This window comes from Lichenostomus cassidix, chromosome 5, assembly GCF_008360975.1.
Source record: "Lichenostomus cassidix isolate B80296 chromosome 5, HeHo_3.0, whole genome shotgun sequence".
In the NCBI taxonomy this organism is placed as follows: Eukaryota; Metazoa; Chordata; class Aves; order Passeriformes; family Meliphagidae; genus Lichenostomus; species Lichenostomus cassidix.
In genome coordinates, this window is record NC_139486.1 from 22003679 (window position 1) to 22074628 (window position 70950).

General features: G+C 43.1%; 2 protein-coding genes and 1 long non-coding RNA gene across 6 annotated transcripts; 2 read left to right on the top strand and 1 right to left on the bottom strand.

Moving 5' to 3' along the window:
- The first annotated feature begins 4872 nt into the window (after positions 1–4872).
- ANGEL1 (angel homolog 1) lies at positions 4873–16175 on the top strand. Of its 3 annotated transcripts, none has more exons than XM_085061713.1 (10): positions 4873–4966; positions 7143–7733; positions 8244–8470; positions 9044–9113; positions 9513–9946; positions 10621–10747; positions 11612–11722; positions 12886–12955; positions 13382–13539; positions 14487–16175. In XM_085061713.1, exons 1-10 carry the CDS (start codon positions 4888–4890, stop codon positions 14654–14656), a joined length of 2037 nt encoding a protein of 678 aa, XP_084917839.1. In that variant the 5' UTR covers positions 4873–4887; the 3' UTR covers positions 14657–16175. The 3 variants fall into 3 exon arrangements, with proteins under 3 accessions (XP_084917839.1, XP_084917841.1, XP_084917840.1); XM_085061714.1 differs by lacking the exon at positions 4873–4966 and adding an exon at positions 5322–5457; XM_085061715.1 differs by lacking the exons at positions 13382–13539; positions 14487–16175 and having other exon boundaries at positions 12805–12942.
- Positions 16176–21387: 5212 nt separating this feature from the next.
- VASH1 (vasohibin 1) lies at positions 21388–36741 on the bottom strand. The gene is made up of 7 exons (XM_085061739.1): positions 36207–36741; positions 31253–31341; positions 30096–30152; positions 28945–29019; positions 27563–27944; positions 27090–27202; positions 21388–26516 (listed from the first exon to the last, which is right to left on the bottom strand). The coding sequence occupies exons 1-7, from the start codon at positions 36465–36467 to the stop codon at positions 26444–26446; spliced, it is 1050 nt and encodes a 349-aa protein (XP_084917865.1). The 5' UTR covers positions 36468–36741; the 3' UTR covers positions 21388–26443.
- A 4577-nt stretch (positions 36742–41318) lies between these two features.
- On the top strand, positions 41319–55644 carry LOC146436122 (uncharacterized). Of its 2 annotated transcripts, none has more exons than XR_014852534.1 (5): positions 41319–42997; positions 43378–43458; positions 45021–45235; positions 45579–45726; positions 55003–55644. It is a non-coding gene; the product is annotated as an uncharacterized LOC146436122 (long non-coding RNA). The 2 variants fall into 2 exon arrangements; XR_014852533.1 differs by having other exon boundaries at positions 45021–45189.
- Positions 55645–70950: the final 15306 nt, after the last annotated feature.

Sequence of the window (70950 nt, forward strand, 5' to 3'; positions counted from 1 at the left end):
CCTCCTTCTGCTCTGTTAACAACTAGAGGTGACAATAAGGAACAAAGAAATAACCCTAGTGTGTAGAAAGCAGTTGAAGAAAGATGCTCGGCATCAAAGGGAGAGCTCTTAAAGGGAAATTCACATCCCCACCCACCTTCCCCACCTTTATCAATAGCCAGATTACATGTGGCAGTCAGAATTCTGGCAGGATCATGTCCTTGGTTTCCTTTTTGGATACATACCACTTGGTAGGTACAGCTCTGACTGTAAGGAAAGGCTAGTGAGGGCAGATGATCAGAAAACATTCATTTTCAACCCCTAGGTTAGTGTCATGAGCTTGTGTTGCCTTCTCTGCTGAGGCATCAGCCAGTGATACAGACTCCTGAGACTCACTCATTTTGGACATTTCTTCATTCTGGTCTGCCGTGAAATAGATTCAATTTGTCAATGCAAGCTCAGCAGAGATGTGACTCCCTGGATGTGATAGCTTTTCCATTCCTCTCACTGAAGCCTGCCCTCAGCATGCTGTGGATATACCTCTTCTGCATCCCTGCTTCCTGCGCAGCACTCCCTGTGCACTGTATGTGTGTGGTGCTGGCCCTAGTGTGGGAATAGCCTGACTCTGGGGCTTGGCAGTGATGGACAAAGCTCTCCTCAAGTTCTTCAGGCCATATGCGACCAAAACCCACAACAAAACAAAACCACCCCCAACCCACACCACAAACCCACACAACCCCCCCACCCCCACCCACCCCACAACACAACACAAACACAAACCCAAAACACCACACCAAAACCAACACCAAAACAAACCAAAACAAACCAAAAAAAAAAAACCAAACCACCACACAACAAACAACCACCCCAAAAAACAAACAACCCCACCAAAACAAACCACCAAACAACAAACACAAACAACCCCCACAAACACAAACACACAACAAACCAACAAAACCAAACAAAACCCACCCAACCCCACAAAAAAACAAAACAACCCCACCGCCAAATATGTCCCGGGTTAATGATAAGACTCTCTCCTCCGAGAGCGAAGGGCCCCGACACCCCCTCCCCCACCCACAACGAACCTCTAGATGAAGTGAAGAAAAACTATTTATTTAACAAAACCACGCAGAGTGCCCTACAAGGCACAGGGAGGATCCTTTCACCCCCTCGCCCCCCACCCGGGGCCGGGTGGAGCTCCCGGAGAGCTCTGCTGTCCTCTGGCCCTCCTGGGTCTCCGGGTGGCAAACAGATCGAAGAGAAGGGGTCCAAACGAGGAAAAAAGAAGAAGAATGGAAAAACGGGAACAGAGCTCACTCCGACCCCCGTCCAGCACGCAGTCTCTGCCGGCGACGAATCCTCCCCCGGAGCGAGGCTTGGGGAAAATGTTTTCAAAACAACCCGCGTTTCTCTCTGCGGCTGGGTGCAGTTAAAGAGACAGGACCACACATTTTTACACATTTTTTTTTCTTTCTTGGGCATATAAGCCAACGATAGGGGATAAAGGATTATCATATCATCAATCCAAGACAGCGGGGAGCTCACAGTTCTCCCACATTAGGTTCTTGTTCCTTCACAAGCTGCCTTTCTCCCCTTTCCCAATTTCTGAGCCCACCAGGCAAAGCAATATTTTAATCTTCATCTCATTTCCCCATAAATATGCAAGCCAAACCCATACCAGCTGCTCCTACCTCTCTTGAATTGACTCACAATTCCCCAGGTACAGGGGCTGACTTTGTGATCAGATTGGGAATGCTTTGCACTATACTCTTCCTGCCTGGCAGAAGAAAAAGCATTTGAATACTACCCTATATTGGGACTGAGTGTAAGTAGACTCACTGGAAGTGATACAGCTTCTCTTGCCCACAATTCATAATTTATTTTATAGTTATAGAGAAAGAGGAATTGGAAAAATCCTTTTTAAGGGGACTAAAGCATTAAAAAATAATGAAGTATTATTTTGCCAAAATAATTTCTGGCTAATAGCATAATATATTTTTTTTCTACTCTGAATCTTCCTTTTCATTCCCTGTCACTGCTTTTACTGCCTTCTTCCCTTATTCTATATTTCCCTTTAGAGCTCCAGGCTATTACCCTGTAATCTTGTACCCTTCCTGGGTGTCACCAAGCACTGATGTGTGATGTGGAACAGTTTTGCTGTTCATTCAGATCTATGTGGGCGAAAGACTGCCCAGCTGGCACCCACATCACCACATTTCAACCAGCCCTGCAGCTGCATCTCCTTTATTAAGACCCTTTCCTTCTGCCAGATTTTATTTGTCAAATGATGGGTTTACTTGCATTACTCTAGTGTGAGAAAGACAAAAAGAAGGGTAAAAATAGGTCTAAATCCCATGTAAAGAACTCATTAGACAAGTCATGTGCCCAATACATTAGTCAGTCCCACAGTGTGTGGACTGAGTCTTCTGAGGTAGATTCTGAAGTGATTCCTGCACTTCATTGATTGCTTTATGCACTATTTAAATACAGAAAAACAAGCCTAGAGAAGTTGTCCCACATATGTCCATGCCTTACAGAAATTGCATTATTTAACAAATAATTCCATATATAACAAAGGAAAATAAGAAATTAACTTGTAATGACTAAGTGACAGGCCAAAGGAGGTGTAGAACTTTGAAAGGAACTGTTATTCTAAGCTAGGAAGTCAGGCCAAAGAGCTTCAAGCAGCCCTAGCACCTGACCCTGCTGTGTACAAACAGAGCCTGAGGGCAGCACGTTGAGAAAACCCTGCTGCCCCCACACCCTGCCTCTGGGCAATGAAGAGCTCAACCCCATTGCTCTGGGATCCAGTCAGCTCACAATAACTAACAACAGCTGTGAGTTTGGCTATGGAAATGTCCCCCTTCCAATATATCAAAGAGTCATGCCAGGCTGCTGCTAAGAGTTCTTGTCTCCTTTAAGTTCATATTCCAGTTTGTACAATTTCATGATAATGTCAGACTATGGCAGTTACAGTCTTAAATGAGGATAGGAACGTATTCACCTTTTTAGTCTGGAACAGATTCAGACTTCCCTACTGCCACAGTTCCAGTATGTTCAGTAATAAAGTGTGGTTTGTAAACATGACAGCACTTAATGGGGCCTCAAATCAAGTATTCACTCATCCCACCAATTACTGTTGGTGCCAAAAGTGGTTCAGTGCTTATTATTTTACATATTTTTCACTGAGGACTTTGTGACTTTTCCTAAGGTGCTAAAACCAAAACAGTAACAGAAGAGGCTTTCTGATAAAGGTTGAGCAGAAGTAATGCATACACTCAGAAATATTTCCATTTCCCCAATAATAGGATAATTTTAGTAGTTTAGTCCCTTAGGTTCTACATAGACCTCTCAAGTAGCCTTGTCATTGGAGACTGTGGAAGGGTTATATTTGGATAAAGAACAAAATGCCACAAAACCCAGTGGAAGGCTTGACCCTGAAGCAGATGACCATTGTCAACTTTGATTTTATTGCCAAACTTTGTAAATATTTTTTCTAGTGTAGGCCAAACAACTGTGGCTATTTGGCCACAGTAGCTTGCTTGTTTGTAGCACCAGCTAACATTCTTCTCTGATTTCAGTCTGGTTATTCTGATGTGTGTTGGATCTGAAGATCTTTTCTTAGATCTTTCCTTTTAAGGAACAGACTGGTTTTAAATGACCCGGTCATGAGCCCTTAATGTTGCAGATCCTTCCTCTGGAGAACACTCTCCATTCTCTGACTAGAAACCAATGCTGGATTGGTTACTGCAACAGGAGATGGGAGACCAATGCTTTGCCAGAGACATCTGTGGGATTTGAGACAAGTCCCTGCTTCTATGGTCTGTGGTGTTTATAACCAGGGATTTGAAAAAGAGATTGGTAGGATTATTATTTATTACTATACATTATAACATAATCTCAGATCCTAGCTATGGACACTCATTGTGGTAATCACTGAAAGGAGAAATGGATCTTAATGTCTTCACAAACAACTCGATCTGAAAGGACCAATCAGACTCTAGAAGAATGCTTGTGGGGATTTTAGGAGAAATGGGTGTTCATGTCTTAGAAACTGGCCATAATGTCTTCAGGAATATCAAGCTGCGTTAGTTTCAGAATCCAGACAATTTGAACTTCTAAATTTTAGGACAATATGTAGTAGTCAGTTTGGGAAGTCTGTACCTCAGCTAATGAGGAAAGGAAGAGGGCAACATGCAGTTGGGAATTTAGAATAGAGGGAGGCTGCATCCTCCCAAAAACTTGAGACAGACCCCAGGGGGTATGGCCTCAAGGACTGTCTCCCTTTATTAGAATAAAGTTGCAGAGCTCCTCTGTCTCTTTTGTGGACACTGGCTTTTCACAGCACGATTTCCCGCACATCACCAAGTGTTCAATTTAATTATAGCTCATGAGACAGCAGCTGGTCACCATCAAACGGACAGTTTGGCAGCACTCATCAGTGCAAAAGGCAGGTATAACATGAATCTTGACTTCATTGCAGATACCCATCTTAAGAGTTTGGAAGAAGGCTATTGAGATTACACGTTAGAAATGTGTAGTTGTTATAAAAAGGTGTAATGTGCTCAGCTCAATCTGTTTCCCGTTAGATGCTGAAAACATTTAATTGTGGCATGAAGAAAACATTGAAATCCTGGACTTCAACCAGGACTTCGCCTTTCATATGCAACAGTCTAGTTTCAACATGTGATGGATCTGAACTTGCAGACGGCACGGGACTCCCAGCCAGCTGAAGAGTGATTTTGCACCTCTGATGACCTCTCAGCAGCACCGAGCGAGGCCACGCTCCTGCTGCGCTATCTCCCACACCCCATCGACACTGCCCCATAGACCTGCTTTGCAAAACCTTGGCTATCATCAACGGTGTTCGAAAAGCTTGTGTAAATATTAACTCATCTGGAGCAAATGGTGGCTTCCGGGGCGGGGGGGGGGGGAGGTGGGGAAACCCCACGGAAATTGTCCTGTTTGGATTTCTGGAGAACAGGTGAAAATTTTTGTTTGAAACCACAAATTTCAGGGGGGGGGGGGGGCAAAAAGCAGCCGTTACGCAGCCTAGGCTCACGGCTTGCGACCCCCTCGGGCACAGCACGGCTGCCGGCGCCCTCCGCAGGCCCTGGCCCCGCCGCGCTCCTGCCCCACAGCGGGGCAGGCAGGGCCCCACCCCGGCCGGGGCCGTCCCACCGCGGGCCGCGGCCTCCCGGGAGCGGGCGGTTCTGGAGCGGCGCTCGGGGAGGCCAGGCCCGAGCCGCCTGCCAGCCCCGGGGCCCCGACGCGGTGAGTGCCTGGGCATGCTGGGCTCCGGCGAGCCCGCGCCGTGAGGCCGCAGCACAGGCGAGGCCGTAGCTGAGGCGGGGCCGGCGCGGCGGCGGGGCCGGGCCGGGGGCGGTGGAGGCCGGGCCGGGCCGGGCGGCATGATCGGCACCGTTCTCTGCTATGTGCTGCTGCCGGCGGCGCGGCTTCTCCAGGCCCTCCGAGGTAACCCGGCCCCGGGCGGGCGGCGGCGGTGGCAGGGGGAGCTGGCGGGGGTGGCCCGCAGGGGCAGGGATGTCCCTCGCCGCCCCCCGCCCTCGCCTGAGGGGATGCGGCACAGCGGCCGGGGTCGTCCGGGCTGCCCCGGAGTTCCTCGAGGCCCTGGCCTTGGGCAGGTGGGGCCTGGTGCTGCTGTCCCGGGCCGGGGCTGCTGGCCCCGGGTAGCGCGGGGAGCTGCGTGTTTGGAGGGACCGGCTGCCGGCTGTTGTGCTGCAGAGGGAGACTGCGCTGTGCGCAGGGCTCCAGCTCCTGCCCCGAACCTGCGCTCCAGGTTTGCGGACAGCTTTGGAGATGGGTGCTCAGAGATCTGTGATCCCCCAAGGACCTGCGGGTGACTTCGTGGATGGACTTGGGCTTTGCGTGCATCGCTATTTCACTTAGTTTCCTAGATCCTGCTGCTGCTTCTCAGTCCCTGGTCACTGTGCCGCTGTAAAGCCACCCTCCAGCCTGAACTTGTCCCCGGGCCTGTAGCAGTGGCTGGACTGGCACACTGTCTGTGGTCATAGTGAACAGCTAGCTGATTCCTCTCCAATTTAGCTCGTGTTGTGTAAAAACAGGCTCTTGTAGGCACTAGCAATGCCTGGCTAGTGGTGTGTGGAAACATTACCTGGGTGCATTGGTGTTTCTGACATTCATAAACTTAATTACAAACCAGCAGAGAGGAGTAGGGTTCTTAAAGCTCTGTTTCTGACACATACAGAAAACTTTGACACAAAAGATATAGTAAAACTATACATGGATGTTGCTGACTCCTGTATGTTACTGCTCTGGCTGACTGACAGGGATGCAGAGAAAAAGTGATTTGTAATCAGCAGAAATTGCTAGTCAGCAGTAGGGACTAGTGCCTGTGCAGAATTCATAGCAAAACATAGATGCCATCTCTTGTATAGATGCAAGTGAAAGGAGTCTCTGTCTTTTTCTACTTTTCTGCACAAATATTAGTTTATCCAAGTGTTACATTAAAAACAGTTTAAAGTAGTTTTATTTTTTTGCCTTATGTCAGTGATCAGGTGATCTGTAATTCTTGCCAGGGCTGCTTCTGTGCATATATTCTCTCTAATCAGGCATAGGTTGGTCCTTCTGTGTCTTCATTTGTCATCTCTTAATAACACAATGTTTTTTCTTCCACAACATGTTCTTGTGATATATTTTATTCTCTTAACTGACCAGTATTTTGTACTCAGTCCCTGGAAAGCGACTTGCTCCAAGTGGTGATATACAAGAGCCTGGCTGCTTAGCCCAGCCCTGATCAGCTAACTTTTACAGACTGTGCCTTTACATATATTGCTGAGAGCTGATAGTTTCCACAAGGCCTTTCAGCTTGTCTGACTGTCTGTGGTGCTGTATGAGTTAGAATTGTATTCCCTAGATTTGATAAAGCCATTGCTATTATGTGCAGTTTCAGTGACTTTGACTAATGTAACTGGACTTGGACTGTGGCTTAGCATTCTGGAGGAGACAGGGGACATTATTCAGACTGTAACTGTTTTTCCTCAGGGAAGTAATTTGTTTGGGTTGCTATACTGAATGGTTGCATTGCACAGAGTTACAGAAAATGCATTGGGATAAGAAATGAATGAATGAGAAATCATTTCCAGCTGTCTTATTTTGATTTTGTTTTTAAATGACAGATGCTTTCTTTACCTGTCGAAAGAATGTGCTTCTGGCGAAGAGCCCGCCCACCCAGATAGAAGGTGTCTTTGATGCAACTGGAGGAAGATTGGTCCCAGAAGAGCAAGAAGCCCTTCTCCAGCAGTGGCTGGAGGAGGGAGCAGGGAATTTGCCAGCCAGTGAGAGTGTTCCAGCAGTGAGGAAAGTATCAGTTACACTCACTAGTGACTGGTTAGAAGGTTCAGAGCTATTGATGACTAGCCTCAGTGACCTGAATGCATCTCCAGAAGTCACCCAGTGTGGTGATCAGCAGCTCTTAGAGCTAAATGCCTTGGCTTCTTCAGAACTGCAAGATCGTGCAGTGGCTGAACTGACAAGATTACCAGCAGAGGAAACAGTGACTGCAGCAGTCAGTGTCCCTTGGGCAGCTGAGGTGCCACAGACAGATCACCAGACAGCTGGTAGTGACGTGGAAGTGCTGAATGATGACCCAGCTGTGCTGGCCTGGAGTTTAGCATGTGACACAGAGACAGCACCACCAGTGCTCCCAGCCCAGCCCATTCAGGATGCGGTGCCATTTTATCCTGTCCCAACAGAGATGCCCTACCATGGTCAGTAATGGCTCTGAGTCCAATGTTTAGTTTGAGATTGGCATTTGTTGTGAATGTGGTTAGGTTATTGTGTCCGGGCTTGCTCTCAGTAAGATATTGGTTGGTCCTGCAGAATTGACAATATCTGCTAGTGAAAACTGTAAAGTGAATTTTTGCTGTGGAGGGGCTGATCACAGGTGGTTTCTGCGCTGTTAGACTGGCCGGTCTGAATATCAATATATGTTCCTAGTGTTCTCAAATGCTGGCTTTATAATCTAAAAAGCACCGAAAAGTGAGTCTGGTGTTTCAGTATGCTTGACTCTGGTCATGTGTTGTGCCATTCCCATAGACAACTAACCAAAGGTATCCAGAAAGAGCATCTGTAAACCAGAGTGGGTGAGGGTTTGCTCAGAGGCTAGAGTGCCCTAGCTAAGGGAATGAGGATGGCTATTTTCTGGGTCCCAGGCATGCCAAAGTATCAGCAATGTACCCAGTGTGGCTGTAACTTTGCTTTTTGTCTCCCGCATATAGAGATCTTATGGAGAGACTGGGAGGATCTTTCTGTCCAGCCCTGTGTCCTAGAGCAGATCTCAGAAAACACTTCTCTCTTTGAATTTCGAGTCATGTCCTACAACATCCTTGCCCAGGACCTGGTGGAGCAGGGCCTTGATCTCTATGAACACTGTCATCCAGACATCCTGAACTGGAACTACCGCCTTCCAAACCTTTTGCAGGAGATCCAGCACTGGGATCCTGATGTGAGTATGACTGAGCCCTCCCTACATCAGTGTCACCAGCATTTAAATTCCTTGTTTGATCTAACAGTATTAAGAAAAGTCAAAAATAGGGAGTAGTCCTAGGAAGGTACTACCCACTTGGTAACTGAGCACTGATTACGCTGAGAGTGTTTGAGGACTTTCACAGACCATTTTTTTGGTGTCTATCTTGCTTTGATTGTAGAAACTAGTCATACTTTGATAGCAGGGCTTAACTTCTATAAACAGCAGAAGTAGAGGAAGAAGGACCAGTTTTCTAAGGCAGCACAGGAGGGGAAGCCTGCATAGAAGAGGACTCCATGAATTTCCCTATTCTTTGAGTCCTCTTTGTGGGATGAAGGAACTTTTGCCTCATCACTGGAAGACTGAATGATAAGCTAATGTGATCCAGAAAGTTATTGCTCTTCATCTGGAAAGTACAGGACAGAATTACGGTGATGACATTTCTGGTTGGAGGGTTGGTATGTGAGCATGCTTTTCCACTTTCTTCCTTCCCCAAAACAAGGTAACTAGCAAATACTTGTGGAGCGAGTGAGGTCTCTGCCTTCCTTCCAGGTTTTGTGTCTCCAGGAAGTGCAAGAGAACCATTACTGGGAGCAGCTGGAACCCACATTCAAGGAGATGGGTATGTCCTGCTTTTGTGGGTCTGTACATCCAGCTCATGGGACTAGCCAAGCAGTGGTTAACATCTTCAAAGCACTCACTTTCAAGAGACCTCTTCCTGTTTGCCAGGTGGCTGCTGGCCCTACTTCTGAATTATCTGCTTAGACCTTTATCCTTTCTTTTGCAATTGATGTCGCTGAGTTGAAAGTAACAAAACAGAGGGCCCTAGAAGGACGAGGAGAGAGAAAATACCCCCAGTGATTAATAATAAAGGGTGATTACTGGAACAGAATTGGGTATATTGCTGTACCCAAATGTAGCAGGAACCTTTTCTACACAGGCTGGCTGAACTCCCAGCTGATGGGGGAAGCCTGAGGTAGTGACAGGATAAACCTTTTAATAGATGACGGTTTCATTTCAGGCTTTGCATGCTTCTATAAACGGAGAACCGGGACGAAGACAGATGGATGTGCAGTGTGCTATAAGCACAGCAGGTTCCAGCTGATCAGCCTCAGCCCAGTAGAATACTTCCGGCCTGGCCTGGACATCCTCAATCGGGATAATGTGGGCTTGGTGCTGCTGCTACAGCCTGTGCTCCCAGAGGGCCTAGGTCTGAAGGCAGTCAGTCCTTTGTGTGTGGCCAACACTCACGTATTGTTCAATCCCCGTCGAGGAGATATCAAACTGGCCCAGGTGGCCTTGCTTCTAGCAGAGATTGACAAAATTGCAAGAACTACTGAAGGCAGCTATTATCCTGTCATCTTGTGTGGAGACCTGAACTCTGTACCTGATTCTCCACTCTACAAATTCATCCGGAATGGGGAACTTTCCTACCATGGGATGCCAGCCTGGAAGGTAGTTGCCAGCCAGAACTGGGATTGAATAGCTCTGCATTGCATGCTGCTAGAGAAATGAATGGCTGCAGTCTTTCTCTTGTGAGGAAATAGTTTTAATACTGAATTAAGTTATTCAGCAGTCTTCAACAATGTCTTCAGCATTGCAGGGAAAAGAAGCAGACAAGTGTGTGCCTGTTGTTTCCATCACTGCTTGTTTGGTTTCTCTTGAGACAGACTTGTGATAATAGATGACTTCATTTCAATTTTTTCCTTTCCTATAGAGTTTTTGTGCCTGGGTGACTGGAAGTGTAGGGGAGTGCAACTCCACCAAGAGTTACAGAAATTTTATGAGGAAAAAAGTTTGAAGTGGGCACCTATGCTGGAGTCTCTTGTGATTACCTCTTACTGTGTGTCTGTGATCAAATACATTGCTGGCTTTCAAGTGAAATCATCAGTTCCATAAGATGCCTGCAAAGTATCTTGTGAGATGACTTGTAGCTAATTGTATCCATCCTCTCCAGCTGAAGGTTTATTAAGCCTGCGCCACATTGTGCATAGCTTAGCTCGTACATTTCTATTAGGGCATTCTCCTGTCTTGCTCTTGGCAAGTCTATATATGTACATTGTCTATAGCTTGCAGAAGTTTTGCTCCGTGTCACTGATGGTTGCTCTCCTTTTCTGGCCTTCTTGCAGGTGTCTGGTCAGGAAGACTTTTCCCAACAGCTGTATTCACGGAAACTGCTGGCCCCACTGTGGCCGAGCTCACTGGGTGTAACAGACAAATGCCAGTATGTCACTCTGTGCCAGCCAAAGAAACCAGGTGATCTCCAGTATGCACTGACAACATGAGTTTGCTGAGGATGGGCAGTTTGTGGGCCTTGCTGTCTCTCTGAGTTGCCTGGGCATGTGTTGTATGAGGCACTTGAAAAAGATTCTCTCCTACTTCATATACAAATTAAATATAATTTTTCCAGACTCTATTGCTGTAGCCTCATTTCTGCCATTTTCTTTCTCTTGTCAGGAGCTAAATGTTCCTCTACCAGTAAAAATTGCTCTATGTATCTCTTTCATATTCCCAGACTTATGCTTTTGCACAGTTGTAAACTATGTTCAGCAGGTACAGCTTTCATCTGCAGATGTTTGAGGGTGTGAGTTTGGATAGTATTTGCAAACTATTGTTAGGAAATCATTCCTAAGATCCAGTTACAATCATGTCTGTTCTCTGCACCTGTAGAGAGGATTAAAAAAATGGAACCCACGCAAAAGAGCTTTTGTTAAAATCTTGAAGGTAGAACTTGTATTCAACCTGATCTCTGGAAATGCTTTTTCTTTTTCAGCAGACATTTTCTTAAGTTGCACACTAACTGATCTGCTTGAAGTTCCCTTGAACTTGTGGTGTCTCAGAGAGCATATTCTTAATTTGCTCTCTTAAATTCTTAAATGCTGACCATGACATGCATTTGTAAAGGGATAGCAATAGCTGTGCTCTGTTCTTCTACTTTTACACATCTGTTCTGTTCTACATTTAGGTTATTGGGTGATTTCTATTGGTATCAGAGTGCTTGGGCACAAAAGCCTCTCTCAAACAAAAGAGGTCTAAGAGGCCCAAAGGTTTAAAGTACATATAGGTGTTCCCTGGAGATGTGACTTTGCTGCAGTTACTTTCTTAACTTGTACTTTGCAGGGAGACGTGAATACAGCCGTGACTTCCTGCTCCAGTTCCGCTTTTGCGATGCTGCCTGTGAAAGACCACCGCAGCTGGTCCTCTTGGAAGGTGTGACAGATGCTAAACCAGGTATTAAGGGGAGACTTTTCAGCTTCTTACTCTCCTTAGCTCAATGGAGCTCCTTTCCTGTGAAGAATACTGAGAGAGTTGAGACTGGAGAAGAGAAGGCCCCACTGAGGCCTCATTGTGGTCTTCCAGTACTTAAAGGGGGCTTATAAAAAAAGAGGGAGAGTGAGTATTTACACAGGCATATTGTGATGGGACAAGGGGAAAAGTTTTTAAATTCCCTAAAAGTCTTTACATAGAGGGCAGTAACGCACTGGGACACGTTGCCCAGAGAAGTTGTGGGTGCCACATCCCTGGAAAATGTTGAAGGCCAGGTTGTATGGAACCGTGGGCAGCCTGACATAGTGGGTGACATCCTTGTCCACGGGATGAGGGAATGGAACTAGATGATCTTTAAGGTCCCTTCCAACCCAGGCCATTCTATAATTTCATGATTCTATGATTTCAGGGAAAACATGAGGTGGAGGTAATGCGTGGTGAGGAAAGGGAAGAGCAGAAGGGTTCCTTCTGTGACTCTCATTAGATTCCATGAGAGCTCAGAGAAGTACAGTCTTACCTTCCTCATACACACTTACTGTGTTGCTTGAGATGCACTGAGATTCAGCTTCTTTTTGAGGCTGTTTCTTACATGCTTCTTTTAAGCTGAAACACACATGTATATATATTTTTTCTGCTTGAAGACTTTGGTGATGGAGAACAACCTGAAGACTAATGATACTCAATGTCCACAATATAGAGGTCTCTGGAAGTTGGTACCCAGTAGACATTGCTGCACCTTTGAGCCTTGTGGCATGGCTGGTTCTCCTTTTTCCATTTCTGTTCTGCCTTGAGTAAACTGTAGGCCAAGACAAGCAAATGTTCTTTGAGAGCAAAGATTGAAATTCCCTGAACTTTGATAATATCAAATGCTTTAAGGCCATGTCCTCAGCAGGACAGAGTATGACTTCTCAGTTGTTTGCACTGGTCTGCTCTAAGGATGTTCCTGTTAGTCTTACAGCTGGTCTTTCCTTTGGATATTTTCCTTTAAGATGCTTGTGGCTGGAAGCTGTCTGCTCTTCTTGGGCAAAAAGATTCATTTGTTTCAGGAGAAGCTTCTCAGACTTGGGATGAGCAGCCTGTTCTGGGATCTGTGTAGGTCTGGCTGGAATCTCTTTGCTCCTTTGCAGACCGCCCTGCACACTGGCCCAAGCCTGCTGCTATGGTGAAAGACCCTGATCCCCAGCCATTCATCCCAAGGTAACTTGGTGCACCTTCAATGGTCCTGGTCTTCAGACTCAGTCTTGTTTTCCTGAGCACTGAAAACCTAGCTGAAGTAAAGACTGAAATAAATGTGAGAGTGAAAGAAAGTAAGGAGGGCTATCTGGAAGGGCTAGATCCACCCAGGATTGGCCCAGCAGCTGGGTGCTGCTCTGTCAGCATTGTGTTGGTGAGATTGAGAATGAAGGGCATAGGCATATACAGGACTGGGTATTGAAGACGAAGTTCACAGTCTGTCTTGCTTTGGTGTAAGTGGAGTGAATAGTTTTGAAAGATTTTATGTGCTCACATAGTAGAAATAGTTTAGACAGTTGCATCAGCAAGGGAACATTCAGCTGTGACTGCAGTACCAAAAAGACATAATGCTCTTTCCTTCCTTGGTAAACAGTGACTGTTTGTGTGCAGGTGTTCAGGTGTTATCCAGCATGGCCTCAACCTGACCTCCGTCTACAGCCACTTCTTGCCACAGAGGGGACGCCCAGAGGTCACAACGATGCCCATGGGGCTTGGAGCCACTGTTGATTACATTTTCTACTCAGCAGAGCCTGTGGAGAACAAGGCGGGTGAGTGCGGCAGTGCAGGGCTTACCTCTGTGACATTGGAAGAGGACTGTGAGACAGGCCAGCAGCTGTATTTCTTCAGTTAAAAGTTATGGCTGCAATTCTCTAGGGCTAAGTCTTATTATAAACACAACATTTAAATGGTGTCAAGATGTAAGATAGTGGGTTTCCTCACCCCTGAAGAATTAAGTAGGGCAGTGCATTTCATTAAGCTGGGGTGGATCTGCAGGAGGTGTCTGAAATAATATGCAAGATGGAAGCAACATTTGCTCATGTACCATAAGAAGACACTGTTTATTTTTGCTGTGAAAAAAAATGAGGCTACTTAGGTTCATGTAGACTTTAGAGGAAGCTAGAACAGATGAGATTATTTTCTTCTGTATAAACATCTTACTTGTGCTCCCGGTAACAGGCAGTGCTGGGTCCTGAGTTCAAGGCTTGGACTTCTGGTCTGTCTGAGACCACATTCTGTTCTTGGAAGGAGGTGACTCTGGTTCACTTACAATGACACCTTCTCTCTGCTACCTGAAACAGGAGTTCTGTTGATGAAAGACTGCATGAAAATGCATCCAGGAACTCTCTTGGAGCTGATTTGGGTCATGTCAGAATCAAGTTTGGGGAACAGGTTAGGAATGAAGAGATTAATTCCTCCTTGGGGGAGAATCAGAAGCGGTTACTAGGGCACAGTAGTATGAAAGGAGCCTCTTGCATAAGCAACTACCTGGTCAGTTTAGTGCATTCTTGCCTCCTACGCGTGGGAGTTTATGATACCATGAACCATATTGTAGGATGCTCATGCTTTCACATCTAGGCTCAGAGGTGCATGTAGTATTTGTGCAGGCTGTCTTCATTCATCAAGGCAAGAATAGGAAAGGATTGACAAGCACCCCTCTGTGAGTGTATAATCTATGGTGCCAGTCTCTGGCTGATGTTTCTTTCCATTTTGTCAGGTCGCAGGCTGTACAAGGATGGAGCACTGAAGCTGCTTGGCCGTCTTTCCCTTCTTTCTGAAGATGTCCTCTTGATGGCAAATGGCTTACCAAATCCTTTTTGTTCATCTGATCATCTCTGCCTGCTGGCTAGCTTTGGTTTGGAGATCTCCAGCCTCAGAGAGAGTTAGTGTTGGTTCCCTTTCCCTAAAGAAAAGCTGTTCTGAATACAGCAGTTGAGGCTCTGGGTTGCACAACCTGCTTGCAAGAAAACTTTTCCTTGTCATGCCATAAACGTTCTTTTTTTCCCCCTCGCACCCTCACTAAAAGCGGGGATGAGAGAGTTGGAGTGCGTTTTGCATTGGTATTTTCTGGGTGTCTGCAAACCTGAGCTGTGTTTCCAGTGGGCTTCCAGTTGTATTCAGGCATTAACATCTCTTAAAGGGATCCTTGGTCCACTGCCTTGTTTAGCAGATGTTTTTGTGCTGCAGGTAGCAACGTAACTCCCATGTTTATTTGTCCCTGTCAAGGACCTGGAAAAGAGAGGGGCAATGCTATCTGCTTCTGGTTGGTTTAATTGCTGCCTTGGAGCATGGGATGTATACACCAATACTCTTTTACACCAAAACAGTAGTTCTTTTAATTTCTCAGTAATAGCTTAGTCCTTTCAGGGCTAGTTGTTGTGTTGCCTTTTAGTTTGGATCTGCTAACTGCTTAGAAATGGCTTTAATAATGTTTAAGAGCTGACTTGCTGACAGAAGGGCTTGTGTGGTGTAACAGTTTCTCGAAGAAACTTCCTGCTGTGACTAATGGACCAGGGAATGGGATTGCCAGGAATGGAACCAGGGGATCTACAGAGCCACCCACAGCAGCTCTCGAACTGCAGCAAAAGCCTAGAGGCCTTGGAGAAGGCTTCCTGCCTTTGTAGCAGTCTCAGAATGGTACCTAATTGTCATTTTTAGGAAAAATATTTAGGATCCTCCCAGTGAATATCTGAATATCCTGTGGAAAAAAATTACCCTGTAAGGCATGACAACCCCAGAAAGCTATAACACTGGATATCCCAAAAGAGAGATGAAGATGGAAGGCATGTGAGAGTCAGCAGAGCCATCAGATGGAAGAGGTGATACTTGTCACTTGCCCTGCTCTTTTTCTCTGTGCACTCCCTATTGCATTCAGACTGCCAGGGGTCTATAGCCAACCTGTAGCATCCATGCCCTGCACCAGACTGAAGTCCATTCTGCATCCTTCTTCTGGACCCACCATGTTTAGGTAGGTAGAACCCTTAGGACCAGCTCCTGTCTCATGACATGCATTGGGAGGAAGGGGAGGGCTGTGTAACTTGGAGCCAGACTGTTGGCCACTTGGATGCCAGTGTACCTTTGGTGTCCTATCAGTGTGCTTTTGTCACCAGTGGCTTGACAAGTACAAAAGCAGCAGAGCTGTAGCTGTTCTTAAGTAATTTCCCCTGTTCAGCCTGACATTTGGCGCTCAGTTTTTCCCGAAGAGATGGGAACAATATTGGCAGAAACATTGTCAGTCTTCTGTTCACAAATGAGTCGGGCAATCTGGTCCCATCTCAGGTTTTTGTGGAAAGGTACAGGAGAGCTGAAACATTGTTTGTTCTTCATGTTCTGTATTGAGGAACTTTGATGTTTTAAATGTTACTTTCTTTATTGAAAAATAAAACACTGCGAATCTAAGAAAATATCCCAAAGTAACTGCAGCACCTTTTACTTCTGGCAGCTGAACCCTCTGAAGACTTGCTCAACAAGGTTTTGCTGGCTGGGAGGTGAAAGAGGGCAAATTCTCCACACAAGAAAGTAATGAGGGTTGAAAAGAGGGAAAAAGTGAGCCTAACTGTTGTCTCCCTAAATCCCAGAGGTGGATTCTTTGGCCTTGGGCTTTTCTTGCCCCTCCCCATCCTCCACCCCCCCCCCCAAAAAAAAAAATAAAAATTGCATTCAGGAACCCCTGCCCTCCTCCTCCCAAAGAAAGCAATACTGCTAATCTTCTACAGCTCACTTCTGCAAACCACAAAAACAAGGGGTATGTGTGTGGGGGTTGTGTTCTGTGCCCTTACGAGTATGAAAGGACTGCATATTCCCTTCTTGCCCTGCCAGATGTTGGTATTTGTCTGGTAATGTGTGGATGGCTTTTGTTACCAGTTGAAGGTTTCTGTAAGTGAACAGCAATCTAGAGGGGGGTGAATAATTGTGCCTTTAGGTAATAGTTCTGGCATGGCACTGGTACATGGGGAGGGATGAAGAGGTGTGCGTTTATGTGACTGTGTGTGTCTCTCAGTTAGACTGATTTCTGCTAGCACTTTTACTTTGATTTTGTAAGTGGTTGTGTTTATAAATGGAGGGAATGAAAGGGTGAATTGAGAGCTTTGCTTTCTAGCTGGCTCAAAAAGAGGTTGCCAGAAGGCAGCCTGGTTGCAGATGACTCCCTCCTGCTGTTAACATTGTAAGAGGCAGCTTAGAAGACACTAAAGGTTTAACAACAACCAGCCAAAAGCACAACAAAAAGTTCTGTGACACATGGAGTTGGCACTTACAACTTTAGCTATCTGCTTCCGTTGTAATTGCTGGCTGGTTCTGATGGTCAGTCAGTTGATGAGGGGTGTGTGTGTGAAAGCTGCCTGTCCCCTCATTGAGACCCATCAGCTGTGCATCATATACCAGCAAATGAATTGGCTGAAGCACCCTGCCAGCCCTGGCATGTAACTCAGGTGGAGGAGCTGTGTTCTAACATCATAAGTGCTTTTTCTATTTTATGTAAACCAAAGCCTTGACTTTTGGGCAAATTGCATGGAAGCATCTCAGGGAGGTTTTAAAGTTCCAGCTATACTTTGCTGGAAAATCTAATGTTGCACAGGTCAAACTAATGCTTTCCCTTTCCATGCATGAAATAATATGGTATGCACTTGGAATGGGTAAGTTTTTGAATGTTGGAGTCATGTGCTGAGAAACCCCAGGACAATGCCTACAAGTCCTCTTCTTTCTGGAGGTTATAGTGCTCCCAGGGTGACTTGCAGCTCCCTAAGCCCTGGCTTACACAAGCTTTGTTGGGCACTCATAGCTGAAACTATGGCAGAAATGCAGGACCATTGCTAGTGATTGCAGAGACACAGAGAGAGTTGAAGACTTGATTGCTGTGTTTGTTTTGACCTCTGTCCTGGAAGCTCTAGTATAGACCCTTATGGAGTTGGTCTGTTTCAGGAAACGAAAAAACCCTGTGTTCTAGGGCAATTGGGAGTTAATATCAAAAGGATCTGGGGTCCTGTGAATGCCTCTAACTCTGTGGGATTATAAGAGAAGTTTGGAGTTGGGGTGGGTAGAAAGTTCCTAACTGTAAAATTGCTACTAGCATATAGTTGTTGGGAGAAAATAATGTGGTTTGTGATGCTTTAAGAATAGCACCCAGAGACATAATCAGAGCCTGTGTAATGGGATGCAGAACTGAGATTCCAGATGTAACTCTTAGCTCCGGACCTAAATGCATGACAAGTTGTCATTAACACAGTTTTCTGATGAATTACAGAGGGATCTGTAAATGGTTATGAAAGTAGAACAGCAGTATCTCCAATGCTCAGAAAGGGAAGGTATCACAGAGGTAATTACCAACTACATCACCTCGGTAGTGATGTAGATTTCAAAAACTTGTGCTTAGGGGAGCTGATGCCAGAGACCACTGGCAGTGTGTGTACATCCCCTGCTAGCAGCCCCCTAAGCTGCAGGAGCTTGCAGCTGTAGAGGCAAATGCGTACTTGACAAAGTATCTTTGCTAAAAACCAGCTTAGTTTGCACCACAGCTGCTAGGCTGTATTTAGTTATGCTATTTAGATGGAAGTTGGACTTCCTTCATTTTCTCAGTTTTAAGTTCATTGCTTCAGGAGGTTGCCCTTTATAATCAGTTTTCCCAATTACATGGGATGGGAGGACTGGTAAACAGTATAATTGCTCTAGCTTCTTTCCTTTTCTTTATAAATGAAACTTGGCTGCTGTTTGAGGTCTTCTTTCTCCATGCCTTTTCCTTATGGGCTATTGCTCCAACAGCTGTTTTCCCATGACTGCTTTATCCAGTTATCTTTCTGAGTTACTGATGATTATTTTTTCTGCAGCTGTATTTCTTCAGTTAAAAGTTATGGCTCCAATTCTCTAGGGCTAAGTCTCATTATAAACACAACATTTAAATGGTGTCAAGATGTAAGATAGTGCGTTTCCTCACCCCTGAAGAATTAAGTAGGAGGAGTGGGAACTCTGAAACAAACACTTAGATGGGAGTAACACTTGATATATAAAACAAAAAAACCAAGTTTCAGATTTATTGTTAGTGCTCTGTATGCCACCTGCTTTGTGAAAGGAGTATTCTGAAATTTACTTGACCTTAGTTTCTCTTCTCTGAGGAGTCCCTAAGAGGTCCTAAGAAGTCCAGTGTCTCAGAATCTCTTAAAAGAGTGGACCAAGGTATGAGTCCTGCTCTTGATGATATAATGAATGGTGTTGGCAAACAGTCTGCAAAGGAGGGTGTTGCTACAGTCCAATATCTGCTCCCATTGCCACCACCTCAGTATTAAACATTTGGTGGATGTACTGTTTAGAAATTTGCAGACATATTCATGGGTCATCCAAATGCAGATGAACCCTTTTGTTACTTACCTAAAGGAGGAGCACACAGGCATTAGTGGTATACCATCTCCTTTCAGGCTTCCTGTTGTGCAGACTAATTGAATTGCTGGCTGTGACCTGCTTCTTAACAGAATGTAGCAGCCTGGCCTGTAGTGCTTCCCATAGCACTGTCGTACTGAAATACACAAGCTGAATTGAATGTACTGCATTGTGTTTCAAAGTATGATACTGAGTTTCTGTAGAGAGCTCACCTGTTACAATGATAACCAAGACGACAGATTTAACAGCTGGCATGCCTGAAACTCCTTCCTTTTGTCAGCTGTACAGGTTTGTCTTCTCCTGTCAAGGCAAGCTGTCCTCCAGCTTCCACTGAAATTGCCATTCTAGTCTTGAAGCTATTTTTATTTATTTTAAAATTTATTTTCTTTCTGATTTAGACTGTACATTCTTGTGTTCTTGTATAATAGCTGGAAAATTTTTCATAACTTTGCTAAGACAAACACAGCAGCTTTCAAGGTCTGGGTATGGCAAATGGGAGGACTAGGCTAGATGCTGGCTTGTGCTACAACAAAAGATGTATTTGTTCCATCCAATTTTTCATTTATACACGCACACAAAAAGGACTTTGCTTCAAACGTTAGCACTGTTACTCAGTTTTTTATTCTTTTCTTTCTGGATGCAAAACCTTCTACTTATATTTATTCTATGTATTCAGTTACCGGCCACTTTCAGTAGCTGCTCTTGAACTGGGAGTAGATGAATGCAGTAGTTATTCTATAGTTATTCCATAGTTATTCCTCTCCTCCTTTCCTCTCCTAAAATAAGGTTAGAGATAGGATGGCACTCATTCTTTGCAAAAATAAAAATATAATCCAGGAAAGCCAACTTGACTGAGTTAACTTAATTCTGTAATGGCCTGCTATCCACAGCATGTCATATGCCTTTGCCTACCATAATCCAGCAGTCTCTGCATGAATGGTGCTCCTAAGGCTCGGTCTCACTCTCTTGTGAACAAATTTCTGTGATTTTAGACATGTGAGAACCTTAAGTCTTGGGCCTCTTGGTGTAAAAACTGACTGGGTGTGGGTTTTTTGTTGTTGTGGTTTGGGTTTTTTTTTGTTTCTTGGGCTTTTTTTGGGTTTTTTTGTTGTTTTTTGGGGGGGTTGGTTTTTTGTTGTTGGTGGTGGGTTTTTTTTTTTAATTTTCTGCTTCAATATGTTGTTTATCCTTCCCACAATAAAGATGTTCCACAGAAGGTCCAAGCAGCATAATCTCTAACTGACTTGAAAACCTAAAACTGCAGGAACAACCAGTAGCAGGGGAAAAGCCTGATGTAAGAGGGAGCAGAACGTCTGTGGCCACATCACTGTTCTGCTGTTCTCACTCCACTGTCTAGCGATCACCCTGATCTATACCTCATAGGAGTATAGGAGGTACCTGATTTATAGCAAAATCTGTAAGACATGGGGCTGAGGGCGTTTTCAAGCAAGCGTCTGAAGTAGATATCTAGTACTGTGCTATTTCCCTCGGGGCAGGAGCTGTTCATATAATTAACTTGGCTAAGAGGGACTATTCCATGTGCCTTTCTCTCTGGACTTAACAGGTCAGGGAATGTTTATTCCTTTCCTATACACACTGTAGGCTTGCCTACAACCTGGCCCTGGTCCCAGCTATTACTCATTTCCCTAGGGAGAAGGGGTATGTTATGCCTGAAAGATGATATCCTGAATAAAGTTGGATCCCCTTGCTGGGGATCCTTGCACTGAATGTTGCAGCTGACTGTCCTGTATTAACCCAGCATTTGTCTTGAGAAGTCCTGGTGAGGTCATTAGTCTGGAAGATCACTAAACACAGACTTTGAGCAGAATTGCTTTTCAGGCCAGGAAGGGAGATTGGATTGTACATTGAAGAGTTGAGCAGTGCAAGCAGAGGTTTGTATTAACCCTTACAGTATTGTTTGTTACATTATTTTAAGTCTGAAATTTTTGATGCTGCCTACACTGATTTTTTTTCCCCCATCCAGCCTGACTGATGGCAGTTCAAGAGGAAAACGTGAGTTCTGGCCTTTGCTAAACAGCCACACACATACCTACTTACTCTCTGCAGCTGTGTGCACAGACATACTCACCTGTTCAGATGATTAAAGGAGAATGAGAGCTCTTCCCTGTCCATAGTATAGCAAGTACTACATAATCTGCCTGATACCATCATGCGAGGCTGTCCCTTCAACTTCTCAGCTGACATGTAATGGGAAAGTTTAAAGCAGAAAGAAGGACAGTACAGACAACTTGTTTTCTCTGCACAAACAGAGCAGTACAGAGGGAATTTTATTGTCTAAGTGTCAAAGGAAGCAGGAAGAAATATCAACATGAGGGCCATGGGAAGTGCAGTAAGAACTAAATCTAAATAAAAATTCTGTGGTGTTTACATAAGAACACAGAACCACACTGATTAATTACAAAAAGACACACATGATACTGTTCTTCAAGAAAGAAACTTTCCATTTCTTAGTTCTGAGCTGTACCAGTGATAAAGATGTAAATGGTTTTGGAGCACCCTATCAGTGCTGGAGTAGAATACTGATGTGCATGGAAGGGGACCACTCTGGTCCCACTAGCACCATCTCAACCCTGACCTGGAGGGAAACTCTGCTCTGCAGAGATTATGGGGGATTCAGCAGCCTTCTGGGCCTAAACTCAGTTGCTCTTGAGCAGAAAGGGCCAGGGCACCACTGAAGGAGAGTGGTTGTGATAGAAGTAAACACCTGCTCAGAAGACAGACAAAAATATGAAATTCCCTAAGGAGTTCAGCATGGCTATAGAGGGGCCATCTCCACCTTTGATGTTTGCTCTGGGAGAGCAAATATCAAGCCAGAATAGCACTTGCTTTGTTAAGTAAAATTATAAATCCATAATGCAGGTCTATATGTTGTCAGGACAACGGTGCAAGGCCACTTGAATATGTGGTGTTATTTCAGCCAGACTTGCACACACACTCCACCTGGGACACCCCCTGCCTATATCTACTGTCTGATCATCAGGACCACTTAAAATACTTCACTCAGAAGGAGCAGGTAGCTAAAGCAACCACCTGAAGTGATTTGCCAGAGCCACTGGAGCAAGGTCAAGCCTATCTAATCCAGACTCTTGCCCTCTGGCAGACAGAACTTTCTTTTGTTCATTATGGTTTCTTAAACTCTGAAATTTTAAGGACAGTCATGTTTCAGTCTATACAACACCACACATGACACTACCTTAGGAGACAGGCACCTGATTAAGGCTTTCACCTGAAATACTTAAAAGAAAATTCATCACGTTATGCAGATTTCATAACAGCAATACAGCTACTATGTGAACAGAAACTATGTTTCAACCATAGTTGTAGAGTCATTTATTCTGATAGATCCAAGGATACTACTGCTGACCCATAGCCTGGCACATAGGTAAAATAGTAACTGAAAAAAAAGCACTCCACTCCCACCCAGAACACTTGCTAACATACCTTAAGTTCCTAGAGACACCTTTAGCTTCTACCAGTTAAAAAAAAAGGGTTATGTGTCACAGACTGATGGACACACAATCCTGCTCTTTAATGTACAAAGTTTGTATCAGAAAGTTTCGCTCACTAATGAATCTATCCATTAAAAAAATTGCAGTTGGCCAGGTATCAAGGGACTTGTCTACATAAAAGTATAACGAGAGACTCTTATTTCAAGGTTTGCATTACATTTAAAATAGTTTTTCCAGTAATAGGTCAGCATTTGTTGAAGTCTTTTAAAGCTCACCAACTTTACATACAATGCAGGCAGTGTCTATCTGTTCCTAGTGTACGAACACAGTTCCCTTCCACAGAATTCACAGCACTTGTACTGCAGAACAGACATCAGGTGATACCTTCTGAACAGTGACATTTACATCACAGAGCTACGAGTGACCTTATTAATATTTAACATTAAAAAATTAATAGGACTCCTCAAGATACGTGTTTCTTGTTCTGCAGGCACTGAGGAGTATAAGTTACATTGTCATTCCTTCTCTGTAGCTCTAAAGCCTGCAGAAGTGAAAAAGACTTTCATGACGAGCCTTGTTTTCCTTATGGTTAAAGGCAGACAGACCAGAAACCAGAGCAAGTAGATGGGGGAGGAAAGAAGTTGAAGTGCTGAAGTTTGTCTTGCACTGTACACTCAGGTTTCTTACAGCATAAAGCTGGACTGCATTAATCCTCTCTGTCATGGAAGGATGTGGTCTTGTTTGTTGGGAAGGAAGCAAAGCTTTGTATTGAAATGAGTCATCCTGTTACAAAGGTGGGGGGAGCAAGAGCAAGAAGGGGAGAAATGCATGGTCCTTTTCCAGTTTCTTGCACCATTTGCTAAACTGAAGATACAGAAACAGTAAGGAGCAGGAATTCTATGAAACAGAGAAACACAGTAGAAGGCTTGAAATAGTAACCCTAGCAGAGGGCACTTGCCTGCTCCTGTGTCCATCTTGAGAAGTTTACCAACATTACATATATGCAAAGCATTAAATACCTCCTAACATATATAATTGTGCAACTAAATCTTGAAAGAGGATGTTCTTTTCTAGCTGCAGCTGAGGATTAAGAGACCTTGAACTCTACCTGTCATTCATGTCTTAAACATCCACTTCCTTTGGTTTTCTAAGCTATTGGCCTCAGTTATATCCTGCAGGAAAGCACTTAATTACAAAGTCAAACAAAGCATTTTGTTTTAAGCCATTCTGCTCTGGTGATCTAACACTGCTGAACACTCTTGTTGCCTGGCTCTCAAGAAAGCATCATTAACTTGCAGCTGACCCCCCACTTGTCCCATCTGTTTTAAAGTCTTCCTCCCACCCCCACATTTCCCCTCCTGTCCATCTAAAAAAGCTCAAGTCTGTCCAGCTATTGAATGTTCTCTGTATTAAGCTGCTAATTACTCTCAAGGGCTTTCCAGTTACTCTAAATTAACTAACCAATAAACTAACCAAAGTCAAGGTGAGGATGCATTCTAATAATCTTTTAGAATTTTTCTTTAAATTCTGGATTTCATCCACTTTAATAAAACCTGACCTTCAGTTTCCCTTTGCTGACTGCTGCTTGTATTTATCGTATGATTCACAGTGGCATCTGAACTTTCAGTCTGCTGCATAGCAAACATTATGCAAATGCAGTCTGTGGCTTCCAAGTGGCCCATATTATTTCCAGGTAACTCGTACCTTTACAGCTAACAACATTGTTAGCATCTAGATACTAAATATGTTAATTTCCAGCCACATAAAAATGACCAGAGGACATGTTCAAATGAGTGTTTGGCTTGCTACTGCTGTTAATTTCAATTGTTGCATGTAGCTGGAATGTAGGGGAGTGGACAGGTGTTGAACTGCACTGTGGAAACTGGCATCCTCTTCTGGATTAACCTTCTCTTGGCCCAGCAGCAAGTTCTGCCACCTTCTTACAGCTTTTCCTCCTGGTTGTACAGCATAGCAGAAAAGTACAGACTGCAAAGGGAGATTGGAAGGACGGAATGCAGTTGAATGGATAGGTCTTGCAAGTTACATCACAGTTAAGGACGTACAATTAGGAACCTGTAAGGCCTGAGTTAAATCGCTTGTGGGTGGTGCTTCGAGGATTAACTGCTTTAACTAGACAGAAGAGCTGATTTGTTTGGGGTTAAGAACCCATTCTCTGCCACCAAAATAGCTCTGCTTATTATGACGATGTGGCACAGGAATACTGCAACAAAGAAACTGGCAGCACTAAGCTCCATCGTGTTTCTAACAAAGAAAGAAAGGATAGAATAAGCCCAGTTCTAACAAAATTAAATATGTGGCATTTCAGAAAGTTTAGCTCCTTGTCAGTGCTGTGATAAGACAAGACTGTTTCTCTCAAGGATACTCCCACTCCCAAGCTCTTAGTTTTGGCATCCCCTAGATCAGTGCATCCAAATCACTTCAAGACCATGCTGTTCTGACTTCTGGAAACCCCACTGTTCCCATGCCCTAGGCCTCAAACAGAGGTCTGACAACACTCCAGATTTCTGACAAGCATTACACTGCTTAATCAGTAGTACAACACTCCCCCAAAAGACTTGTAGGAAGAGTCAAGGCCATAAGTGGCAGAAAGGCCCAGCCCAGCCCTTCAGGAAAGGTTAGTGTAAGTGGTGCTGCATACTGCATACATACTGCAGCTACCCAAAGAGCTGGAGCACAAGCACAGCTCTGGCACTGGGGTGGGGAACTGCTTTCAGAAGGCTCCAGGAAAGCAGGAACTGTCAGGAAAGCAGCTGCAATTTCCTCAAGCAGGGCTTCTCACGAACAGGTGTATGTAACTCTAGCACTAACACTACAGGGAGAAAGAGCAAGACCCTTGTGGAAAGGAAAAAATGCATGTAAAACCTGTTCACATTATTACATCCTTCTTTAACTACTTACTCTTAAAAGTTGTACCTCAGTGAATGAAGAGCCTTCCACAGCTTTCTGAGTAGCAGTCACTAGAAGTTAATAAAAGACTGATGAAGAGATGTTGTGAAGTTCAGGTTTTGCACCAGCCCTCACCTGCCCCATGTCCATTGCTGGAACAATTGAGGTCTCTGTGCCTGTTTTCATATAGCGATGGTATAGGCATTTCCTGACCCACTCAACCACCAAAGGACCGACAGCAACAGTTCACCAGCATTGCAATAGGCAATCTTCCCACTGTCTACCCCCTCAGAGACAATGAAATGCTTTGAAATAGGTGGGACTAAACATACAAGATGTGTTTTTCTGGATGAGAAGACTTTGTATGGTCAATAAATCAGGCTGAGCAAATTCAGACTTATCTCTGACAAGAGCAATGAAAAACAAAGAGTTCATAATTATAAAACCGGGAGTTTTTGTCCAAGATTCAGGGGCCATCCTATTCCAGCATCACTTCTCCCTCAACCCTGCAGGCCTTGCAGGGGTTGAAGACTTCTGTGCAGACCAGGAAGAAGTACAGTTGACAAGATGCTTCATCTGTTTGCTGTCAAGGCAAAGATAGCAAGTCCACTGATCCCATTCACTTCATATTCTTCCTGAAGCAAACTCCCACCAATGTACAGATTTTTTTTTTCTTTTTCTTTTTTTTTTTTAAAAATACTTAAGTGACTTAAGATGGTCACCTCTCCCAGAAACAGGCAGGCGCATCCTCCGGGACCCATGGGATCCAGCTCTGGAACTGGCCCACAAGTAAGTACCTGGGAAAATCAGCACTCTCTTTTGTTCCCACTCCCCTGTCCCATATGTCAGAATCACTGCAGGTGGATCCAGGTCCCAGCTGTGACCAGCACGAAGTCCATGGAGCCAGGCACACAAGGCAAAGCTCTCTTCACACCCGGATCTGGTACCCATTGAGGTCTGGCATGGCCTTGGAATCGGCAGGCTTCTTCTCACCAGATGGCCTGTGAGCAAAGAGGGTAACAACTCTTCAGAAACTGTTTTCAATCTGAAAATGCTACACATAGAGATGGCAGCGCAAGAAAAGGTGCAGGAGCTGATCTTGCTCTACTGAGGGCAGGACTATTCTGCAGCCTCCAGTAACTCTCCCAACGATCTCAACAGAACACAACACAGATTAGGAAGTAGGAAGTCCACTCTGGAACCCCAGATTATTGTCAGGAAAACAGTCTTGCTGAGAGCAGAATAATTTTTGGAATCTGAGGCACAGGTCTGGGAGACACCAGAGCTGAGACCCATTCACAAGGTTAAATGCCAGCTACCAAAATCACTGAGCTGTCTTCCTCCTCCCTGCTGAAACAAGCAAGCAAAAAACCCCAGCTGTCCCCTCAACTCCCTAAACCATGATAAATTCACAGTGGTACTGACTAGGGAAAATTCTACTGCATGTCAGAGAAATATTTACTGTTCTAAAGAAATCCAGTAGAACACTGGAAGGATGCAAAACCAAACAGCAAGATGGAGTCTGAGTAAAACAGGTGTTCTAGCTAGGTCTCCTGCCCAGCAGCCCCACTCACCGTCGGTCCCCACGGCTGTTTCGCCTGTGAGGGCTGGCCTGACCTCTTTGTGGGGAGGAGACATCTTTTTTTCTGTCCTTGGTGGGAGATGGTGGTCCAGTTCCTTTCCCAATCTGTCAGAAAAAATTAAGAGCAACATGAGCAGAAAACCAATATGAGTAATAACAAAACCCAGAAAAATTAACAATGATTTATTATATAGGAAGAAAAGACAAAAAGGCAAGGCAAGTGCATCAAAAATGCAAAAGCCAGAATAAACAAGCTACAGTTGACAGCTATGGCTCTAAGGACAGTATGCAGTCTGAGCTAATCACAACTGCAGCACTGCACAAGGAGTGTGAAGGCCCCAGCCTTCAATTCACCTTCTATTCCACCCATCTGGGAGAGTTTCTTGTCACTTCACACCCCCAGTACGCCAGCAGCCAGACAAGACAGTGGATGCAGCAGTGAACTACTCCATCCTTGCTGCTTACCTTCAGCCTCATGTCACGGGCATGTCTCTCAAGCTCTTTGCGAAAGTCTTCCCGGGTTAGTTTGTCTAGATCCAGGATGGAGCGCTTCCACTCAATCTGCTCCACACTGTGTGGGTCATGGGACACACAGTGGCCCAGCTTCACCTTTTTCAGAGTGTGCCAGCAGCGGCGATACGCCTCCTCGAAGTCAAAGATGAGTTCACTTAGTGTGCGGAAGACAGGTGCTTTGTACATAAGTTCCTCACGTCGGCTGATGCCCAGTGCCCCATAGCGGCCGCCAAAGTTCACCCCCAGCACGATGTGTCGGAAGTAGTTCCCTGAGAAGTGTGTTTTGAAGCTGATGGGGAAACGGTCCAGTGTGGTCATGTTGTTGGTGAGGTAACTGTCAGCAGGCACTATTCAGGAAACAACCGGTGATACCAGTTTCATGCCAAGATACTTCATGCCTGCTCCAGGCCCTCCCAGCCTACTTAGCAGGCTCCCCATTGATTCAGGCATCACATAGACAGGATTTGTTCTCCAGGTCAAGAGTCCAGCTCATTGCAGGCTGCCCTACTTTCATCTGGGTTATGGGGAAAAGATACTTGGCCTTTTCAAGGAGACAGTCAACTAAGGGAAGTTAATTTTGATGCACTTTTGTGATGCAGAAATTGCAATGCCAGCACCTTAAGTGTATTGTATTCCCTAACTCTCAAACTGTTAACACTGCAGCATTATTACTCCGTTTGTTTTAATCTGTTTCGCTAGCTACTGTTTCACACACCTTCAGGATAAAAGCTCACCAGCCTACAATTTTGAACCATTCACTCACTATCTCTGCTCCTCCAGGTGGCTTTACCAATGTGGATGAAGAATCTATAGCTCAAATACCACAAACTAAACCTGGAAGATAGCTAGGAAAGATGTGTGCTTCAAAACAACATACATCTAGAACTAATAAAGGTATTGTCTAAGCTAGTAAGTGACATACATAATAATTAGAAGTTGGGGAGGATCCCTAACTTATTTTAATGCAGAACATATGCAGGCAGTAAAGGAATAATGTTATCCATAAAGGATTTCCTGACCTAACTCTAGCTAGTGTTTTCACCCCTCTTTAGATGTTCTTTTATCTTTTACTGTCTTGTATAGCTGACCAGAGCAGCACCACCTCTCTTGGTGAAGGAGAAGCAACTCCAAAAGCTAGTTCTGATGCTTTAGAGAATTGCTTGGATTTGGATTTCAGCGGTGGGGGCTTGTTGGAGAACTGGGGAGGAAAAAAGGAGGAATGTGGGGCGTGGTGACAATATTATCATCATCACCGTCAAAGCATCACAAGCAAGAGAGCAGAGGCAAAAACACAAGGATGGGCAGACATGCACAACTCCAAGAGGAAAGGATACATTCCCAGGATCACAGCTTCCAGGCATTTTATTGGCAGGGCCTCTTTGGTCATTTCTTTGGCCAGGTCCATCAGCCTGCAGAGTGGGACAAGGGAAAGACGAGGATAGTTAGAGGGCTTGTGCTATGCAAATGTGGCCAGTTCAGCCCTTTTGCACTATATAAAAGGTAGGTTTCCAGGAGAGAGGGTGGCCCATAGAGGATAGGGAGCAGAACAAAGTATCTTCCTGAAGAAGATACTAAATCCAAACCAGGTCTCTGCCACAGGTTGTTCTTGCTTACAAGGAACTAACAGCAATGAGTTGCTGCAAAACTGCTTACTAGGCCAACTAGGTGTTCTCAGGGAGACCATAGCACCTGGCTCTGGAGTTCTGGATGGACACCAATGTGACCACAAATACAACCCTCTAAGGACCAAGAGCCAGCAGTGTTTGCCTCACAAGGCTCAAGGACAATAAAGCCTTCTTCTCTGACATCAACCCTAGTATCTGTTCATTGAGTGCCATGGAGGAGACATTGGACTGATTACGAAACAATGCATTTAGAGTCACATAAATCTATGGAATAGGCCAATAGTAAGAAGCCAGTCTTGAGAGATTCTCCATATGCTTTTCAAGAGAGTCAATGAACATCAGGTGCTTATCACCAGGAACTTCTGGGGCACAGCAGTTTCCAAAATCTGCAGTGAGGAGAATACCCTTTCTCGTTCAAAGTGTGAGTCACCAAAAGCTTAGTGAGCCTAGATTCTGCAGAGGCACTCACAGGAGCTATGAAGTCAGACCTGTAAAGATACTTGGCTTTCAGAAAACTTTTTTAGAGCAGGACCTAATTTCAGAATCTCTCAGTTGTTCATATAGTTACATTCCCATTACAAGCAGGCAGAATGTGCACATTTTTGCAATACATTATCATTGATTTACTGATTTGTGGCAAAAAAACTCCTACTCTCATTCTTGAGAAAGACCAGATACAGCTCTGCCCAGCTATGCCCCAGGCAACAGACAATAAAGTTACCAAAAGCAGGATGGAGCTTCAGTGCTGAAAGCCCTGAATGCCCCTAGACCTGGGCAGGGGATGGAGTAAAAGCAGTGTGTGTAGCAGGGCTGCAACAACAAAGAAAAGACTAAATGCTGTAGAGGCTGCCAGCACTTACCCAGTCAGAGGTCTGCTCTTCTTAATCTCAAAGAATTGTGTCCCAGTGTGATTGTACCTGGAGGCAAGGAGTTAAGGGCTTGGCAGCTTGAAAAATAGAGTTTGAAGAAAACTTGTCTGAAGGACTTTCATGTTATTTACTATTCTCACAGCAAAGTCATGATCCCACAAATGTAGCAGCAACACAAGAAAATCCCTACCTCCCTTTCCTGCATTTCTCCCATTTATAGTCCTTCCTTACTTCCACTGTATTTCCTTGTCAATTCTTCTCTTCCTCATACCCACACACAGGTTTCCACTCCAATTCCCAAAGTTTCATGCTGACAGCACATGCTCTGCTCAACTTTCCAGTTACCAGGGCAGAATAGTTTGATAAATCTCTTCCTGCTCCAACTGCACATAACACATAGAGCAATGAAACATTCATGGTACCTTAATCTAAGACTGACTGGGATTCAATCCAGAGCACAACCACCCTGAAGGGGTGAAAGGTGCCAAAAGGTTGGCCTTCTTACCTTGAATTAGGGCTGAAGCCAGAGCTAGATCTGTATCTCATCAGAGAGATTAGGCTGTGTTTGCATGGCATATACCTGCTCTCCAGCAAAAGAAGGATGGAGAAATCTCATTCCCAGAACACAGTCACACAGGCAGCTTGGCATAGAAAGGGCCAGGATATCACAGATGCACAAAAGCAGGGTGGCTGAGTGTTGTTTAGACAGCTACAGAGAACAATGATCAAGTAGAATGACCTGAGAAGGTTTCCCCGTCACCACAACACACCCTTGACAGTGAGGTGATGCACTTTGTAGTACATCTGACACCTGGCTGTCAGGATCTCAGGTATGTGTGGTTTTACCAAAATACCACAGTAAAGCCACTGACCTAGAAGAGTGGGTAGTGAGGAAAAGCCCTTGACAACATGCCCATTTTTTACATGGAGTGAACAGAAACAGAAGGTAATTTGGGCAAAAAAAAGAAAAAAAACAGCAGCAAAACAAAACATGATCCCAAGTCCATCTTCCTGTTTTCAGGGAACAAGTTTCAGTTCTCCTTCAGCTACAACAGAAGGAGTTTTCTGTTCATCACAGGGAAAGAAAGTCCCCTTGCTCTCTCTTCCTGGGTTATCTCACCAGTGAGTAAGGTAACGGCAAAGGATACTGAAGCTCCCTGATGTAGCGCTGTACAGCTTCCAGGCGCTCAGGGATGGGCGTGGATGGCTGGAACACAGGCACACTTGGTATGGGAATCTGAAACGAGGAGCAGAACATAATCACTGCTTCCAAACCTCTCCAGCTTCTTGCTGAACTCAGTGACACATAGCTATAGGGAGCATGTTCCTCTTAAACCAGACCCTTTTTGCTGCCCAAAGTGACCACACCAGAAACATTCCTCTGTATCCACAGTGGAAATTGGGAAGGGATTCAGAATGAAGCATCACCGCAGAGCTGCAGCAGAAACTATGTGAAAAGGTCCTGCCTTTATGCAATGTTACATTGGAAGAAACAGAATTAACTGACAAGGCAAGATACAAGATAGGAAAGCCATCACCTGAGGGAGCTTGGCCTCATTTGAGTATTGAAACTGAAAGGCACAAAACAAAAATAAAAGAGAGAGAAAGACAAAAATGGAGAATGAGTTTGCAAATACCACCAGAGGGTGAAACAGTCCTGTAAGGAAGGGTAGCTGCTTCCTGGCATTCCAGGTGAGTTGGCACAGACTGGGACACAGGCTTGACAGCATGACTCCCTGCCCTGTAGTGTCTGGTGTTTCAAGTTACATGGTCAGAGAATGACTTCTGGATGTTCACCTTTCAGATTGCTGTCCCATTTTGAGGCCTCAGCCTTATGGGTACAGTCAGATTTTCTTCACCATTTGCTCCATAGGGGATAACTGCAGTCTTGTCAGCAGCTGACAAAATGTGTCTAAGGAAAGAGAAGGGACCTGTCCACAGGACAAATAAAAAGAAGACACAAATTTGGGATGATTGACAGCCTTGGAGAGACAGCCTAATAATTTCTCTCTGAAGTCTAGCTCATGCCTTGCATGAACCTTACTGATACCAGACTGCATCTTTTCTCAGCAGTTTGGTTTTTAACATTTCAGTTCCCCCTCAGACTTCCCCCAGAGCTGGGCTATCCACAGCTATGAAAGAGTGAGTCAGAGATAGTCCTTCCTTTGAGCCTTCCACTCTGCTGTGCACAACTGCCTCTGCTGGACGTGGTTTTGTAGCCAGTAGCACTGCTTAGTGCACCCTCCACATGTATTTTGGTGGCCACTCATTTCCATATGCCTCCTTCTTCTGTCCTGTGTTGGTACAACTGACTGGTTAACCAGGTCAGGCACCTGAAGCAGCTGAAAGCTGAGCCAGCAAGCATGGGTAGTTTTCAGCCAGATCAGTTCCCTGCCCTAGCTTGCCACATGGTTGCACTCTGCCTGTGCTCCCCCACAGTACAAGGACCAGAGACTGCTTAACCTTGAGACGGGCTGTTGCTGCCTCTGGCATCAAGCAGAGGCACCGGCTGCCTCACTCGCAGGGGGCAGCACAGGCACAGTGCGAGCAGATGAGAAACTGGGTTTGTTCAGCTGCAGCAGGAGCAGGGAAGGCTCCAGAGAGTGGCACAGGAATGAAGCCATCTCTGGAACCACATGAGCTGAGTCAGTTTGGATGCTGTGAACTGACACACTGAGTCATACGAAATAATTTCCAGACAGAAACAACGAAAGAGGTAACAATCAGGGCAGGCTGACTATTTAACTTTGTTTCATTTCTTCAGCATGGAGACTTCAATGCTTTTGAGTGGAGAGAGATTAAGTGCATGTTGACAGCACAGATTAATGATTCTGGGTAGTTCCTCCTCCCTTTACTAGTACAGACCCCCAAATCCCCTTTTCCTCAAAGGACTGTGTAACACTGAGACAGCACAATGGCAATCAGTTCAGCAGGGGACTAGTTAATGTGGAAGAACCTCCTGCACCTCAAGTAATTAAACTGATGAAAGTACACTGTGCTCTCTCTCAGATCTGGGCCTGCAGCCCAGACTGGGCTACAGTTTCTTTTGCATCAGGTCTATAGCATTTTAATAGGGCAATAGAAGCAGGGGGAGAGGAATAAGGCTCCATCCCTCAATCCCACATTGACAGGATGAGAGACCCTTACACTTTTTTCTTACCCAGCATCATCCACTGCATATCTCAAAAGAGCTATAAATATTAGATAGTTTTCACAGTCCTTCAGAAAGCAGAGAAGAATTTATTTGTAACAGAAAAGATAGGAAATCAGATCTGTTTTTACTTCCCTTTAGTTATTCTGAAAGCTGGAGAGAGAGCTCGGAAGAGAGTCCAGATTTCCCAAAGCATATAACCTCTCCCAGGCTCAGCAGCCTGAATGAACACATCCTTGGTCCCTCATCACTTGTGTGGAGTAGTTGCATCACCCCACTCCTCGATTCATGCACCCTGGCAGACTGTCTATATACATGGGATCAGGACTCTGCTTCTAGAAAGGGGATCCTGAGAACAACAGAGATTTTCATTTTCATATACTAAGTGGGCCACGCTGTATGTGAGGAAAGGCAGGTGGGAGCGAGGGACAGACAAAGCTCCACCCGTACTGGTATCACAGAGGCGCTCTTTTGGCCAGCATAGTTTAGCAACAGTTGCTTTTATGGTAGTTATGTGTATCCACGCACTTCCCTACTCTTCCATCTGCAAACAACGCAGGAGTAATATCAGTCTTGGTTGAGAGTCTGACTGAAAAAAATAGATTTTTTTTTTCCCCCTGGCTTTCTCATTATGAATCCATTAGATGCAACTCTTCCTGTCTTTGCCCTCATAACCATCTCATTTAAAATCCATAATTTCTTAATGAGGTAAGCACACATCACTTTGTACTTCCAGCATGGACCCATTTGGTGGTTCCAGCAGCTTGAGGCAAAGCAATACTCCACCCTGTTGGAAAGAACTCAACCTACAGGAGGGTGGCACTCTCAAGCCTGCTCACTTGATGCCCACTCACCCCAAATCTACTGAAAGGAAATGGAGACTAGAGGAGATCTCTGAGCTCTCACACCCCAGTGAAAGACACAGCCCCTGAAGCTGATCTGTAAACATATGTCTAATCACAGCCTCCTGCAGTCCTCATTTTATAGTATTTTAGTTTATTGATAGCTTTTTTTGAGAGTTATTTTCCCCAACACCCAATGCTGGCTATGATCCAAGGCCAAAATTCTGGAGCAGGCATGTCACTGTCCCATTCCCAACACCTAGAAAGGACTATTCATCCTCCCGTACATGGAGAGAAGGTGGCTTTTCAAAGGAACTAGCCTTGCTTAGTACACTCATTTGCCCAGATTATCATCTGTTGCACCAACCTTTCAAAGAAACTTGATGGCACGGAGACAAGTGGTTATAAGTAGCCCTCAAAGATAAAAACACATACCTAGAGGGGAGGAGGAGCTACGGAAACAGAGCTCATCCATCCTTGTGGTTTCCTGAATCCCAGTATCCCTCTCATACGTCCAATGAGCTTGGGAATGGGATCTCAGATGACTGAGCACTGAATAGAGTTTATAGAGCTATTTCCCAGTGGTGCTAGCAGATACAAAAAAAAAACCAACTCAAAACCCAACAACCCCCAAAACAAACCAGCCAAATTTCACCTGTTATTGCAAGAGCTCAGACCACTTGTGTTCCTTAACTATAACCCTCTCAGATCAAGTCTATAAAAAGGGAACAGTAGAAGTTCTTCACATAAGACCAAAACAAGGGACCAAACACTGTGTTTCCCCCCTGTCATTAACAGGTTTATTGTTTGTCAGCTTCTTTCTTCCATTTCCCTCACCTTTTTGGGCCAAATCAGTCCTTACAGTAAGGAAATTAAGTAGTGTGTGTTCTGACTGATCTGAAACATGTTTTCAGCTTTCACCTAGGCTCAGGACAAAGTCAGAGGAAAGGAAGGAAATCTGAAAAGGAAGGAAAAGTCCAGTGGGGTTAGAATACTGACTGTAATCAGGATTCAGGATTTGTTCCAGTTGCTGCCAGAGATGCCTATAACTCTTCACTGCACAAAGGATGTTGCATCACATGCTTCTCCAGAATTCCTCATGGAAAGCAGTATGGATTGTCAGTGCACTATATCATAGCATGTTTTTCTATACTTGAAATTACCCTCCCAAGGAGGTAAGTCATTGCTAAAAAAGCCTGAGATGAAAAAACTTCATCTTTTTGTAGCTGAATTTTCCCTATTAGAGTGATGGGAATACTCTTACAACTCGCCAGTGGAGTGACACACCAAATGTTTGCAGTGTCTTTTGTTCACAGTATGCCAATGAAAGGGAAAGATTTTTCTCCAGCTGAGGTGCAACACAGATAGCAACAATCACAAGAATTCACATTCAAATGTTTCAGTTTGGCACAAGGCTCAGTGAAATGGTTAGTGGTTCCTCTTTTCATAGAGTTCTCTGCAGCAAGGCCAGGAACATGCTCGGAAATCACATCTGACCCTATACCAGCAAAAAGCTCTGCAAGCATTTGCTAACTCCTCTTAAAATGCTTGGCATCAAAAGTCTTTTTTGACAGACACAGTTCTGTTCAAGAATGCCTTTTGGTGTGGGAGACTGTACCCAAATCGAATTTCTTCAGGTTCAAAGGCTTACCCCTGCCTGTCTCAACCCCCCACCTCAAATATTTGGACCCTCCTAAATTTAACTCTCCTCATCTTTTCATCATTTATCCAGTCTTTCTGTGTAGGCATTGTCCATTTCCCCCACCCCAGGCTGCTCACACATGAGCTACCTGATGTCTGTTTTCCAGCAAGGCCGCAGAAGAAGAGGGTGCTGCTGGCGCACGAGACAGGACAGAGCCCCGCACATACCCTCTCGCACTCCGAGTTAGAGCGTGGCTTTGCTTCCTGCAAGAGCAGCCCCGGGGCTCCCTATTCCGAGGGATCGCTCCCGAGGTGGGGAGACCGGCCTCCAAAGGAGACAGGCGGGCGCCTCCGCCCAGCGGGATGCCGCCGTTTCCCCCTTCCCTTCGTCCACCCTGTGGGGACGGTCCGCCCCGGGCACTGCCGCCGGGACCCCGCGCCGCACCACCCCGGGGTGGGGGGTCTCACCTTGGGCAGGTCGGCGGCGCCCCGGATCCTCTGCGCCACCCGGTCCCCCTCGGGATGGATCCTGCCCACATGCCGCCACATCCGCTCCCAGGTGGGCTCGTCCACGGGCAGCCCGCTGCGGTTGACGAAGAAGGGGACGCCGCCGTCGCGAAGATCCTCCTCGCCTTCCTCCTCCTGCTGCTCCTCGTCCCGCGGCGCCGCAGCCTCGCCGGACGGGGGCTGGCTGGCGGCCGCGGCCCCGCCGCCCCCCGGCATCGGCATCGCCGCGCCCGCACTCAGCGCCCGCCGCCCGCCGCCGGGCCGCCGGGGGCCGCGCCCCGCATGGCCGGCGCTCCGGGCACGGGGCGTCACCGCCCCCGCCTCGCCCCCGGAGATATCAGAGCGGAAGGTTCGCGGCGAGAAGGGGAGAAAAAGCCGGGCGGGGCGGTGCCGGGTGCCGCATCAGGCCGCCGCCGCGGCGGGGGAGGCGCCGGCGGCCCGAGCGCCCGCGGCAGTGACGGCGGGCACCGCGCGGGGCGGGCCTGCCGCCGGGGCGCCCCCGCCGCGCCGCCTCCCGGGCGCTCCGCTGGGCTGGCGGGCACGGCCGCCTCCCGGGCGGGGGATGCATGCGGGGGAACAAAGCCCCGCGTGGGGCGGGGCGGGGCGGGGATGGGTCGGGCGGGGCCGGGAGGCGCTCCCCTCCGCCCCGCTCCGCCCTGGGCCGGGTCTCGCCGTGCGCCCACCGCCGTACCCGAGCCAGGCTGCCGCTGGCGGGGCGCGGGCGGGCTAGCGGCGGTGTCGCTGCCCGCGGGCGATAAGGCAGATAAGGGCCATGAGGGAGGCGGCTGCGGCCGGGCGATAAGGGGAGGGGCGGGAGGGCGGGAGCGAGCCCTGAGGGGAGCTGGGCGGGCCGCCGAGCGGCCGCTGAGGGCTCGCTGTGAGGGCGGGGGCGGCTGAGCGCTGCCCGCCGCGGGTCTGCGCTCGGGCTGCGGGGCCTGAGGGACGGGCGGGGCCGGGGTGGGCGGCTGGCCGGGGGCCCGATAAAGCACCGCCGGGAGCCGGGGGCGGGTATCCGTGTTGACATAGCTTTGAGGAACGGAAGAGCTGGGATAACGTTTCCAGGTAGGAAGCAGTGGGGGTGGAGAGCGTGTTGGGATGCTCCTCTAGCAAGCACAAAGCAATGGTGAAGGATGGACTCTTGTGGAAGCGCACTGCTGATCTAAGGGTGTGCTACATATAGCCAGTCCCTCTCAAGGGAGGGGCCCAACAGGTTTCTTGTGCCTGGGAAGAGGCAAAATGCACCGTACCTAAGGTCTGGAGATGGACCACAAGTGAAAGACCGAATGTTTTGCTCTGCTTCGTCGTCTGGTTTTGTTTCAGCCCTCTTACAGTACTGAGAATGTTTTCCACGTGATGCAGGATATTTGTAAACCTATTCTGCAGTGTGCACCTGCTACAATGGTTGTGTCCTCATCTGTAAGAGCCAGGCTGTGGCTCGTGAGTAGACAGGGCTGCTGACTGTGTTTTCTCACCTCCCTGTAGTATTAATTCATTTTGAAAGCTCTAGCTTAAAACTATTGTGTAACTTAAGCACCAAGTACAAGAAACGTGTACAAATTACTGGGTCAGCTGCTGAGGAACCTTCTGAAGGGCATCTCAAAAAACTTACATTTAGCGCTCCAAACAAAAGGCTGAGGTTCAGCATCACTGTGGGGAAATGAGGGGAAATACATCCCGGTTGCCATGGAATTTGATGTGTTCTGAGAACTGGGTATAGCATTTACAAAGCTGGGTAGAGGAACTCAGAGAGAAATACTACTTCTTCTGTCGTGCTCTGTGGGGTGTTGCTCACACGAGATCATTTCTGAAGGCAAAATACTTGAACACGGTTTTCTGTTGAATTCAACATTGCCCAAAATGCTGAAAGCTAAATGCGTATCACTGCTTCTGCCTTCCAAAGAAATCACCAACATCACTTCCTACAGCCTACATTAACTTCTGTACTACTTAAACATATAAGTCACTGAATAAGGATTTCTCTTGAATGGAGACCTTAAGCACTGCTGATTTATCACCTCAGTAAGGTTTTTACTGTTTTTATTGCCTTTGCCTTTTACTTGTAAGCAATTGCTGCTTGGTAGAAATTGACTCCTTATATCTAAAGAGGTAGCAAACCCTGTAACAGGAATCACTCTACAGCCCCTGAATGGACACATTTTACAAGAACAGTTTATAACCTCCCATATCCTCAGTGCCTTTTGCCCTAGTGGTCCTCAATCCCTCTATAGATGTGGGACTGGGAGTGCGCCAGTCATGCAACGGCACAGGCATATTGGGGACATCATCTGCATTTTGGTTGAGTGGCAGGCATATTTCTGGTAACAGCACTGTGGAAAGAACAGGGTGCAAAGACTTTAAATGCTTCTTGGAGATCTGTATTGCCTTCCCTGACTGAAACTGGGCACAGCTTGCCATGGAGGCAAGGATGCTTGTTTTGATTCTGAGCTCCAGCACTAATTCAGGGCAGGCAGTTCATATTGCCATCTGTACCTCAGTTTTTCTATCTGTAAGAAGGAAATGCTCATCACCCTGACTTGCAGCCAGAGATTTTGTAAAGATGAGTTGGCATTTTTGGCACATTAACAACTATCCTTTCTTAAAAATAAAAGTAGTGTGTCGTAGTAGAAGTAAAATACAATTCTTGTATGTTTCACATTTTAAAATATATTCTCAAATCTCAATTCCTCCAAATTGGAGGAAATGTAGCTGATAAGTATCAGCAGGCCTCAAACTAAACTTATCAAGGGATCTTTGTTTCACTTTATATTGGATGATTATTGGGCAGCATCCCTCCCTTCTGACCGTCACTCAAATAATTAGTCAGCAGCAGCGGATCTGTGTTTTAAGGTAGTGCCATGGCATTAAGCTTTGCTTAGCTGAAAAAGGATACAGCAGAGCCATGCCAAGTGAGCCAGTCCCTGCAGTGAGGACTGGACACAACTGAGGTGACAGCAGAGGACAGAGACTTCACTTCCCCTTCTGCACAGCTTGAACTTCCTTGCCATGGATGATGTTGCCAGCAGTGCAGGCTGTGTAATGAGCATTAAGCACTGCCTTTTACTTCTGGCAGCACACTATTGTGGCTAGGGTGATGAGGGACCAGAAGAACATGCAATTTCTGTTTAATAACAACAAAAATTTTTCATTTATCTATGCTCTGTAGAGGAAGACTGTGCAAATGCTCTGTGCGTATCACACCTGAGAATGGTTTAAATGGGTGAAACTTTGTCAAGACAAAGTTTTGCTGTTAGTGAAAAAAAATAAATAACATTGATAAAGGATTGAAATCAAGGCAGAACTTATTTGAATAAATAAGTCATTTTTTAAGATATAAAATATCTGATAAAATATGCCAGTGATATAGATAGCACTTGAAAAATAAATTCTTTCCTCTGTTCTTCTGTGTGAAGTGGGAGTTTTGTCTCCGTTAGAGAGGATCCAAGATTAGTTTCTGTGAACATGGATAGTAAATGATAGGGTTGACTTTGTTTCATAATGTCTTCTAGATTTCTATTAATATTTAATTCTTTTTACTTCTGACAATAATTTGTTCTTATGCTGTCTTTTTGTTGTTGTTTGTTTAGGTGGTTTTTTGTTTGTTTTTTTAAATCTTCAAATACAGCATCTTTGTGGTCTTGCATAAAGGCAATTAAAACATTTAGCAGAGATTTCTTTTTCTTGATGGCAATTTTAGGCGACTGTTTAGTTATATTTTTGAGTGTGAACTGGAACATCTCAATGATCTTAAGGGTTTTTTTCCAAACTCTGTGATTCTATATAACACTGAATGTTGCTTAGAGCATGAGCAGGGGTTGTGCTGTCTTTATCCAGCTTGGCCTAACTTCTTGTGAGCTAATGTTCTCTGTGCCACTAACTTCCTTTTTTGTAACTGTCTCAGACTGGGCTCCCTTTTTTGTATTCCTGAAAGAGCTCTGTGAAAAGCCTCATGTGACAAATCAGTATGTTTCTGAATTCATTTCCCAGAGTACTTAGCTTTGAGGCTATTAACTAAAATTGTTGGATTTCTTTCAGTATTTTTAACATACTAATTCTATTTAATTCTCTCTGTGTTTGGAATGCTCCTTTTAAAGGCAAATGTAGTTTTTCTAAATTGATTTTTCAGAACTTTGCCTTTGAGTCATTCAGTGCCTCTGTATCACACTGGATAGCCTGCAACAAATTAGGTGAATTACCTTTTGTAAGTGTTTGATTTGTTGTTTGTTTTTTTCTTTTTTTTCCTTTTAACATTTTTTAAAGTTTTCAGTTAAAGATAGAGGGTTGAAACTCATTGTCCAAATGGTGTTTATTTGTGTGTTTTTTCCTCTGTGTTTAGTTTTCTCCAGCTCACAGTACTGCCTTTAGCCTATTCATACAAATGCATTTCAAGTGCAGTGAAATCCTCTGGTGTACAGAAAACCCTGCTGAGATCACTGTGCTGCTGAGCTGTATGCATATGCTGAAGTAGATCTTTGCCCTGAGCAGGAATTCTACCTTTGCCCCTAAATTTGTTCTTGCTTTGGCTCTAATGAAGACTACCTCTGCAGTTAACAGCAAAGCTTTTATTATTTGATTACAGCACATGTAACGTTTAGTCTGACTGGGAGATCAATTGGCAGAGCAGTGCCAGAATAGCCCTGTTTTTGTGGGCAGCTAAGAATGACTTCAGCAGAGACTGATATGATGACTTCACACATTTTTCTCTTCAGGTGCGGACGTAGTGATTTATTTTCCTGTGTAGGTCACACCTAAGAGAGAGGAGACTTAGATCCAATCAAGCTACCAAATGCCAACAAATATTTATGAGACTTCTGTATTTATAATGGAATCACAGAATGGTTTGGGTTAGAAGGGACCTTAAAGATCATCTAGTTCTACCTCCCCTGCCGTGGACTGGGACACCTTCCACTAGACCAGGTTGCTCAGAGCTCCATCCAACCTGGCCTTGAACACTTCCAGGCATGGGGCATCCACAGCTTCTCTGGCAAACCTCTTCCAGTGTCTCACTGCTCTCACAGTAAAGATTTTTTCCTAATATCCAATCTAAACCTATTCTCTTTCAGTCTGAAGTCATTCCCCCTTATCCTGTCACTACATGCATTTGTAAAAAAGTCCTCTCCAGCTCTCTTGCAGCCACCCCTGCTTTAGGTACTGAAAGTAGGCCTACAGGAAAGCCCACAGACTGATGTGATTTTACATCAAACTTCAGTGAAAGGAGGTTGAATGGCTATAAATATAACAGGTATAAAGCATTGTACTTAGCTGGGAAGGAAAAGGTTTTTTTTTTCCTGAAGAGAGTTTGGAACACAAATTGCAAACAATTGTACCTGTCTCCAAGTTCATTAACTTCTCCAGTGAGCTTCTGGATAAAGCTAGAATTGTATAATAAAATTCTTAACTTCTTTTCTATCTGTTTTTTCCCCTCTAGAGATGGAGAGAAAACAGGCTCCTATCCCATAGAACCTTTCCCCTGTTCTACACTGGTACAGAACATACGCTTCTGAAAGATTTAACTGGAAACAGAATAATTAATGCACCAACAGGGGTTATTTATTTTTTATTTTTGAAAGAACTGCTTTCAAATCTCAACAAGGCTTTGTGTGAAATAGAAATTTAAATGTAACATTCCTCACATCCAAACAGGTGTGCTCAGCTTGGTCTAGAATGTGAGTCTGTCTTACAGGAATCAGAGTGAGCATTCAGTTGTATGTACAAAAGACGCTAGTCCACTTATGTGGAGCCTTAGGTTTAATTCCCTGTGCCAAGTCTCGTGCATGCAATTTGAAATTCTGTCTGTCTTATCATTAATGTTGCAGATTGTCAGTACATTCTGGAATTGGTGCTTCTCCCTTTTGGTTTGATATGAAGATCCTCCTTGAACCTGAGTAACCTTTCTCAGCAGAAATTTATTTTTCTTCAAGAAATTTCACTAAAGTCACACTTTACGAGAGCAAAGGTATTTTCTTAAGGCATTTTTTGTAATTTTCTAAATCCAATTGACCCTGAGCAGTTTTCTCTTCACAGGTTAGTCCTTACTGTCTCCAGTTCTAACTTTTGTCATTTAGTAGTAATAGATTTTTTTTTAAAATTTTGTTTTTCCTGATACCTAAGATAAAATTATTGCAGGGAAGCAACTTCCAAGTGCTACATGGGTTTTAAAGTTTTGCATGCATACTCTCCTGTCTGGTAGTCAGTTCTGTCTGTGCTTCCCCAGTTTTCCTGCTTGTATGCCTGCAGCATTTTTGCAAAACATGGAAGAGCTACTCTTCTCATACTTCAAACGGAGAAAAGAGATAAAGAACCTCAGCAAGTGCTTTTATTGAAGGTGAAAAGACACCTGAGCAGGCTGTGTGATCACTGACCTCATGAGCCACCACCTCCATGCAATGACACCTTAGTGTACCAGTACTGACTGGTTCATACAGGTTCAGCAGTGCTGTGCCATGTGTGTTTCCTGGCTTGGGAACCTGCAGCTCAGAGCATTCTGCATTGTTCTCTGCTGTGAAGCGTAAACATGCCCTGAATGACTTGTCCAAGATCCCACAGGAAGACAGTGGCAGAGCAGGGACATAATGTGAGTTTTTTTCCTAAGCATCAAGCCAACCTTCTTTATTTTGGTTTCTAGGCTACATAAATTGTAAGTGAGTAAAAACTCTGTGCATATGGAAAGACTACAATTTTTTTTTGAAAGGAGGTTAACTCCTGTAAGAAGATGTGTTTTGGGGACTGGAGAGGATTGACTGCAAAAGAATTAGGTATGCTAAGGAAACAGTTTATTTTCACTGTTGGAAACACTTTATTGAAGTTAGAGTAGGAATGCATTAATCAGTAGGACTGTATTGATCTGCTCTATTATGTAACAGACTGAAAATAATGTAGGAATTTGTTAATATTCTAATACATTGAGGAATGTATTAGAAAAATATTAATTAAAATTTCATTTAAAAAAAGGGTTTCTCACTATTAACAAATGGTGCATTCTTTATGTCAGTGTTAATCTCCTGGTTCTCGATTCCCTGCTCCTTCCTGTTACCTGTTACTACTTCACAGTCTTATCTTATGTTCCCTGGTTTGCTGAAACCTGCTAATCTAGTAATTATACTTTCACATTCAGTTATGCATTACATTTTTTTAGGCATCACATGGAATGTGCTTGATGCCACACAGTGACATCTGTACATACAGGAGACAGAATTTATCATTGCAGGTTTTGCAGGTAGGGTTGGGGTTTCATGAAAGTTAAGGTGTAGTACAAAGAGCTAATTTCATTTTTTTAAGTGGCTGTACACTGTAAAGGTATATTTTCCAAGGGAATATCTCATGAGATATATGGAGAGGGATGGCAGGTATTCAGCTTCATTGGGATAGGGGTAGGGTGCCCAACTTAAATGCATCTGTGCAATTGCATGCAGTGTGGGGAATAAACGAGAGGAATTAGGTGTATATGCCTGCAGGGCTATGGTCTTGTTGGCATCACAGAAGTGTGGTATATATCTACATATAGGTGACTCTGTCCCTCTGCTCTGGTGAGAACCCCCTGGAGTGCTGCATCCAGCTCTGGAGCCCCAACATGAGAAGGGCCATGAAGATGATCAGAGGGCTGTAACACCTCTCCAATGAAAGCAGGCTGAGAGAGCTGGGGCTGTTCAGCCTGGAGAAGGGAAGGCTCCGGGGAGAATTCCTAGCAGCCTTCTGGTACCCAAAGGAAGACTGCGAGAGAGCTGGAAGAGGGACTTTTGACCCAGGCATACAGTGACAGGACAAGGGGCTATGGCTTCAAACTGAAAGAAGGTAGGTTTAGATTAGATACCAGGAAGAAATTCTTTACTATGAGAGTGGTGAGGCACCGGAGCAGAGAAGTTGTGGTTGCCCCATCACTGGAAGTGTTCAAGGCCAGGCTGGAAGGAGCACGAGCAGCCTGTTCTACTGGAAGGTGTCCCTGCCCATGGCAGCGGGTTGGAACTGGATGATGCGTAACGTCCCTTCCAGCTCAAAGCGTTCTAAGATTCGATAAGGCATATACTGCAGGGATCAAGGCTCACACTTTAGGAGTATAGTGGACTTTGCAGAGACTTGAGAAGTGTTGCTTTCCACCCAAGATGGAAACACCCACTGTTTGAATTGGAAATTAGTTGAACAGTTAATGTCTCTGCTTGTAGCTACGGAGTTGATGTTTTTACTCTCTCCAGCTGAAAGTAGTGCTGAATCTAAGTCTCAGCAACAAAACATCTTGACCTATGAGTATTTGAAAGCTACTTCAGGCTTACAAAGAGGCTGTGTTCGGGAAAACTTTGTGTCATATTTGACATTTTTTCAATTTCTCCGTAGTTATTATTTAGCGCTTTTTTGGGGTTGTTTTTTTACTTCGGGGGTAAATTAGCGTGTTGGTGGGCATGAGACCGAAATGGGTTGAGTGACATCTAGTGGTTAGGAATGAAAATTTGCATGATCAAGTGTTTTTCCCGCAGAACAATGACAAGTAAAACAATTCCTAAAAATGGACTGGGATTAATTTAGAATCTAAAAGCCTTGAAATTTAGAGCAACTTCTTCTGTCAGCCTCTGTAAGCAGTAATCTTTCTGCATGATGTCTGATGCCAAGGAATGAATTTGATATTTGGTGCTAAAGCCCGATTACTCTCAACACATTCTAGTGTTTTCTTGTGTCACTTTCCCATTTCATTGTTTATTTGGTTTTGGAAATATTTTTACATGGCTCTCCCTTTGCCACAAGCAGAATGACTTTAGATCATAGAGTTTTCTGATTAATTTTTTTTAGGCCATTGGAGAGTAGTGATCTCATCAATAGCTCTGTTGCGAAAAACTTGGTAAAGTTGATCTTGGTAAAGGTCAACTGTTTTGTACTGCTGAGAACCCAACTTATTTGTTGCTCCCAGTGCTAGAAGAATTGACACTGTTCACTTCCACTGGAAAGGATTCTAGTCCAGGTCTCTGCTATCTCAGGCAACCTTGACAAATGGATTCTGTCTAAGGGTACAGAATGGATTATACCTGTATAGTGCCTGGTGGAGGAAATGGGTGGCTTTAATAGGTTCTTTCCTGTTGTAATTTCCAATGACTTCTTTTCTATGCAGCTGTACCAGTGTAACTCCTCTTGCTATCAAATAAATACTTATGGACAAATTCCAGCTGGCCAGTTACCATTGAAATGGGAGCTAGATAAAATCTCTATCACTCTAGGGCAGTGCTTGGCATCTTGTGTTATACAACACTGCTTTCCGGTCAAATTTGGAATGCTGAGAAATAAGCTAGGGTATGGTCATATTTTTTTAGATTTCAGTGATGAAAATGTTGTGCCTTCCTACTTGCCTTGCAGGCTTCAGAGAAAATGGAAACAGATGTTTCCTCAGACTTGAGAAAGGAGTGGGCTCCACTGAAATTAGATCTGTCTTTCTTATGGCTTCCTGAGAAGTCACAAGCATATGAAGAAATCTTCCCACCCATCCATTATAGTAGGAAGCTGGGTAAGTTGTTTGGTCAAGTTTAGACTACCGACCACTGCATATACAGTTATGGAAAATTCTGGGAAAAGAGGTGGCATTTAATATGTAGGGGGAGCAGAAGCTATGTCAATCTCTCTGGTCTCATGAGTATTTGATAGGGTTTTGCATACATCCAGATAACTCTGGCCAGCTCTATTTCCTCTCAGTTCTTCAGGGGTGCAGAAATGGAGAGAGGAAGATAAAGGGATATGTGGCACATGTGCTGTGTGTTAGTAACATATCTGTCACAGCTGTGGGATCTGAAAGCAAAAGGAAGGAAGCAGGTGAAATCTGTTGTGCTCAGAGGAAGCCAGCATGTGTTTGAGTGCTAGCAAAAGGAAAAAAGATTTTTCCTTTTAAAGTCTGTGCTCTCATACTGTGAGAGTGGAACAGGCGTGCCATTGTTAGATACCTCCTTTATGACACTGTAAGTTGGGCTTACTTGTTTGGTTGCAAGTTCTGCGGAGAAATTCACACTGCAATAGGGACAAAGCCTGAGTTCCCCTGGATCAGGGGCTATTATGGACAGGAGCTGCATGTAGGGAAAAAACATCAAGGAAATTTTTCCAAAACTTGTGTAGTTATAGCTACTGGGATATAACAGAAACAATTCTGAATTTAGCTTCAATGCTCTATGGGGCAGAAGCAGTTCTTCAATGTGTATGTCTATTGAATTATCACTTCTGCACAGGTTTTTAAAGTATATGTAGTCTGACAGCAATTACAGGGGAAGCCATGCCAGCTGCCTCTCCTGCAGCGAGCTCAGGCTCTTAGGCCTACAGTGGCAGTGCCTTTCTCCAGCCATGTTTTCATGCACACAAGTGTAAGAAATACCTTATTGTGTCAAACCTGTGGCCCACCTAGACTGGTATCTTTGCCTTGGATGAGAAATAGCAGGCAATACTATATGGAGCAAGGACAGGATCCTGGCCATTCATTTGTGCATTCCTCCCATTCTTCCTCAGCATCTACAGTCACTGGATTAAAATCTCTGGGAGGTACACCTGTGGCCATTCCCTTACCCGTTTTGGAACGGCTGTTCATAAATAAATTCTCTTTTTATAGCCTGCTTTTCTGTCTAGCCTGCTGATATTATTGGTCTCCTAGTCCCACATCACCAAAATTTCACTACAGCTGTGTTTGCAAAATGAAATTATTCCTTTTGTTTGTTTGAAACCTATCTTGCATGTAGTTTGAGTGAATGGCCATACTTGTAGTATTGCAAAGTTTGGTGAGTAACAATCTGGTCTCTTGACTACCTTCATGATTTTGCAATTCTCAGTTTTATCCCCCTCAGCCTGCATGCCTCCAAATTAAGGAGAGAAATTTGTCCTCATAATGCAGCTGCTCCATCCCCTAAATTCCTGTTGTACAATTTATGTGCTTGCACGAAACATGAGTGCTTAAATGCGGATACAATTCAGACTCTCAGTAGTTACATTTCCCAGCTGTCTGTCACAAGGCAGAGTTGGCTGCCCAGTTAAAACAGCCAGAGTAATCACAGCCTAACTCTTTTTTGAGCACCTTCTGTCTGACCTTTTTTAAAGCTGTAGCAAGCAAATTCCAAGAACACTTGTGGGATGAATGGCAGCAGCTTTCTCTGTTTGTGGGTGGAGACTGGCCAATTCACAGCCATCCCTACGGATGTTCAGCTTTTTCTTGGCCTGAAACCAACTGTTACAAAGGGCCAGATCCTCACTAGTTGCTTATTTCTGGTCATTTGTGTTCCAGTGCTGGCTAGACACCCATTTGTACTTTTAGTGGTGATTCCTGGATATTTACTGTCTCAGCGCTGAGCAAGTAAAGTAACTTTTACCTTTTGTTAGTTATTACCCCACTGTATGTGACAGGATACCCATGGTGAGAATGTGATCTGCTGCAGGGCAGATACATGTAGCAGCCAAAGCTGGAGGCACTTGCACTGATTTTGTCCAGGACACTGATACCCTCTATCTTGAGAAGTGGATCTTTTGTGCAAGTTGCTGCTGCAGGCAGCATCTCAGTTCACTGATCCCTGGAAAGGGTGGAAATTACCTTCCAGTGGTGTGGTTATGATAAAACTGGTTCATGTATGTTATCATTCTTGGCTTCTGGCAGCTTATCATCTTGGTTTATTGAAAATAACTCAAATATTGTTTTTAATAAATCAATCAATTTTAATTAATTGATGAGGGTTTTTTTTCATGGAGGAGTGAGTAACTCTCCTTGGGAACCCATGTTGAGCAAAGATCCTTTTCTCAGTTTTAGATCCTGTAACTGATTTGACTGAATATTGCTGAGTTTGCCATATTCATGTGCAAACAGTGTGTGCATGTGCATTGCAGTGACCCAAATTGTGTAAGGCACGGGCACATCTTCTCTATGAGGTTCCATAAACACAATACCATGAAACCTGAAGCTCCTTTTCTGGATGCATTCTGTATAGCACTGTCTTTCTGTCTCTTAATAAAAATAATACTCCCCAGAGTCAATCTCCCATGTCTCTAGCTGCTGCATTCTCACTGCCAAGAATGTAACCTTGTCCACCCTTTCCACCAAATGGTGTGCTGGAAGCTTCGTAGGTCAAACTATGAAATGACTGCATGCCAGAATAAACTCTCACAGAAAACTAGTGAAGAATAAGCGCGTACACAGTTGGCTTACGCTGATCTCACATATTTTGTTCTCAAAACACCTTCTACATCTAAGGATATAAAACTGTCCCTGTAAACTGTAGGCCTAGCACAGTTATTATAATGAATGATAATTTCCCTTCTTACAAATTCTTACTATTTCAAACTAGCAATTATCCATCTTTTTTCCTGAACAGAAAGAGACCAGCTGCTTTTTCTCTTGGGTGCTTTACCAGTGCCTGTTGAAGCCAATGCAGAGTTCTTGTACTCAGCTCCACTCAAAGAAGATTTCTGATCTTGCAGGGTTTATTTTTTTTTTCAATTTTCATGTTTCATCTAATAAAAACTACTATGCTAGTGCGCAAACTTAGAATAATTTGCAGCTACAGCAACACTAATAGTGTAAGGAATAAAAGTGGCTCAGGGCAATTGCTCCCTCTGCTGTGTAATCCTCGTGCCAGAAGCTCTGCACTTGCAGTAGTCATTCACCTTTGCTTTTCCTGCGACACAGTTATATTGCTGGGTGTTGGTGCCTTGTGCATAGTTTTGAGAAATTTTGAGACACCTCAATCCCTGGACCTTCAACACCAGAACATTAATTTTTTTGTCACAATAATTTAAAAATAATCACATTTTAATGTTTATAAATATTTGTTTAAAATTTTTAATTTTATACTATAAAATAACTGTAAATATTTTGGATTCTGCAAGGTGTCACATTTATGAATATTTGAAATACAGCATTTCTAGGATTTTGGTTTTATGAAGCATAAGAAAATTTTTGATTTACATGAAAATGGAAAAATCCAGTACTTTCAGTGGATTTTCACATACAGTAAATACACTGCTCCTGAGAACCTTCCATATAGCATAGATAGTGTTAACGAATTCCTCATTTGTATTTATGTAGCACAGACAGAGCTAATAAGCAAATAATTCCTTAGTGGTGGTGGGTTTTGGATTTGGGTCTTTTTAGCTTTTAATTTTTAATTTTGTTGTCCTTCTTCGGGGAAAACTTGGTTTTTAAGGATGAGACAAGCATCTCAGTGTGGTTAATGTGATTCCTGTGGTAGACAAGACATTTCAAAAGGGAAACAACATGTCCTGGAATGTCGTGCAGCAACCACCTCATCTCTTGAAGACTGTTTTCCAGGCAGATGCCCAAGGAAGAACACTCTCAACTCTTGAAAGTTCCTTGCCCTGGTATTTGTGAACTGTGTTGTCACAGGGGAGTGCAGTTTCAGAATGCTGTGGTCCCAGGTACACATCAGATGCATCCAAGACACAAAGAGCCACAAAAGTAGCACAGTCTTGCTCTCACCACCAATGTGTCCTGAGCAGTCATGTACCATTAGGTGGCTCTCAAACTGTAGAGAACACTTGCAATATAGAGTCATAGAATAGTTTGGGTTGGAATGGTCCTTAAAAGGTCATATTGTCCACACCCTTGAAACGAGCAGGGACATCAACTAGAAGAGGCTGCTCAGAGCTGCATTCAACCTGACCTTGAATGTTTACAGGAATGTGGCATCTACCACCTCTGTAGGTAACCTGTGCATGTGTTTCACCACCTTCATCGTCATAAAAAAAAATTCTTCCTTATGTCTATTCTAAATCTACCCTCTTTAAATTTAAAAACATTCTCTCTTGTCCTACAGCAGGACCTGCTAAAAAATTTGTCCCCATCTTTCTCATAAGCCACCTTTAACTACTGGAAGGCCACAGTAAGGTCTTCCCAGAGCTTTCTCCAGGCTGAACAACCCTAAGTCTCAGCCTTTCCTCACAGGAGAGGTATTCAAACCCTCCAATCATTTTTGTGCCTCTTCTCTGGACCCACTCCAACAGATTGATGTTCGTCCTGTGCTGTGGACCCCAGAGAGGGTGCAGTGTTTCAGATGGGGTCTCACTGGAGCAGAGTAGAGGGGAAAAATCACCCCTTCAGCCTGCTGGCCACACTGCCTTTGATGCAGCCTGAGATATGTTTGGCTTTCTGGATTGCAAGTGAATATTTTCAGTTCAGGTGCAGCCTCTCATCCACTACCACCCTGAATTCCTTCTCCTTCTCCTTCTCCTTCTCCTTCTCCTTCTCCTTCTCCTTCTCCTTCTCCTTCTCCTTCTCCTTCTCCTTCTCCTTCTCCTTCTCCTTCTCCTTCTCCTTCTCCTTCTCCTTCTCCTTCTCCTCCTTCTCCTTCTCCTTCTCCTTCTCCACTCTAAATTCCTTCCTCCCCCAGCCTGTGTTGATACTGAGGGCTGCCTCAACTCAGGTGCCGCACCTTGTGCTTGATTTCATGAGGTTCCCATGGACCTACTTCTTGAGTTTGTCCAGGTCCCTCTGGCTGGCATCCTGTCCCCCAGGCATGTCACCCGCTCCACTCAGCTTGGTCCTTGCACTCAAACTTGCTGAAGGCACACTAAGTGGCACTGTCTATGTCATTGATGAAGATATGAAACATCTTTGGTCTCTGTTCATAGCAGCACAGACATCAAGAGAAGCTCTTTACATGCCTCTATTCAACCTTCCAGCTCTATTCACTCTTCCACAGTTGAGTCTGCTCTGGGATTGCACATTCAGTGACTATGAGGTAGTGTAGGAGACAAGTTATCAGGCTAGACTGGCCTTTCGTCTGACCCAGAACAGTTCTTGTATCTTCCATTTCTGTTCTCTTTTTTGGGTGAATTTTGCAGAATACCTTGTAGGTCAGCCAAAGTCTAGCCAACAGAGTTGTCAAAGAAGATAAACGTTTCATTTCAAGACCCATCTCAACAAACCCTTTCTTTGTAGCCACCAGACTTTTGGCTTTTTTTTCCATTAACATGGCTGCAGTCTTTCCATCTGTTAAACAATTTTACCTCTCTCAACCTCTCCTTGTATGATAGATGCTTCAGACCCTAAATCATCTTTGTGGCCCTTGTGCTGGGCTTGCTACACTGTGCTCATGTGTCTTGTGCTGGGAAGCTCTGTCCTGGACACAGCATGTAGATCCTCCATGTAGGATCTCACCAGTGCTAAGCAGACTGGAAGAAACACCTTCCTCAACCTGCTGGCAATGCTCTCACTCGTCCAGTCGTGGAGGCTATTTGCCTTTTTTTGCCACAAGGGAATGTTGCTGGCTCATGTTCAACCAGTATCCCTAGACCCGTTTCTTCAAAGTGGCTTTCCAGCTAGTCAGCCCCAGCCTGCACTGCTGTGTGGGGTTATTTCAATGCAGGATTTGGCATTTCACTCTGTTAATTTTCACGGCCTATTAACCAGGGTCCTTCTGATGGCAACACAAACATCTGCTGTGTCAACCACTCTTCCCAGTTTTGTACCAACGGCAAAATTGCAGAGGGTGCACTCTGTCCCATTGTCCAGACCATTAATGAAGATGTAAAATACTACTGGCCCCAGTATCAACCCCTGATGTACACTGTTAGTCTCAGGCCTCCAGCTGGGCTTTGGGCCATTGATCACAACCCTTTGAACCCTTTGACAGTTCAGCAGGTTTTCACTCCACCTTACAACTCATTTATCCAGCCCATGCTTCATTGCCCTCTGAGGAATTTCACAGAGTTAGTTAAAAAATGTCAAGTATGAATTGGAAAGTAAATCCTTGTTCTTGTAAGATATATAACATTTTTATTGGGTAGACAGTAGCAAAGTGTTTCTGCTGCTTTTTTTTTTTTTATTTTCAGTCAACAGAGAATTTCACAGCTCCTGCTTTGTTATTTCTGCATGGCTGAGAACAGGGTAAGGTTATTTTGTTATAAAGAGTGAATTGATCACTATTCACTGCATAGACGATTCAGTGAAAGCATGAATTCAGTTATACAAATTATTTAGTTATTTGTATTTCATGTAGATAGGCCATCTCTAGAAAACTGTGGAAACAATATTAGTAAAATCAATTGTGCAAGTGTTTTCCCCAACTTTTGAAATAGCTTCATTTTCTATAATTTAATTGTCCTTTTTGCCAGGTCAGATAATAAGTGAGCTCATGTGAGTGAACTCCTATTACTGTATCACCTGGAGGGCCGAGAGTTTTGCATGAAATCTCTGAGCAGAATAAACAGCAGAAACTGAACTAGTGCTCTTTCTGAGAGTTCTTGCTTGATGTCCTAATCTCTTGTGTGTGTGTGTGTGCGGGGGGGGGAATCAAGAGCTGACTGAGCCACAGCTAGATCTAAAGAACCAGCTCCTCCAAACTGTGTGGTCTCCACACACTTTGATGCTTTCCAAGTGAATTTTTCACTGTCACAAAGATTGCTGTTTGCTATTTTAAAATGATACTTCTGGTTCTCAAACTTGAAGGTGAGAATCTGTTCATATTTAGGTGTTGGATGTTATTATTGAAACACTTTTGTCCCCAAATGGAAAAGAAAGGTCAGAAACCTTTCAAACTACTTCTTCCAGGAGGCTGATAAAATGCAGTTGACTCTGAAACAAGACTCATGCTAAGATATTATGCTTTTGGAAAAGGACTTTGCTTGAGTATTGCAACTCTGGATAGTCTGATTTTAAGACCAATGTGATTTCAGGCATTAGTCCCTGTCAGATACAGTGACAGAGCATAATGGAGCTGATCTGTGAAAGCCTGCAGTTAGCAGCTGTACTGTGAGCTCTGCCAACCAGTCTGAGGTGCTCAAGCAGGAGGAATCCAGAAGTAGCTCTGCCACTCCAGCTGCTACCAGGCAGGCAGGCTTTCTGCACTCCTATTGCTGTCACCCAGGCTGGGTAGAGAAGCCAGCAATTACTGGCTAGTGCTTGCAGTATTCAAGGCTGGGCTTGGGCTTAGACCAGGCTCCACACTGAGTTAGTACAATTGTTCTCTGGGATGATTTCATGTTTCTCACCAAACAGAGCTCAGCTAGCCTGGTAACCCTCCAGTAAGGACTGACTTGAGCACCTGTAGCACCCACTGGTTTAAGCACCTCTAACCAGGTTTCCTTCTCTATGTGTCTCAGCTTTCTCTGTTGATACACAGGGCCTGCCTACATACACATTTCTTGGTACTAATGGAGAAGACAATGAAGAGGTTATTGGAAGTGCTTGAATGGATGCTGATCTATTCTTGTGACAGCCACACCCCTCCATAAAGGCAGGCAAATACTGAGAGTAGCTCTGGATTATTAATATAAAACCTGAAATACACTTGCTTTTTCAGCATACTTTTGTTGGTTTTGAAACCACTTTCTAGTGGAAGATTCCCTACCATGGCAGGCAGGTTGGATTAGATGATTTTAAGATCCCTTCCAAACCAAACCATTCTATGAATCCATGAAACTATGTTGTTGTGAACAGGTTGATTGAAAGATCTCATTGCAAATAGGGAGTTTAATATGGAATGGTCCAACAAAGTGAAAGTGGAGCTTCTTGGCAAGATGTTTATTCCAAAACTGCATTATTTTTGGCTGGAGAATGGAAGCAAGATTGTATGTGTTACAGAACACATGTAAAGAATTCACTGTACATAGGCTCCAGGTCAAGACTATTCGTATGAATTATTCAGTGGATTATTTTACTTAAATAAAAGTGGGTGACAAAGGACAGGGGTGAGCTATCAAATGTTCGGAGACAGTTCACTGAAGTGGAATTTATCTTCAGGTTTCTTGACTTTGCCTAGCTTATCTTCTATGAGAAAATTTTAGTGTAGGCCTGCAAATAGGGGCCATGGGACTCTTATCAAATGACTTCTGCAGGTTTTTATTCCTTTTTGAACTACATTATAAACCCACCTTGTTTTCAAAACTATTTTCATTACAGTTGTGACTGTTTTCGTTATAGGAAGCAGCAGACTAAGAGAAAATAGTGAGATTATGAGTGATGGGTGTCTAAACCAAAAAGGGAATTGTTCACTGAAAAGATTAATACTGAAGATTTCTATCACTTCTGACCACTTGTGACCAGGAATTGTTTTGTGAAAAGTTACAGAGAGAGGAACACTGAAGAAAATAAGGGAATTTGGGAATATTAACAGTTTTCTTGTTAAAGAAGAGCTGAGAAATATGCAGCCTCAACTTTCTAGTCCTCCATACTAAAGAAAAAAGGAGAAAGAAAAAAAGTCAGTATTTTTCCAGAAAAAAACATTCGTAAATGTATCCTGATTCTGCCATCAAGATCAAATAACTTTTCTTCGTGTATCTGTTTCTTCTTTACAAAATGAGAATAAGGGTAGCGGGCAGTTTTTGGAAGGTGGTTTGAGATCTGTAAAAGTAAGTGCAGGCTAACACAGCACTACTCCCCTTTGATGCTGGATGCTCACCATGATGCAGGACTAACAAGTTGCTGGCTAAATAATCGTAGGACATACAAGTATATGACACAAACAATGACTTTTCTGATTTTGCATAAATTCATGTGATTTATTCTAATTCCTTTTGTATTTTTTCCCATGGGAGAAAATCAGGCAGTTGCTTTTTCCAGTGCTGAGGTATAAGGTACAAAGCTGATTCTGATGAAAAAATATCCTGTGATCTCTTGATGATTGATCAAAGCAGGTGATTTTGAACTCGGTTTTAATCCATTATTTAAACAATATGCTAAATAAAAAAAGCTTTTGAATAACTTCACATTTGTTTTACCTTTACAGTACTTACTGGTTTAAAAAAAAAAAATCCTACTCACTGTAAACAAGTGAATTTGTAGCTTTTACTCTGATTTTCACAGGACCATTGACACCACTTCTCTCCTTGAGCCACTGCATAGCAGTACAGTTCACACGGTACCACCTAAAAGCTCTGCTTTCTCCCAGAAGTGTCAGATCTCCTGTGGATATGTTGTAAAGGCCTCCTCTGTGGGGTGTGAATGAATTCCATAGGTATTAATGGATAGGGGGTAGAAATGGACACCAGAAGAAAGTGAGTCAAAAAGGGCAAAAGAGTGTGCTGAGGTTGTGTCTGAAAGTCTCTCAAAACCTGATTAGCTCCAGAGTCAATAATGCTATTGAATCCACAGGCATGGATGTATTAGCATATGAGGCAGCCAAATCTGCTGAAGGCCACCAGGCCACCAGCAAACATCAGGGTCAACAGTGGGATGCCAAACTCGCATGGCACCTGAGGCAGTGATTATTGCTGCTTGCAGAAAGCAGCTACAGGTTCAATACCAGCTGAGACAAGGGACCACTTGAAACACTTTCTGAACCCCTGCTAGAAGTCCATGTTGTATCAGTGTGATTTTCTACTTCTGATGAAATGTCTGGGGTTGGCCTCCCAGCTGTTGCTCCAATCTTGGAACTACAAGTTAGTGCGTTGTTTTGAGCTTTGTGAAAGGGATGTATTGCAGGTAGTTATCTGCTATTGAAATTAACAGCTTGACTTTATTATTAACAACAGCTTTATTTAAAAAAAAGAGTTCTTGTAAATATGGGTTGTGAACTCTGTGTTGCTCCAACTTGATATTTTCAACATATGCACTGATAAACTTGTGTAAGTTCCTCAATGATTCCTGGCAGGTCCTGGGACCAGAACAAGCCTGAAGGGCCAGGAGCTGGGGTACTTCAGGTGACACAGACAGGAGCTGTATGTTGTGGATGGGGCCTTCCTCTAATTCTGTTAATATACATTTGTAAAATTTATTATACAGGCTTATCTAGACTGGTCAGGTTATTTTTCTGGGTGCCACATTTGTTAGATACTAAGATGTGGTGGGGTTTTTTTTCATTTGTTTATTTTAATTTTTTTTTTCTTTATTTGTTTTTTGTTTGGTTGGGGTTTTTTTGTGGATTTTTTTTATTTGGTAAGCTGAGTTTTGCATAAAAATTATAAGTTATTAAAATTTTGCAATAACGCATTAAAATTTTACTAAAGTATCTGAAATATGTTAGGCATATTCACTACCTTAAAAAAATTATTAAAATATAGGCATTTTATTAGTATTTACACATTTCATTATTAGATATCTAAATCCTGAAGACCAGAAGCAAGAGTGATGTGCTGGAGGACAGAAAGTTTTATATGAAAGAAGGAAGGACATCAACAGGCGAAAATAATGTTGGAACATATAGGGGAATAGACTGGAAGGGCTAGGCCTTAGTTTGTCACATTTTGCCATATTTTGGAAGTGGTAGATGCCACTCTCTTCTCTCTGGCTCTTAGGTGTGACTGGAAACAGGAATATTAGTTTCCTTCTTTCTCAGTTCCCTGGTGAATTTCAACTGTCTTTGAGTTAATGCATCTGAAGAAAATAGTCTCTTTTCACTTTCTAGCTAGCAATAGCAAAACTAATTAAGGCATAATTTTTTTGCATAACAAGAGCTGGAAGTACTGGAACAATGAAAAGACAATGTTTTGTTCTGTGGTAAAGACCGGAAATATGCTTGTCACGAATAACGATGTTTTATAGAAATGAAAGACTATTATGTAAATTTGTATTTGTCAGAGCTGCAAAATGGAGACTAAATACCAATTATGCTGCCAGTGTTATGCAGATCTTTGATTATGAAAGGCTGAGTTCTGTAGAGCACACCAGTGCACAAGAGACAGGCTGGTTGGAGAAAAAAACTTAAGACTTTTATTCCCTGCAAAGGCAGTTCATTCAAAGAGGTGTTCAGACTGCTGGGAATATCTATTTCACCCTAGGCATGCTTTTACTGTGTTCTTCACACAGGGCATAGTTATAGCAGTCCCCTGAAAATTTTAAATCTGCATGAAACATGGCACAAGCTTGCAATGACAGTAGGATGGCTTTCAGGAGATCAAAGAGCAGCTTTTAATATTCAAGTGCTATGACTGTGTATCCATAAAAAAAAATCTAGTAAAATCATTAACCCTAAATTTTAATGGAAAAAGCAAAACCTGTTAGTTCTCCAGATCCTTACAGGGAGATTTCAATTGACTTTGAGGCAAGGATTTTGCTCAGTAATAAAACTAGTAACTGATTCAGTTGCTACAGTAATTACTTGTTTGTGTTTTGCTGAAAGGCGATCTAGCAAAGCGGAACATGTCTCTCTACAATTCTCAGTATGATGCTTATAAAGAGCCATCTATGGGTAATCTTAAAATTTCAGGGAAAAATGCACTATTTTAATTAGCTAAAGATTTAGTTTTCCTTTTACTATTACCAGCATAATGCAAGCACCTTACAATTAATTAAATTATTCATCATTTGCAAAGTTATGTAAGACAGAGGAAAAACTAATTTTTCTATTAGCTGTTTCTCACTTATTCATTTCCCCCTTGTGAATTAATCCAACACTAAGCACCAAAGCATCAAATATAATATTAACTAATGGGGGATGTTATTTTTCTTATATTGCTCACCTATTGTTACCTTAAATGAAAAAACCTAATAGAATCCAGCTCACAAGACAATTCTTCACTGACAAAAAGTCAATGTTAATTCAAGATCTTCCCCTTGATGCAACAAGTCACTGTAGGAGACTGACTAGGAACAAAATTTGCTGCAGACCTCATAGTGAGGAAATGCATCCCTAGATGAATAATTCCATTGTTCATCAGCTCAAAGACATGTGTGGCAGATCTGTGAGGAGAGAAACAAGGTGTCTAAGTACACAAGGTTCACCCCATAAAAGGAGTTCTCAGACAACAATGGGTTGTGTTACCCTCTGTGATGGCTACATCTGATCCTTCTCCTTGCCCTTACTGTATACAATTCCTCATTGAATAAAAATTATCAAGTGCATACATATTAAAGAAAATGGGTAAAATGTGCTAAATTGCTTTTATTACCTAATTTAAAATCTTCATAATCTATTTGAGATGCAAAGGTCTAAAATACTCTACTCATTAGAAGTGAATTTCCAGCATTGGTAACTGAATTCAAGTTCTTCATCTCCCAGGATAAAAGTTTGAGTGTGCTATTACAAGAAATGCAGGATGAGCACAAGAAGAAGAGAACTGTTGACACCAAATCATAAACTTGCTCACTCACCTTTGTTGCAGACCAAGAATCATCCCCAGAGAAATAACTTCTCCTTTGTCTTCTTTTAATTTGTAATTTGTAAATTAAATCCATATACAAAGCATTCTTTGCTGATGCTCTTACTGTATCAGCTTTTCATTTGTAAGTTTGTGGTCCCCAAGACAGATCAGGATGTCAGTGTTGTGCATTTCCTTGTGAATCAAAAGACCTTCAGCTCTGTGGGGTTTAACCTGTTTTGCTTAAGGGAGGCATTGCTGCAATTTTGTACCAGGTTTCTCCTATATTTTTCCCACATGACTGTGTTTTGAGACTGAAGACAAATCCATGATGAGCTATGGAGGATGGGAATTTGGTGACAAATGACTTTTAATTTCTTCTGCTGTTGTGTGGGTCTGTAAAAAGAGAAAATCTTAGCCAAGCATGTTGGTCAGTAGCAAGGTGAGGTTTGGATAGGGTGACAGGGCCCTTCCAAGTCTTGTGGTACCTGTCTATCTGAATTAAATGACACCTAACCTTGGTCAGGCCTGGAAGGACACTTTTTGTTCAAAAAAAGAAAAAAATGTACACGGTGATAAGACCATTTCCTTTCTCACAGCGTCTCCTTTAATGTCAGGCCTGAAATATGAAGTCATTAGGGGATATTAAAACAGTGCTGACAAACTAATTAACAAAAGACATTACGCCGGATGGGCTCAATTTATCCTTTTTAATGGTTCTTATAAATGGGTGCCGCCAATTAAAATTAATAAAGATTTACCAGCGATTGCCCAGCATACACTGTTAAAGAGCTTCACTGAAGGTCGCCTTAAAGTCAGCCTTGTCAAAGCTGCAAGTTCAGCTCCCAATAACAAGCCATGCTGAGTTACTCTCAGTTACATTTTCCCAGGCAGTTTCTCTTTCTTTGTGTTTGGCTGAAGTTTATACACTTCTGTCTCTGTCTCTCTAAAATCTCATCCATCTGCCTGTTGACTCTATTAAAAAATATCCCTCCATTCACTATTAGATTTGTCACAGTTTCACAAAGGAGAATCTCAACAGTCAGTATAATGAGAACTTTGTTCTTCCCAAATCTGTCTGTTATGAAGAAATCCTTGAGTAACAGCTTTCATTTTAAAGCATGCTTTATTTTCTTACTGTCAAATTAAGGTACAACAGTGTCCTTGCTTAGGGGCAGAGTATGGATGGTAAAGAATGCCCTGTGTAGCTATAGCTTTGCTCAGTCTGGACTGGATTGAATCCTGCCAGGTCATGCTCTTATGGCTTGCAACATTCCTCCATGTGTAAGTTATTAGAGATTGAAAATATGAATTATGAATGCATCAAGGGAGGGGTCTGCTAGTACCCTGGTGACTAAACATTGGTGACAAATAATAATTGCTTTGCAATCTGTCCACCAAGAGGACAACAGCAAGGAGACTAGCCATTCAGTCGGGAGCTCATCTCTGAGGTTCTGCCCTCCATTTCCATTTCGCAGGGCAGTGGGGCAGGCAAACTGGCTGAATGCCATTCTTTTCCACTCATACTTTCCTTGATAGAAATGCTGTCAGAAAGACTGCTGAAAGTGGATAGATGGAGAGGCAGCTGTAACTTGTGCTGGGCTGTGTTGGCAGGTCTGTGCTGATCTCTGTGTCATGGGAATGTGTTGGCTGTAATGGGAATGAGACAGACCGTGGGAGAAGGTGGAATTGCCTGCTTAAGAACTGAATGATATGGCTCAATCTTTTTGAGTTGCTGCTCTTACGGATTCCACAGAAAGCAGCCCTAAGGGGCAGCGGCTGTTGTCCTCTCATGCATATTTAGAACTAGATTGCCAGTCTGAAAAGACAAGGCACGCTAACACTTTTGGAGAGTAGCAAACAGTTCCAGATTCATTAATCTTCAGTGTCTGGTAAGCAACTGCTGTATGCTGGAAAGAGATCGGAAATGGTATTTTCTGTTTTATTCTTCGTCAAAACACTGATGAACTGCAGTAAATTAGCAGTTAAAAAAAAGAGAAAGAAACCCATGGGAGCAATGGTAAATCTAGTGTTACATAGATTAGAGAAACAGCTCAACTGATTTTGTGGGAGACCACCTCCGATTGCCACACCCAGGGCTAATCGACCCTGCTGGGTGAGTTGATCAAAGTTCAGGGAAATGAGAAGGATTAAATCTCTGACAACTTCAAGAGAGCTGAAGCTTCATGTTGGTGTATAACAGTAACTATCTCACAGGAGCTGGTATCTTAGTTTCTTTACTTTCCCCCATTTTGAGTATGCTAAGCACATACAGGAAATCTATACATTATATTCCAGGAGTGAGCATGTCCTCCTTGTGAAGCTTAAAGGACATGATAACGGAGAAAAGATTCTCGGATTTTCTGAGTAGGAAAAGAGAGAGTGGGTAGGAAGGAAAGGAAGGAGAAACAGAAGAAATAAAATCTGAAGAGGAATTGGAGTGAAAATTATCTGAATCATTGTTACTGAGTAGTCTTTCAAATTGCTCTTAACCCTTGTCTGGTATTTTAGTAACTTTTCTAGATGAACACTGATGAATCCTTTTCTTTGGCAGAAAGGTACATGATTTTTTCCAATTAGGAGTAAGACACATGGGGACTAGGGGTCAAACTTTGAATTTTGGAAGCAAATTCTTCATTATATTGAAACAAATTAGCTGCAAAATTATAGAGTTAGAAATGTGAGTCCATTCAAGATTTTTCAGGAATGACTTGTGGGTTCAGCCTGTCTCAATTTCTGTATTTATTTCTCTTATATTTGCTATGTGAAAAGACATCAGACATAGTTCTGGAGTGCAGACAAGGTACAGTGGTACAGCAGTTGATGGAAACTCTAAAGCCATTTATTCTGAGTGGAGAAGGGCTAAATGTGTTAGCAGGCTTCCTGTAGAGTGAAGTTCTCATCTATGGCTAAATCTGATGATTTCAAAATACATCTCATTACAGAACTCTCGGAATTCCCCTTGAGTTGACCGAATACCTAACCCCCCAGTAGCAGCAACACCCATGGGACCAATTGCCCAGTGCAAATTCTCTGTTGGCTTGTCTATTGAGTCCATATTGTTGGACAAGAAGGTATTTGCACACCTCTTCAGGATTTAGTAGTATGCAGTCTGTGCTCTTCCTATTCCACTTGTTTAAAATCTCCTTTTCTGTAGTGTTGAAAATATCCTTGAAACAAGCATTTGGTTGAATCCAGTTACTACTTTGTGTCCTGTTACACTTAATGTCACAGGACTAAAAATTGTTTACTGTTTCATAGCAAAATTTCGGTACAGATATTTATGGCAGAGGTCTTAATCTTTGTAAAACTCCATAAATGTCTCTTCCTGTGCTATGTTAAAATAAGCAGTCCTTTAAGCTTGCGATGCCTAATAATGGTGCTTTGAACAAAGATTATCTTCAGATAATTAATTTTTCCTCTTCATTTTCTTCCCTTCATTTCTGATGCATATGTAAGCAAGAGCTTTGTAGTGTCCCTGTAAGCTGTTCCATGTTTGGTATTCATGTTTTCATGTGATTCTGGAGAAGGGAAAATGAAGAGAGCAAATGCATCTTCTAATTTAAGAAATATTCAGCTAATGTCAAGAAATATATTTTGTGTGTTAATACTTCTCTTGTCCCATCCTCTACCTGTCCTGTAGCAGAGGATCCACCTACCTGGATGTTGCAATTTTTTTCTAGCTTTGTGCTACTGAATCTTCTTCAATTCCCAGTCGCTTTGCACATTTGCTTGAGCTAGATCCCCACTAAAATAACAAGTTAAATGGGCAAAGAAAACAACATGTGAGAACCAAAAGTGAAAAGCAGCAAATTTCTGTGATTTCAAAAAGTCTAAATAGCAGGAAAGAAGATAGAATGTGAGAGATTTCACTTTGTTATCAAGTTATCAAGTGGTTATTCTGGAGCTTTCTTGGCTTCATTTCTCACATTGTGTAGAGCTGAAGGGACATACTGATTAACAGTGGCAGTTCTCTCAATAGTCCTTTGGATTTTTGCATCCTCATGGGCCATATCACCTAAACTCCTTGGCACCCTGGAATCTTCTCATGCTATTCAGGAACAGCCATATATAAGCTTCAGTATTCTCTGGCTTGAAACTGGCACAATTTAAGTTTGTTTGTGTATGTTTGGGCATGAACTCTCATCCTCCCATATGCAGGGACTGCCAACCAGAATTTTTCAGGATATGTTAAAGGGGAATACTGGGGTATATGTGTTGCAACCTGGTTCCAGGCTACTCAGCTTTGCAGTTTCCTCAAACAACCCTGCACTGAGGGATCACCAGCTTTTGCCTGCACTCTTGATGTACAGTACATTAATCGTGCCCTCCCTAATTCCTGCTTCAAGATAAATCTCTTGCGCTCCCATTATTGAGCTAATTGCTGTGGATTATATGGCAGTCAGTTGCTCTTTGGCAGGGAAAGATTAATGGAGGACATTTCCTTTGTTTTGATTTCATTTGCTAATTGGTGTATGGAGAGGTGGTTATGTTAATTCATCCTCTCCCTCTGTTAGATAGCAGGGTTTTGTTTAGCATGTGCTGGGAGAGGAGTAGTTGCCAGGAATCCTAAACATTTCTTTGTCCTGCTCTGTGGATTTGAGAACAGGGAGGTCTTCAAGCAGTAAGACGGTTTTAGCAGTTCATAGATGGAGTGCTCATATGCTTTTTTTCATGTTTCCAGGCAAGGGATGTGCTAATTATAGGTGAGGAATGCAAAATGAGGAACAAAGAATTTTCTGCATTTTTGGTAGGGGCTGAATCATGTGATTGTTGGTCTCTGTACCTCTGTCGGACTCATGGCAGAAAGTCAGAACCCCACTGAAAAACCTGGGCCTTTTAATTGAGGATGTATGTCAACATTTGGCCCCTGGACAAGATGCAGAGTCAGAGCCTGTGAGCAGCTAAGCACTCGGGAATTGAGTGTTGTTACCAGCTTTGTTTTTATTAGGTAATTTAAAGAACAACTGTCACCAAGTGTGCAGTTTTCTCAGCTTTAGATAGATGCAGAAGTCTGAGAGAACTGGACAGATAATTAAGCCATTCACACTTGTTAGCCAGAAAGGAGTCCAAGCCAGTCACTGGTGAATGAAAATTGCTGCCATCTGTTGCCTATTCTTCGGTCTTTGCAAAGTGTCTCAATGTCACTCTTTCCTGCTGAGACAGATGTTTCCTACTGCACATCTGCAGTCCAGGATTTGTGCTAAATGCCACCCTCACCACAGCAGAGATGCCTCAGAACAGAGATTTTATTGGAGTAACAGCTGAAAGGCATAGTTGTGAGGAATCTGCCCAGTGCCTTCTATAATTTAATTGCTCTGTGAATAAATGAGACACCTCAGTCTCCAGAGTTATCAGCTTGACAGTTTTTACTAGAACAAAATTCTTTTGATCCAGTGGCTGCAGCTATTAATTTAGGGATCCAGACATAAAGTCTTTATTATAGAAGACTGCCAATCTTTTTACCACGAAACCTGTCCGGCAGTCCCTTAATCTGGGGAAGATGAACAATCTGGCCATCTTTAGATCTGGATGCTTCAAAGCCCTATAAACTGAGCACGATAAAATCAGCCATGGATAGATAGTGACAGAAATAATAGTGCTAAACTGTTTGTTTCTGATTGTTTGTAGCCAAATGGAGGGATATGATCTAGTTATCTTTGGATTTATGAATTCTAATTATTATTATTTTTAAAATTCCTGTGGAAGCCTATCTGTTTTCACTTTGTGAGAATATAGAACATATTTACCTGCTCTAGACTGTTCATTATTTTTCTATTGCTATGAAAACATCCTCTCTTTGATAAACTCCTCAGAAGGAAACATTTTGGGGCCTCTCACAATTTTGTTGCTCTGTTGTTATTGCTGTTGTTTCAAGGTAGGCTCCCTACACTATATGTCACCAGCAATTCCTGTTGCACCTGCATTACTTTTTGCATCCTTTTTAATTTTCTTCCCATTGCTGTGAGCTTAACCTACACAGAATTTTCTTGGCTGAGCAGTAAAATTCCACCTCCTATAATATCCATACTTCAAATAACCATGCAATGTCATATCTGATCTTGTAATCTTGCTGGATTACATGACAGGACTCTCCAGGCATTTTCTTGATCTTCTTTAAGAAAAACATAATTTTATGTTCAGAGTGCATCCCATATGCAAACTGTTAAAATTGCTTTGTGTAGGTCTTCAAACAGCATTTAATGTCTCCCAGGAGGATGCTGATTTCAAGGGGTTTCCAGGAGGTTTTAAGATGCTGATCTGTTTCAGGTCTCTCAGAAGATGGCTGGGCAGGCCCAGGTCTGCTCTGTTATAAATTGTTCCATTTGGAGCACTTGGAACTTCTCCCATGTCAGGTTGATGAACTTCAGCCTCAAGCAGGTTTCTTGGTGTAAGGTAGTCATTTTCTGGAATGTGAAAAGTGGTTTTCAGAAACCTCTTCATAGCTACTAAGAGCTTTAGAACTTACCGCTGATGATGCGGTTGGGAAAACTGCTTTATTTTGCCATATATATCACTGCTAGAATGTTTCTGTAATTGTGAGTGAGGGTGGTGGAAACATGAAACATTACAAGATGTTTCATTCTAGAAATGGGTTTGAGATAGGCTGTGGCTACGAGTGTTTTACAGTAGGTGTCTGAGAGAAGGGCCACTTTGAACTAAGTCATGTGGAAATGATTCCAAGACACTTAATGTATTTTGCAATTCATAGTACTTATTATCCGTGGCTCTCAAAGCACTTTCAAGAAAGGTTAATGCTGTGAGAGGTCTTTAACACAGGGGCTATTATTTTGCATGGAATAAACTCACAAAATCACAGAATAGGATGTTGAATAGGGCAAGGTGACTGAGAAATCCAGAGAGGAAAGTTGGTTAGGAAAAAGATGAGGCTCAGCTTCTCAGGTGATTAAAGAAGCTGCAATGCATATGGTGCTCATTGCTACAAAGAAACTGAACTTGCCCCAGGAGTCCTAGGTCTTAGTTTAAGTCTAAACTCTGGCTGTTGCTCCCTACTATGAGCCATCAATGAAACAATTGCAAGGCTTGATAGGGGAGGCACAGCTCAATAGGAGGGAACAATAGCATCGGTACACCAGGAGTTCTTCAACCTAAGGGATGAAACAGTGAGAGGCCTGTGAAGACTGTTATGGCACTAGGAACAACAAACTGCTGTCATGACAGGGAAGCCATGAAGCCAAAAGGTAGAGTAGCTAGTGCTGCCTTGAAATAGCAAAGAAAGAAATGTGCTGCCATGACCTAGCACTTAGCTAGAAGTGGCCTTTGTTGTGCCTGTGTGTGTGCATCTGGAGACTGAACCGAGATCATAAATTTTTGATTGGGCTGCTGGAAACATGCGCTTGCAACATAGGTTGCTACTGGGAACACGGTCTTGGCATACATCAGTCATCTGGAAAGTAGTTCTTGATGAAACATCATAGCAGCAAATTCACTGGGAGAGTGGAAATTAATTCCATAGGCCATAGAAATAAAAACAACCCTGCTAAGTATTGGTCCCTTGCAGTTTCTGGTAAACTTGAAAGCTGTGTAAAGGGAAGGGGGTTAGGACATTTAGTCACATGTCTCTAGTACTTTGCCAGCTGTTGTTAGTTCTAGTAATAACTGATTCCTCAGGGTGACTTTCCTGGTCTCCTAATCTTTTAATTAGCAGGAACTGATAACAAGGAGGTGACCTCTATAGACAGGGCAATGGAAATTATATTGAATCCCAAACAGAAGGGAAACTTACACTATTTTAGAGTTGAAAACCATTATGATTTAAGGCATTATTAATTGTTCAGAATGTGGCATTTCCCCTCTTAAAATAAATTAAACAGGTGGAGGACACAAACATGCTTCTTTGAAAGATACCTAATGTATTACTAACGTACTTGCTAGAGGAACAGAGAATGATAACCCCATGCATATCCACACTACACAGCCATTTTATTTGTGGCCTGAGTAGGGAAAATACCATCTGTAGCAATGGAGGGATGCAGTTGGTGTGATCCATCAGGTTTTTGACAAAGTCTTCTAACTGCATTGGATGTTTGGACTTCCTCTGCCTGCCTTCCTGCTTCTGTGCTAAAATTTGTCTATTCACTTCATGTAGAGATGAATCCCAGTAGTCATTGAAAAGTCACTGGCATTTAAGCATATGCTTTTGATGAAGCTGATGATGATTACCTAAAAAAAGAATCTTTCTCACCCATAATAATGTTTCATCTTCCAAGCCAGCTTCCAGCCAGGAAGTGAGCTGCTGGATATCCTCTTTCCCAAGTCAAAGAAGCCAGAGAAATTGGTACCTGTTCTCTGATGTGCAGGTGGCATTCTTGTGGATCATTGTAAAGTAGCAACCTTGTAAAGCAGGAACCAGCTAATATTCCCTCAGTAAGGAAGGTAGCCTACCACTTTCCAACCAGTGGGGAATACACTGTTATGTACCTATTGATATGTAAGAGAACATAATGGCAAGGGACGTGTTTTTCATACTTCTTTTTTTCCTTATTGGAAAGAAAAAGGAAAATCTGGGCAAGGAAATGTAGAAATTATCAACATGGTATGTTTCTGCCTCTAAAGTATGTGATGGGTATTTCTGGCAGTTTTCTCCTCACTGAGGAGAGACCTCAGGGCAGATATGGGGTCATGTGAAGACATCTTACTTTTCTAGCAGTGCTGCTACAGCTACAGCTTTGCTTAACATGGCTGTATATGGCTGTTGTAGAGCTGTTTGTACCACATCTCAACTGCTGCCATGGGGTGAGCCCATTCCCAAGGCTCAGTGGTATCTATGCCTTATAAGGCCAGAAGTGCAGGATGTATGAAAAGCTCCTTTATGTTATAGTACTTTACCTTCCAAGGAGAGCTGGTGTCGAGCAGGCAGAAGGCAGACAGGGAGCTCAGTGGGGAGTTTTTCATGGCAGGATGTGGAGGATACCAGGTTATCTTGGAGTTTTGAAATGGATCTGTGGAGTTTTTTTTTTTTTTTTTTTGCTGCCATTCCTATCAACCTGTGTTTTAAACAACTTTTAAAGCTGTGTTTCCTGCTTGTTTTTAGAAGAGGAAGCTAGTTGGGTTGCACACATCCAGTGAGGTGGAAATGTATGTGTGTGTAAGTGATTCTTTTGATTTACTTAATCAGGCAGAGGAGGTGAAACTACAGGGACAAGCCATGAACACAAGGGGTCCAGTCACTACAGAACCACAAAAGAGACTGACCCTTACCCAAAGGCTCTTATAGTTTATATGTAACTGGGTTGATTTTTATGAGAAAAGGATGATTTGTCACATAGTGTTTGAAACACTTGAAGGTTCTTCCAGCTCTGTAAAAATATATGGAATTGTCAATGGAAAATATAATGCCCAGTTGTGCAAAACCTCAGTGATGACTAGGGTCTGACTGTGAGAAATGATTTAGAGCATGGTAGCTCAGTCTGAAATTCCTAAGGGAACATAAGCAAAGCAGGTCCATAATTCCTCACAGTTTCAGAAGGAATGCCATTAAAGAATTAACTTTGTTGCAAGATGAAATTTAAAATGCAGACTGCAATGAGGCAGTATCCTTAAAAGAGGCCAGCAGGGTCATACCGATTGGTGCCGGAAAGGTCATAATCATTGATTTGATTTTTCTCTATGGGATGCTGCCATCTGAGAATACTGTCATATCCCAAGTTGAATTCTGAAATAAGGAGTTTGCAAGTGCATTTAATCAATCTGTAATTATCGATTTGGTTTCAGAGGGGAGCATATGGTCAGTGAAATGACAGGCTGGCTATACTTTCTATTCTCCTTCCAAAACCTAAGGAAATACCATGATAGCCCAAGATTTTTTCCAGAATATGTCCCAAGAAGGCTTTTTGCAATGACTACCCTATCTTCAATGATTCCTGCATTGTAATAAGAACAAAAAAAGATTTCTTGTTCTCATACATGTTCTGTTCACTTGCTTGAACCCTCAGAAAGAAAATTCCTCCAATACAGCAGCTGGCAGGTGTTCAAAACAGATTGTAACCAGAACCACTACCTCAAGAGAGTATCTGTTCTTTCTGGGAAACAGCAAATGCACATCAAATAATGTGCAATCAGAAAAGCACACACAAAAGTCAGGCCATAAAATGTCAGTAGATCTGACCAGAGATGAAGTTTTCTGGCCTTGAAACAAATTGAACTACGTCATGCAAAATCAGTTCTTGAGCTTCCAACTCATCATAACCAACAAATTTGTCTTGAGTAGGTGCACCTCTTCCAGTGTGTACAACAGCACAAACTCTACTGTTCTTAAACTGTCTATGGCTCATTTCCTTGGCAGATCCTGTTCCTGTCATCAGTTCACTGGAACAAGTTTCCAGAAATAAAAATGTGTGGACTGAAAAAAATGTAGTGCTGATGCAGTGGGAAGAAGTACTAAGTTGTCTTCTAAGTTGTGAATGAGTCAAGAGAATCCTACAGACTTGTCAAATTAAGACTGGATGGATCAGTCATCACAAGAGACGAGAGTAAAAAGGAACAATAAAATGTACAACAGAAAATTGCTCACTCACTCTTTAAGCCAAAAATGAGGAAAGAGATCCTGAAACATGTAGTGAAAAGATGAGGTTTGTAAACAAGTAGAATTGGGGTAAAGAGTGGGAGGAAAATATATCTGCTTACACTGTACGAAAGTTATAAGGGAAAGGAACAGTAGATTCTTCAGTAGATTAGCAGGATAATATTAGCCGAGGATATCACTACATCTTTTCAAGTCACATGGACAAAGCATCAAAGAGAGAAAGACATCTTAACCACTAACAGTGTGAGACTAACTATGTGAGATCAGTGTACACAAAAGACAGGGAAGAGTTCCCAGCAATACATGTAATTGCTAACAAAGTAGCACAAACAAACATCAAGCATTATTACATAATAATATATAAATATATTAATATAAATATATTATATATTTAAGCATCAGCTAGTGCTTGCACATAGATAATATGGACAAAAGGCTCCCTAGGTAAAAAAAAATATAAAGTCTGCAGTGAAGGTGAATGGCTCCAAAGAGAGATTCTGAGTGTCTCTTTTTACAGAGCACTTATCTTCAAACTGTTTTCATCTGTCATCCCTATCAATAAAAAATTTTGAGCATGCTCCATGAAGAGTGAGCCCTTGGAGTTAGTTTCTGAATCTGCTGAGCTCTGAAGGAGTTGCCTGATTTTCTGAGCTGATGCACAGCCCTTGCTTCAGCTGGGCTGAAACTCAGAGTGGGCCACTCTGCTGCAGACACCACAAGGCCAAGGGAGACACTAGGCAACAAGACGAGTAAACTAGTAAGACTTATGCCTTCAGACAAAACTCAGCTTTCAGTGCTTAGATACCCACTGCTTGTATTGATGCTCAAAGTCCCCTGACATTGTTCGGGTGGATGTTTGCTAGGAAGTGCTTTCACTGTTCTTGGAGTCCATGGAGAAATGAAAACGATTTATTCTAACAGATAACAGTTTAGACACAAAAATAACCATTTTTTGAAAGTAATATTTCCATCTGGTTGTAAATGAGGTACCAAACCTTTCATTAGAACACTTATTTGTGATCTAAAATACTAAACTGTGAACTGAGCAAAAAGTGCAGCATTCAGCCTGTTGACTATTAAAGGCTTGACAGTTTAGGATACAGAATTAAGACATTTTGGAAGCTGGAATTTCTCCTCTGTAGCCTGTTCTAGTCTTAGAAGTGTATAATTTGTAATTTTTCAGTATGATTTGAAAAATGAAGTACTTAATGATTTTTCTGTTTAATCAAAGTCATGTTTTTGAGTTATATGACGGTCTATTTAATGTTTAGTGATAATACGATTTCATTTTAACCGCCAGCTATCTGAAAGGTGCATCTAAGTGATTTTAAGGAATCCTTTTTAGCTGTAGCAATCTGATGAGATCAGCCTGTCAGGTAGCAGAAGTTTAACATTCAATGTGTTTACATGCACAGAGAAAAGGCAAAAACTTTTTTCCTTGTCTTTCCTGGATGCCAGGGAACAGGAAGAATGTTAGTACTTAGTAAGATTTCTCAGTTGTTTGGAGTAAAGAAAGGAAATGGCCCCTGTATTTGTTCTTCTTACTAAACTTCTGTTTTTCTGAGCAGAAGTTTAAAAATCCATTGAAAATCAAGAATTTTCTCACTGTTGAGCAACATGTGATTCCAGGAAGATTAATGTAATCCATCAGATTAATTCTCTTGTTCTTTGGATTAACAGATTTATCTAAAATCCAATTTCTTACTCCTATTTTATTTCCACTCCAGGAGTTTTCAAGGTTATGTGGATTCAGATTGAAGACTTAAACTGAAGAACATGAAATATGATCTTAAATCTATTTCAATCCTGTTGTGCAATTTACATTTTAAATTTCTATGGAAATACTTATTTTATTTTGGTGTTTACCATTGCCTTCTATTTTTTTTTTTTTGGCAAATACATTCATGCTGATATACTAGGCCTGATAGTTCTCCTGGCCAAGAGGATATACTATACCTGTACCAGTTTGAGTCAAGCAATGGTATCTTTTAATGTGCACTCATTTAGGATCCTAATTTTTGCATTTTATTATACTAAAAAAAATCATGGGTTCATTTTTATGAGAAGATTAATTTGTGTCAAGATCTTATTGGATTGAAATTGGAATTCAATTATGATGCACAAATAGCTTTAAATGTTTTTATTCATTACTTATCCAGACTTTTGGTGGTAGTTTTACTTAAAGCTTTA

What these genes read in the sequence shown, in the direction of transcription:
- ANGEL1 (XM_085061713.1), top strand. Translation starts at nt 4,888, where the DNA reads ATGGTGGCTTCCGGGGCGGGGGGGGGGGGAGGTGGGGAAACCCCACGG. An exon ending in TTTGGATTTCTGGAGAACAG is followed by an intron (nt 4,967 to 7,142) that starts GTGAAAATTTTT and finishes TTTAAATGACAG; the next exon opens with ATGCTTTCTTTACCTGTCGA. An exon ending in TGTGACAGATGCTAAACCAG is followed by an intron (nt 11,723 to 12,885) that starts GTATTAAGGGGA and finishes GCTCCTTTGCAG; the next exon opens with ACCGCCCTGCACACTGGCCC.
- VASH1 (XM_085061739.1), bottom strand. Translation starts at nt 36,467, where the DNA reads ATGCCGATGCCGGGGGGCGGCGGGGCCGCGGCCGCCAGCCAGCCCCCG. An exon ending in GCGCCGCCGACCTGCCCAAG is followed by an intron (nt 31,342 to 36,206) that starts GTGAGACCCCCC and finishes TCCTCGTTTCAG; the next exon opens with ATTCCCATACCAAGTGTGCC. An exon ending in CCCGTGACATGAGGCTGAAG is followed by an intron (nt 27,203 to 27,562) that starts GTAAGCAGCAAG and finishes TTTTTCTGACAG; the next exon opens with ATTGGGAAAGGAACTGGACC.